Source organism: Canis lupus, chromosome 5, assembly GCF_003254725.2.
Source record: "Canis lupus dingo isolate Sandy chromosome 5, ASM325472v2, whole genome shotgun sequence".
Classification (NCBI taxonomy): domain Eukaryota; kingdom Metazoa; phylum Chordata; class Mammalia; order Carnivora; family Canidae; genus Canis; species Canis lupus.
In genome coordinates this window covers 39,074,077-39,146,018 of record NC_064247.1, presented here as the reverse complement: position 1 = coordinate 39,146,018, position 71,942 = coordinate 39,074,077, and the positions used below count along the sequence as shown (strand labels likewise).

The following is a 71,942-nucleotide window of genomic DNA, read 5'->3' as shown; positions in this document are numbered from 1 at the left end:
GGAAGCCATCCAAATAAAGAACAGAGATTTCCATTTCTTTTCATACAATTTTTCTATGCAATTGGGAGGAAGGAGGCTGGAAACAAAACAACAAAACAACAAACTGATCGGCGGGGGGATGGGGTGACTGGGTGATGGGCACTGAGGGGGGCACTTGACGGGATGAGCACTGGGTGTTATACTATATGTTGGCAAATCGAACTCCAATAAAAATATACAAAAAATAAAAAATAAAAAAATAAAGAAATAAAAATTCTATCTTAAAAAATTCTATCTTAACAAAACAACAAACTAGGTTTGAGAGAAAGAAGCCAGCATTGTATATTTCTTAATAAATATAAATAAATTTATACACACACATATAAGCATACACATATATGTATATTTATATGAATTCTATGTAATTCATTGTATCATCTATCTATCATCTATCTATCTATCTATCTATCTATCTATCTATCTATCTATCTATCATCATCATCAATCAATCATCTATCTATCATCCCCATGCTTATGGTACAGAATGTTTCACAATGCTTTCTTTCTTGTGTGTTAATCCCAGGATAAAAAACAACAACAAAATGACATCTAACCTGTCTAGTAGTGATCCTGCTAGGATTCTTCTTACTTGCTTGAGCACTGTTAGAACCTCCCCTTGAGACTGCTGATCACCTGGCCCAGCAGCTTTGAGATCTGGGAAGAGAGGGTCAGAAGCTGGAGTTGAGGGCTACCCTAGCATGGTGGAGTTCGTGTCACAGATCAGATCTCCTCTATGGCAGATCCACCAGGAGTTGAACTGATGCACATTTCTCCCTCAGGCTAGTTTCTTAAACAAGTCCCCAACAAAGTGGCGAGAATTTCTTTCATGTCAGGCACTGTTCTAGGTGCTGAGGATGCAAAAGTAAACAAGAGAAACAGACTTGGATGTTAAAGAGCTTACATTCTAGTAGGGTTAGTGGAGTCTCCATGTCATTCTGCGAAGCCAGCCCAATACCATAAGCCCTTGACCCATGTTTTAGTGAGAATGCAAGGTGTAGAATGGTCTTACTTTCATGTTACCCTTGTGGACCATGCCCATGTGCCTACCACCTCCTCTCAGAGTTCTTCAGGATTTTATGTCGTCTAGACCCTCTTCCAAAAAGACACAAAGTCCAGCAGCAAGTCTAATTTTTAGTTGCAATTTTTGGCTCCTGTTGTCCTTATAATCTTAATATATCTGCAGTACTTTCTGTACCTTGAACCAACATATATCATAAAAGCCTTTATCCTTTTATGCTTAGCAGATTTTAGCTCCATCGTGAAGAAAAAATTTTTAATTGTTAAATGTACTACATCAAATGCATCAAACACAGGGTGTTTTGAATTTTTATTGGAAATGTCTTTCGAGCTTTCAGGCTAGCCTCTCAGGAAAATGGAAATGACCTCTACTCTGTCCCAGGAAATGAGAATTCAGAGTGTCTTCTCACAGGAGACTGAAAAGTATCTGGATGGCCCTGGGAAATCTAAAAGCGCTCTCTGGGATGTGGGTGAGGTAAGGCAAGAAAGACTGGACCCCAGAGGACCCCTAGATTTGGGTGTCAGTCTGGCTGTTTCATAGCTGCATTGTTTAGGGTAAGGCCCACTGGACTCAGTTTCCTTTTCTAAGAACATTAAAAAAAAAAAAACAACTTCATGGGGTTGTTTAGAGATGACACAGGATGCCTCTATGGGGTTTGGAGTGGGTACCAGTAGGGGGCGTCTAAGAACCAATGCCCCCAGAGCAGCTATGCTATGACCAGGAGGGCTTCCTATTACAGAACTTCAATCTACAGATAGTCCAAAAGGTTAATCCATTGTTGAATGAAAACCAAATTGAAATTAATTCAAATGATCAGTGCTATGTTAGGGAGTTGATTAAACCTATAGAATTTGGGGACTCAAAGTCTGGCTCTGCCACTCTCTAGTTGTGTCTGGAAGCAAATTACGTACACTTTCTGTGCCTCAGACTCTTCATCTGTAAAATGGAGCACATATCTTATGAAGTTGCTGTTAGTTACTAAATTAGCACTTATAAAATGTTTAGATCAGGCCTGGCACATTATAAATTTTCATTATATTTTAGCTATTATTATAAATTCCCCATTTGGGAAGAGCTAATAACCCCAAGAGCACCTTGCAGCCTGGGAGAGTGGGTAGAGGATCATATTGGAATAATGATATTTAATTTCTGATATTTATGTATTTGAAACTCCAAATAATATGAAAAATTTCTATTTTCATTTTTCAGAAGAAGCATTAGATTAAAAAAAGGTTGTCCTGCTACACAATAAGGTTAGGCTTGCCTTTTACTGTGTGCATTATTCCGCTCTTGCTCCATATGATGGTGAGTATACTCTATGTCAAATGTTTTCTGCTTGTAAATGGAACTATTCTCCATATCAAGCCTGGCTAATCCGCTTATAAAGAAGAAGCTGAGAGCAAAATTCTTACATTTGCATGGTCCTTGGACAGTTTAGGAACATTTCCAAATCCATTCTTTAATACTCAAAGCATCCTTGCAAAGTGAAGAGGGCAAGTGTTATTATGATCTTTCTTTTATAATGAAGAAATCGTGTGCTTTGAGAAGGAGAGGGAGTTTCCTAAGGCTCCTAGGTTAGTAGGAGGTGCCTGGAACAGGAATGCTTTGTGCCTGGGGCTTCTAGGTCATCAGTTGCTGGGGGAAAAATATGCCAGGAAGTAGACCACTGTTGTGCCAGGTCAGTAGGCAGAGACACGCCTTTTGGGATTATTATAGGCACACAGCATCCTATAATCTAGGGCTAGAAAGGAAATGGAAAGATATCCAGTTTGTCTCCTATAGAAAAGCCACCATCTCCTGGCACTGATCCATCTTAAAGGAATTTGGCAACGAAGTAGCAATTTATCAGCAGTCACTTCCCCTATACTTTCTGTGTAGGACTTTTGAAGTATGCCCAGGGTCTGTTGGAGGTCAAGAGAGCCACAGGCCACTCCAGAGTTCCTAGAATTGTAAAATGCAGAAATGACAAGTTTCCAAACTCTCTGTGATATCTTTGATGCTCACATTGAAAGTGTAACGTTTTTATGCTCCACATTATGGGTCATGGGGGAATTGCAAATTTAAACAGTGGGATATCTGCCACTACATACCTATTAGAATGGCCAAAATCTGGAACACCAATGACACCACATGCTGGTGATGATGTAGAGCAACATTGACGGTGGGAGTGCAGCCACTTTGGAAGACAGTTGGCGGTTTCTTACAAAATGGAACTCTTACTATATGATCCAGCGACTGTTTTCCTTGGTATTGATCCAGGCGAATGGAAACCCATGTCCACACAAAAAGCTGTACACAGATGCCTGTAGTCGCCTTATTTATAATTGCCAAACTTGGAAGCATGCAAGATGTGTTTCAGCAGATAAATAGATAAATAAACTGTGGTACATTCAGACAAGGGAATATTATTAGCGTTAAAAAAGGGCAGCCCAGGGCACCCAGCAGTTTAGCACCACCTTCAGCCCAGGGTGTAATTCTGGAGACCTGGGATCGAGTCCCACGTCGGGCTCCCTGAACGGAGCCTGCTTCTCCCTCTGCCTGTGTCTCTCTCTCTCTGTCATGAATAAATAAATAAAATCTTAAAAAAAAATAAAAAGAAATGAGCTATCTGGCCATGAAAAGACATGGAAGGACCATAAATGCATTTTAATTATGAGTGAAAGAATCTGAAAAAGGTGCATACTGTGTGATTCCAACTATATGATTTTATGGGAAAAGCAAAACCATGGAGACAATAAAAAATCAATATTTGACAGGGGAGGGAGAAGGGAGACAAATATGTAGAGCACGGTGGATTTTTAAGGCTGGGAAATATTCTGTATAATATTATAATAATAGACATATGTCAGACATTTGTCCAAACCCACAGAATATACGATACCAGGAGTGAACCCTACGAGAAACTATGGACTTTGGGTTATGATGATGTGTCAATATGGGTTCATCAATTGTAACATGTACCACTCTGGTGGGGGATATGATCATGGGGGAGATTATGCATGTGTGGGGGCAGGCGGTATATGGGAAATCTCTGTATCACCCTCTCAATCTTTATTTATTTATTATTTTTTTATGTATTTTTTTAAATTTTTATTTATTATTTATGATAGTCACACACAGAGAGAGAGAGGCAGAGACACAGGCAGAGGGAGAAGCAGGCTCCATGCACCGGGAGCCCGACGTGGGATTCGATCCCGGGTCTCCAGGATCACGCCCTGGGCCAAAGGCAGGCGCCAAACCGCTGCGCCACCCAGGGATCCCTCAATCTTGTTTAAACTGAAAACCTCTAAAAAAAAGTTTTAATAAAAAGTAATGCTTTTCAATATGCTAAGAGTGTAGTGGAATATACTTGCACTATTTTAATTAACTATGGGACTTCTAAAAAAATAAATCATTCAATAATACACATGGGAGGTGGGGCAGGCACGTTGCCCGCCCTTCATGTCTTGGATACAGCAGTAACTAAAACACGGTTGCTACCCTCCTCAAGCCACTGACCCACTGGAGTAAACAGATGTGAAGAGCCAACAATCTTACAATGAGCTAAGTATGAACCGCATGTTAGGGAGGTCCAAAGGAGGAGTGGCAAGCTTTGCCTGAAAGGATCAGAGAAGGCCTCACAGAGGTCTTGAATGGTGGGTAGAACTTTGCAAGGTAGAGGAGGAGACAGCATTCCAGATGGAGGGAACAGCTTGCATATTCCTGATGTAGCTGCAAAAGGTGAGGATCGTGGAGCGTCACGCTGATACCACCTACTTGGCTTATAGGGAAAGCCTATGATATAAATCGGGTCGTAGTGGGCTTAGTCCCTTTGGAACAGGTAAGATTTTGCTTTCACTTTCATGCTTCCAACCCCTTATGAGGCACTTGAGTCCTTTCTCCTCCTGCTTGGTTCTGGGAGCTGATGAGTGACATGGTACATGTACCTCACTGATGGGTCAGGAAGGGCCCCCAGTGGAGGCCATTTTGATGCTGGGGCCCTACCTCTCAGTGCTCCAAGACTGTTGATTCAGAGAATTTGTTCTTTCTCCTGCCTCACCTCCCATTCCCTCTGCCAGCACCCTGGGTAGTTCCAGAGTTTCTTCTGGGAGCGAGAACTTAGATTCACAGTCGCTAATGAAAAATGAAATTAAGTATGCGGATCTCTTGCAAAATAAATTATGTAAAGCGTTCCACAGATAAAAGAAATTCCGATGGGTTTGCCTGCTATTCTGGATAGCTCTATTACAGCATTCTTTCTTGAATTGAAAGCTCAACTAGGTGAGAGGTGTCCTGTGTTCCAACTTGATAACATGATGCAAAGTTCTAGTTTTGGTGCACATCTAAAAGAAGCAACAGCAGTCCAAATGACTGGAGACACCAGAATTGGCAAGAAAGTGCCAGAGGAGCTGGAGGAGGAAGACTTATGTCTATACGGTTTGGCATTTACTACTGTCTTTGCTGTTTGGTATTTCCTTATTACCTAGCAACTGCCATGATTTGTGGATAGATCTACTACTCTTGAGTTGCTGGGCTCAGAAGGGAGAACAAGAAGGAAAGAATAAAGAGGAAGCATGTCTCAATCTGTGTATGTGTCTGTCCTCTATCTGGATATCTCTTTACTTGGCCAGTTGTCCAGGCTATCATTATCTGTTATTACGTGTATCTTTTACCTATTCTTCTTCTAGTCTAATCTTTGACATTTATTTGGAAAGATAATTCAGAAGATAGTTTCCTTTTATAAAAAAAAAATAACAGCTTTTTGAGATATAACTCACATTTCAAACAATTCATCAGATTAAATTGTACAACTCAATGGTATTTTGTATGGTAGCAGGATTGCGAAACCATCCCCGCAGTCAACTTTTAGGGCATTGTCATCACCCCAACAAAGGACCCCATAGTCTTTAGCTGGGGAGGTGTCCTCGGTTGTTTCATCCCCCACCCCCTGGCCCCGTCATTGACAACTACTACTCTACTTTCTTTCTCTATGAATTTGCCTATTCTGGACATTTATATGAGTTGGTGTCTTTTGTGATAGGCTACTTTCACTTAGCCTAATATTTTGAGGTTGACCAATATAGTAGCTCTTATGAGTCACGTAAGATGTAATAAAATGTTCTCCCTGTCATTGCATTTATGGAAGTAGGGAAGCAAACTCTGCATGCTGTATTGCCCAATAAACTATTGTGGAATTCAATTTTGCTGTATTTAAACTAAAATGTTAACACTGAATCTCCCACTAGGATTGGAACACAAGTCCTGTCTTCCAAGGTTCTGGAGTCAAATTGCCTGGATTCAAATTCTAGCTCTGCCCACACACTTCATTGCTACTTGTGTGACCTTGAGCAAGTTATTCAACCTTTCTGAGACTCAGTTTACTCTTCTGAAAAACGGGTATTAAAAATTATACCCAATTTTCAGGGTGGCTATGAGGGCCAAGTGACGTAATAGACGTGAAGCTCTCGGCATATTGCCTGGCCCCTGATAAGCCCTGAATAAAGGCCAACAATCGTTGTCATTAATCTTTCAAAGAGCAGCAGTCCATTAGGCACATGAGTGACTATACTACAGTACAAGTTCATCAAAAGACCTATGATCAAGGCCTGGGGCACAGTGAAGGGAGCAATCAATTTTGTGCAGGGTAAGGACCAGGGGAAAGGGAGCCTTCTTTTTTTTTTTTTTTTTTTTTTCAGGATTGCAATATTGAGTCAACGTTCAGACCTACTGTTGTGTTTTAAAGATTTTCAAATTCAACACTTTTGAGCAGGCACTCATCCCTATAACTCCTTAATGAAGTAGGCTCATTTGTTGTGGACATTTTTGTTCCCAGCCTGATGGCCTTTGACCCATCTTTGGCCTGTGGTCTGCCTTTCCCTCCTTGGTTGCAGTTGGAATTTTGGAATTTTGCAGCACTCCAGAGGCCAATCACTCGTGCATATCTAAACATCTAAATATGCATTTATCCTCTTTCATCCTTTTGTTTTTTATTTTTCCCACAAGGGCAGCCCTTTGAAAATATTTTTAAAATAAAAAGTGAAAAAAACCCACAAAAAATGAAAACAGAGCCCAGAACCCTGTGGTTTTGTTTTTGTTTTCACTTTTATTACCGAATGGTCTCCAATACACACAAGAACAGAGACACAAGTACAATGAACCCTCACGTGCCCATTGACCACCTTCTACAGTTATCTACTTTTGCTCATCTATTTCATGTATAACCTGTTTTCTTTGATTTTGCTTGCTTTCCCTTGAGGTTATAGAATTTTAAGGCTTTGAATTTTTTTTAAGGCTTTGAATTTTTACTTAAATTTTGTGATCATTGTGTATAATATTTGCCTCATTCACTAACAGAGACATAAAATTTCCATTACATAGATATTCCATATTTTAATCAGCACCCCTCTCCCTCTTTAAGCAGCAAGCATTGAGTTCATTTGCAGACTCTTGACATCATAAACAATGCACAAGATGCATTTAGTTTTAAGCCATTGTGTTATTACTCGACCTTACCCGTTTTCCTTTCTGGGAAGTAGAATTATAGTGTAGAATTAGTATTCCCCACCAAGAACTAGAAGTTCGGTACATAGTTCAGTGGAGAAGACATTGCACTGAATTTTGCCACCCTACTCCCTTGATACAAGTTTTATCAGCTAGGATTGGGTTCAAATGTGAGTGGCAGGAAATCCCAAACAGTGGCTTAGGCCAGATAGAAGTTCATTTCTTTCTTTCTTTCTTTCTTTCTTTCTTTCTTTCTTTCTTTCTTTCTTTCTTTCTTTCTTTCTTTCTTTTTTTAAAAGATTTTATTTATTTATTTATGAGAGACATAGAGAGAGAGAGAGAGAGAGGCAGAGACACAGGCAGAGGGAGGAGAAGCGGGCTCCATGCAGGGAGCCTGATGTGGGACTCCATCCTGGGACTCCAGGATCACACCCTGGGCCGAAGGCAGGTGCTAAACTGCTGAGCCACCCAGGGATCCCTAGAAGTTCATTTCTATCTCATGTGAGAACCTAGATGTATTGGCTCCAGAGTGGGAGTGAGCCAGAGTGGGAGTGAGCCTTCACAGTGTCAAGAGCTTGAGCTCTTTAATTCGTTGTTCTGCTGCAAGTGGCTTTCATTCCAAGGTCATCACATGGTACAAAATGGCTGCTCTAGCTCCAGCTATCATGTCTATATTCTAGGCAGCAAGAAAGAGGAAAGGAAAGGACAAAGTTACACTCCTTCAGAGACTTTTCCTGAAAGTTGCACATACCACTTCTACCTACATTTCATAGGCAGAACTTAGTCTCATGGCTATCTAGTTGCAAGGGTGGTTGGGAGACAGTCATTATTTGGCATTAGATGTGAACTCGGCTACAAATCAGATATAAGCATTGTTCTGCTAGTGTGTGAATAAGGTGCTGTGGGAGCTACCAATATGTTGGAGGGGAGATCAGGAAAGACTTCCTAAAATGAGATTATACTGGAGCTTGCCTAAGACAGGCAAGGTTTGCTTTTTATGAGCTTAAGCACACATAAGCTGAGAATGGGAAATTCAACTTAAAAAATTGAAATATTAAAATAGTTTCTAAACCTTTCTCATTTTCCAGAAAATTTTGTATTCAGTCCTTAGCAAGAGTTATTAGCCCAACTCAGGAATTACTTGTTGAGTGGATGAATGAATGCATCTGGGGAAAGTACTTCCCCAGTTGGGAATGGACTTCCAGGGCTGAGACCATGCATAGCCACTGTGGCAGACTTTGTTTTCTGAAGATAGCCATGACAACGCCTTTCACCTCACATGCTCTTTTGCAATTTGTCCTTGTCATTGTTCCAGAAGGTGTGATCCGTTGCCCTACCCTTGTGAATCTGGGCAAATGCTGTGACTCCTCTGGCCAATAGACGAGGGTGGAAGTGAGGCTGTTCTAGTTCTAGGGGAAGTCCTTAACTGGCTCTTGGGACCACCCTGCTGGTGAGGAGGCCACGCCACACAGATGGGTCTGGAGGAAGAGACCATGGGGAGAGAGAGAAAGGAAGGGAGAGACTAGGGAGCATCAAAATGCCAGACAAGTAATAAAGAAGTCATCTTATAAATGGACCCTCCCATCTCACTGCCCTGGCTGGTGCCCCATGGATTGGACAACTGTCCACCTGAGTCCTCCTTGAATTCTGGATCCACAAGTGTTCAGGTGAAATAAATGTGGTTTGTAGCACAGCCATGGATCTCTGGAAATCTACCTTGAGATGCTATGTTATGGGGCATGCTGGGCTGTCCCTCTGTCTCCAGAGGGAGAGGGATAGAATCAAGCAGACACTGTGCTGAGCATGGAGCCCAATATGGGGCTTGATCTCACAACTCTGAAATCATAACCTGAGCCAAAAACCAAGAGTTGGATGCCCAACTGACTGAACCACCAAGGTGTCCCCTGTTTTCTCCTTCTTAAAGGAGTATGTTCTGGAGCTGGTACATCTTGATTCTTCTTCTGAGGAGCTGTGTCCATGGGCCACTCACTTGACTTCTCTGGTCTCAGTTTCTCCATTTGTGAAATAAGGATTTAAATAGTAGAACATCCATTTAGGTCCATGTCACAGATTTTGAACATTGGATCAGTCAGTGTGTAGAAAGTTGAGAACAGTACCTGGCACAGGGTGCATGCACAGGTGACTGAAAGCCAACTCTTGAACCACCTGGGTGCTTTAACTCATTCTGCACTGAATGAAAGGAAGGAACCGTACTTAGCACCTGCCAGTTGGGAGGTGAAAAGGAGGGCCAGTGATCAGGCTGGCGAGGTACACTGAGGGACCTTGGAAGCCAATGGGTATCTCTGGGCTGGTGAGCACCAGGGTGACACAGCGGCTTGCACTGCACACTCACTTGGCTGGTCTCTCTCCCAGCCAATAGAAGCCGGTGGGTGAGCCCAGATGCACATCATGCTGACTCGTGGGGAATTTGCTGCCCACAGAGGAGGGAAAAATGCACCTCCCTAAAGCTAACAAAGGCCAGGCAAGCCCTGTGGGAGGAAAATAACTCGGGCTATAGATTTTCTTTTTGAGACTTGGAGTTTCGCCATGAACAACATAGACACAGATGTGATTAGCATCATGGCCTCCCGAAGCGCTGTCTGCATGCTGTCAAGTGGCAGGGTTGATGTCATGCCTCAATGTCACTCTGGTTCTTTAACTCATTGTTCCAGGGGTCTGGCTCCCAGCTGAGCTTCAGCCCTTATTACCTGCAGTGCTGGGCCTATAAGTAGCTCAAGCAATCCCTTCAAGCTGCCAAAGGTTATAGAAGTTTCATCTTTGAAGTTTAGAAGTTTCATCACATGGTCTTGTGAAACCATGGCGTAGGTCACCTACCTGTCCCCCACACTCCAAACCTATCCCTGCCCCTGACCTTTGCATACAAAGATGTCCACAGTCTTCTCTAGACTTCTCAAGAGAAAGGATGGAACTTTCTCACACCTCGTTTCCTTTCTTGCTCATGCATGTCCTACAGCATATCCAAACAGCCAGGCCAGGGATGCTCCATCTTTGTTTAGAGTATCCTCCATGATGACTGAGGAGGCTGGACCCATGGCCCCACTGGCATGGGAGTTATGGACTGGGAATGGATGCAAAGACCTGGTGTCTGGAGAGGATGGCGAGGACGAACAAGGTGACAAGGATCTGAGTGGCGCTCTGGCCTGTGGGCAGTCAGGAAAGGTGGGCTCATGTCATAGGCAGGGAGAAGACACATCAGAGCAATTACCAGTAGGGCCAGATGACTCTGTAACAGACAAATCCAGCCTGGCTTCAGGGTGCTGTCCCAAGTTGACACCTGCACTGACACCATCATGTTTCCCAGCTGGCTCTGTGCCTGTCCTCCTTGAATCTTGGAGGATCTTTCTGAGTTGGGGATCACAGGTGAGGTTAGAAGCTGCACACATGCCCCACTGCAAACATGGACAGGTCACTGGAGTGGAGGGGGAAGCGGCTGATTCCAAACAGCTTCTAGGTGATAGCAATTCTCTCTCCTGTTCATCCCAAGAGCATTTTGTTTCAGAAGAATGCTGTAAGGAGCTTGCCAGAAAGGTGAATTCTTGGGCTCCACCCTTCAGGTACTGAATCAGAAACTCCAGCCTGGGACCAATAAACTGTGCCTTAATAAGCTCTCTAGGTGATCCTGGCACTAAGGAAGTTGACCACTGGTCTCATCCATCTCTGTACCTGGCCAGGTGTAGTACAGAACAAGTGTGTGTTAACATGAATAAAATAAACATCTTGTTTGCTCCTCTGCCATCAGAGATCCCAGATTGAAGGCCCAGCACATAGTAGGTATTCACTAAAGGGGCAGGAAGTGTTATTCCAGCACCAGGGTTTGAGGCCTACCTGGCTCCCCAAGGAGGAAGGGAACATGGACAGAAGATTCATGGGTGGTGGGCATGGTGACTGCTGATGTCACAATGCCCCCATTTACCCTGCGTCAGGCTCCTGGACCGCCAGAAGGGGGCCAAGATAGAGGATGGCCGGCAGCAGTGAGAAGACCAACCGGGAGGTGGGATCGAGGACTAGGGGGACATTTGCCAACAAAATATAAGCACCGGTCAGGAGAACCACCAAGATACCGGAGGAAGCATGAGGAATCATGGAGACCTCTCAGGTAAGAGTCTGGGTGGAACAGTAGGTGCCCCCGATGGGGAGAGTCCAGGGTGGAAGTGAAAACACACACACACACACACGCACACACATGCACGCACACACACACACACACACACACACACACACACACACACACACAGGTACCAGCTGAGCACGTCCTTCACGGGAGACTTCTGTTGGTTTGAGGAATCCCAGGGTGTCAGGCCATCTTTTCCTTGAGTGGCTCCCAATTCTGGTCTCACGCCTCCTGAGGACATCCAAGCCCCACCACCCAGATTCTGATTAACTTTGTTTGCAGAGGGCTCGAGTGTGAGTACATTAAAAAAACAAAAACAGAAACAAACCAGTCCGGTGATTCTGCTTTGCTGTCAGGGTGACAATTTTATTTAAATAGGTAAACAAAATAGACTCACACAATATAATCATGTTTTCTGGGAGGCGGGGGCAGGGGATCATGTGTCATGTCTCCCCAGAGACACACGGCTTCTGGGCAGAGCTCAGCGTCAAGAGAATATTGAGCTAGGATTGGTAAATGCCTTCACTATTAAGAACCTATAGGTAAAAAGATCAACAGCCATGTGAATTATGGATTAAAAACTGAATATTCAAGTTGCTTATTTAAAAATAAGAAGAAAACATAAAAATAAGAGAGTATAAAAGAAGACATTAAATAAAATAACACTCAGTGGGTGCCTGGGTGGCTCAGTTGGTCAAGCCCCTGCCTTCAGCTCAGGTCATGATCTCAGAGTCCTGGGATCAAGTCCTGTGTCAGGCTCCCTGCTCAGTGGGGGACTCTGCTTCTCCCTCTCCCTCTGCCCCTGCTCAATGTGCTCTCTCTCTCTCTCACTCTCTCAAATAAATAAGTAAACTCTTAAAAAAAAAAACAAAAACACCACTCAGTAAACTGTATGAGCATCTAATGCAGGTACTGTGGTGTAGATGGGGTAGTGAGTAAAAGAGGGGCCTCTGGTGGCGCCAGCCTCATGGTGGTGTTTGTGGTGGTCACAGCCCCAGAAGCCACTCTGGTTTTGCACCTGCTTGAGCTACATTGAGTCAATCAGAGATGCAAGTACAAGGGAAGCCAGAGTTCTTGGGTTGAGATTCAGACTTCGGAGCACTTCCCTCCCTCTGTTTTAGCAGATGTTATCTGGGATGTCTTCCAAGGGCTGGTGGCTGGGACTTGTGCAAGGCATGCTGGTGGCTTCCTCTCTAGATCCCACAAAGTCTGCTGGGGTGTAGCAATTCCAGCAGCCTTGCTTTGCCCTAATGCTGCCACCGCCATGAGGAGCCTGGACTCACCAGGCTGAGCAATGGATGGCCCCAGGCTTCCCTCCTCATTCCCTCTAGTCAAAGTAAGAGCCCCTTGGAGGCCATATTGGAATCAGTTGTCAATGTGTGTATGTGTCTCTGTGTGCCTGTGAGTATGACTGTATGTTGGCTTATGTGTGTATATGCCTGTGTGTATATATGTGTTTGTGTATTTTTGTATATGTACCTATGTGTGTGTATGTTTGTGTGCCTGTGTGTGTATATGTGCATGTATGTGTTTGTAATGTTTCTCTGTGTACTTGTGAGTTCTGCGTGTTTTTATGTTGGCGTAGGTATTTGTCTGTGTCCCTGTGTATATGTATTTGTTTGAGCATCTAAGTATATGCATGTTTATGTGTGTGCATGCCCCTGTGTGTATGTATATGTGTTTGTGTCTGTGTCTGTGTGTGGGTCTGTGTGCATCTGTGTGTCTTTGCAAATGTCTCTGTGTGTGTCTTTCTATATGTGTGTATGCATGCGTTGTGTATTGGTGTCCTTGTGAGGATCTCTATATATGTGTGTGCATATGTGTGCATATGCGTATGTATGCGTGTGTCTGTGTGCATGTGTGTGTGCATGTGTGTGCCTGCCTGTGTGCCTGTGTGCCTGTGTGCCTCTGTGTGTAGATGCCTGCCCGCCCCAACATTCTGAAGGCCCCCATCGCTGTGCCTTCTGCTTATTTGTCACCCCATGGGTTCCTTCTTGCCCAGTGGCTGTTGTGGAGCTGTGAGGATGGACGTCAGGCTGCAGGGCTGCGGGGAGTGAGGAAAAGAGTAGCAGCTGGTACAGGCCACTCCCTGGGGAATTTTGGCTGAGAAAAGGAGAAAAATAAAAGTCAGGGAAGCTTGGGGTCAAGGGAAGAATTTTTCAGAGGCGGGGAGACATGGGGATGTTTGAACGCAGAAGAGGAGGGGCAGGGAACAGGGACACTTGGAAAATGCTGGGGGGAGGCAGAGAGTGAGGCTGGATGGGAGAGGCTGAGGAGGATGGAACCAAAGGTGGGAGGGAAGCGGATGTCTGCACCAACTTCTCTCCTCCCAGAACTTTTTATCAAGCTTTGAGATGGAAAATGCCCCCAGCATCTACCCACCTGCAAAGGAGGGACAGAAGCAAGTTTTGGAAAGGCTCAAACACTCAGTGAGCTTGATGTTATTGCTCATGTACATGTCCAAGTTCATTTCCTTGTTTCACTGCTGGCAGGACCAAGCCTAGGCTAGCTGGTCTCAGCCTTTGACAGGCTCAAGATCTTTGAGAACATAGATGTATTAGTTTCTCACACTTGAAGGCTTGCCTGACTCACGGGTCTTAGCCCCTTCCTAGGCTCATCTTCATCTCTGTCTCCATGTCATCTCCAACTCTGTACCCATCTCTATCCCTTCACTCTCCCCATGTCTATCCCCATGCTCATTCCCATGCTCATCTCCATGCTCATACCCATCTCCATCGCCAGCTCTGTATCCATCTCTATCCCTTCACTCTTTCCATACTTATCCTCATGCTCATCCCCATGCTCATCTCCATGCTGATCTCCATCTCCAACTCTGTGCCTATCCTCATCCCTAACCCCAGCCCCATGCTCATCTCCATCCTTATGTCTCTCCAGTACCCACTTTCCCAGAGAAATATGAGGACAAAAGAGGTCAGTAAGCAGTCCAAAGTTATACTGCTGGTTAGCCATGTCCATGACTTGAACCTAACACCATCTGACACCAGTGATCAAGCTCTGAACTCCCATGTCGTACTACATGGCATTGGGTCCCTGGTGCCTGACCCCTGTATGACCTCTGATCCTCTTAATGTCACTTACTGGCTCCTGAATTGGTCCTTTATTATTCAAACTTCAGCCCGCCTGTGCATCTCAGCTCAGACTTCTCTCCCAGCTACTGGCCCCTAGCTGGCCCAGAGCTCTGGTTCTTCTCCAGGATCTCATGGGACTTCCCCAGTCTTAATTTCCCCCAGGTCACCATATATCTAAAGACAGGACACACAGGCAGGTAGAAGGACAGGCTCCGAGGAAGGTGTCTAGGAGGAGGTATTTTAAGTTGAATGGACCAACATCATGTTCATGGCCTGTAATAAATGGCACGATGGGGACCCCACTACAGAGAGAGAAGGTGGGCAGTAGAACCCACGGCTGCACAGACGTTGGGGCTTGTGGAATGTGCCAGGAAATCAGCGAGATAGAAAAGTTTTGCCAAGTGGCATTGAGTGCCTGGTTGCAGCCAGATGACAGGAATGTGCAGCAGGTCAGGACTGCAGTCTGAGAAATTCTTGGCCTACTTTCATTTTCAATTTTCATTGTTTATCTCCAAAATAAATGTTTATTTTACCTTTATAATTTTTAAAAAATGTTTTATTTATTTATTTGTGACAGAGAGCTAGAGGGAGAGGGAGCACAAGCAAGAGGGTCAGAGGGAGAAGCAGACTCTCCACCAAACAGGGAGCCCAATGTAGGGCTTGATCCCAGGATGACCTGAGCTGAAGGCAGATGCTTAACGGACTGAGCCACCCAGGTGCCCCTTACCTTTATAATTTTTAAGGTTTTTAGAAACATGGGAAAGAATGATTTTGTTCTAGTTTTAGATGTCTTCTTTTGGCCTTAGGGAGACAAGGGGCAATTTGTTAATTCTAGTCTAAAAGTCACTGGCTGATGGCTAGGACTTCTTTGATTGGTGCAGGCCACCTGCGCTCCTTTTCCAGACCCCATGTTCTTTTGCTAATGTGTTCTCTGGCCTCATGATCCATTATTTTACTCACAGTCACGAAGAATCACCCCATGGCCCCTTGTTTACCCACTACATCCGATCTTCTGTATCCTCTGGTGCCCCCATCCTCTGTATGAGTCTCTTCACTGATGCTAAAGTGAATCTCACAAGTGCACACACACAGCCCCCTACACTCACCCCCATCCCACCCCTTTTTTGAACAACTACTGTTCCATTTCTGCCCACCCCTCCCCTATCATCCTTGTATCTTAAATATTTAAAAAAGTTTGAAATATATGTCAAGTGCACAAAGCCATACAGCTTATATCTCTGTGACTTATTACAAGTGGACACCTGGTAACAGCCATCCTTGTTAAGAGGTGGGACACTGCCACCCCAGGACCCCTGATCGCCTCTCCCAACCCATCCTCTCCCATTATTTACCTCTTCTTTAATCCTCAGAAGTAACTATTATCCTGATTTTGAAGTCATTATGCCCGTCGTTTTCACAGAGTAAGTGTATTCCTAAACACTGTATTTTGCCGGACTTCTTTCATTCACTATTATGCTTGTAAGATTCATTCATATGGTTGCACCCAGGTATCCCTTCTTTCTGTTGCTGCATAACGTTCCGTTCGATGGATGCACCATTGTGTATTTATCCGTTTTACTCTAGGTGGGTTTTTGGGTTATTTTCAATTTTTGGCCATCATAAGTATCACAATTGGAAACTCTTGACTATACATTTGCATGCTACACGTTTCTGGACCTGGGTGTGCAATTGCTAAGTTGAAGAGTGGCCGTATGTCTGCTTTAGTAGATGACGTCAAATTGTGTTCAGTTTACATTCCCACTGGTGGTGTTGCAAGCTCTACATCTTTCCTCCACTTGGTATTGTCAGTTTAAAAAATTGTAGCCATTCTCAGAGAGGTATAGTGGTATCTCATTGTGGTATTAATGCACATTTCCTGTGGGTTGAGTACCTTCTCATTTGTTTATTGTGCCATTTGGATACTGTCTTTTGTAATGAGACTATTCAAGTTTCTCAATTAACTTTCTGTTGTTTCTATCTTTTTCTTATTGACTATTTTAAATTTTAATTCTTTTTAAAAAATTTGTTTTAGGATTTTATTTTTAAGTATTCTCTGTACCCAAGGTGGGGCTTGAACTCACAACCCCGAGACCAAGAGTCACATGTTCTACCAACTGAGCCGGCCAGGTGCCTCTAAAAATTTTTAAAAATATAATCTACATACAAGCCCTTTTTGGTTATATGGAGAACCACAAGCTTCTTAGAGGCTTGTTTTTCATTCTCTTAATGGTGTCTTCCAGTGAACAGAAATTCTTAACTTCAAGAAATCTTTTTCTACCTTGATGGGATAAGATATTTTCTCCTATTATCTTCTAGAAGCTTTATTGTCTTCTAATAGTTAGAGGTATGACCCACCGGGACTTGTGTTTTGGGTATTATGAGAAGGCAATTATTTTTCCAGATGGATATCAAGTGATCTAGCGCCATTTAATGAAGATACCATCCTTCACAAACTGCTCTGCAGAGCCATTAGGTGGGTCTTTTCTGAGCTTTCTATTCTATACGATTGTCTATTTATACATTTTTGCACCAGTTCTACATTGTCTTAATTATTCTGGCTTTATCAGTTTTGAAATTCAGTGTAACACATTCCTCAAGTTTGTTTATCTTTGAGATTACCTTCTCTATCCTTCGCTCATTCTGTATCGAAATAAACTTTAAAATCAGCCTGTTTCTACAAACAATCCTGTTGATATTCTGTTTGAGATTATATTAAACCTATGGCCCATTTTAGGAGAATTGACATTCTTTACAATGAACATAGTACCTCCTTTCATTTATATAGATGTTTGAACATGTTTTTTCAATAAGGTATAATTTTTCATAGAGGACTTATGCATCTTTTGTTAGATTTATTCCTAACTTCGATATCTTTGAAACATGGTATCTTCTTAGACATTTTATAGCATGTTTGTGGCTGATGTTTAGAAATGCAAATGATTTGGTATGCTGTCTTTGTATCCAATAGCCTTGTTAAACTCACTAATGCTGATAGTTTATTTGTAGCTTAGTTTGGTTTTCTACATATGTAATCATGGCATATTAGTTAAGAACACTAGTTTTAGGAATCCGATTGACTTGGTTTGGAATTTTTTTCTTAAAAATATGAATTACTTTACTTAAAGGAGGCTCTATGCCCAATGTGGGGCTTGAACTCATGACCCTGAGTTCAAGAGTCCCATGCTTTACTGACTAAGCCAACCAGGCACTCCCTTGGTTTTGATTTCTAACTTCATCATTTATTCAATGTAGGACTTTGAGAAAATCGCCTGATTTTTTTGAGGCTGTTTCTCTCTTTCCAGAGTGGTGATTTACTCTCATAGGTTTATGGTAGGGAATAAATGAGATGAAGCATGAATGAAGCATGTGTCATCCTGAGGCAGTGCTGCCACACACGGGCCTCCATTTGTGATTTGTCATTACATTCCTTATCCTGAATTTCCTCTTTCCCATTTAACTCCATAGCTCTCCAAATTCTGGCTTTTACCCTGTCATTTTATAGAATCGTTCGCATAGGTGTGTTCCTAACATCAACTTTAATGGACTGCCCGAGTTTAGATGCCAGTTTTAAGTCCCAGGGACCAACTGTTCATCAGGCTAACTGGCTATAAATGTGAGATTTCCCACAACTCCTTCATCTGGTTGGATAATTTGCAAGGATGACTTATATAACTCAAGAAAATGCTTTATTTATGTTTCCCAGTTTATATAGGATACAGTCAGGAACAGCCACATGGAAGGGAGGAGGGTGGCACAGAGCTTCCATGTCTCTTCCAGGCATATCACCTTTCCAGCACGTTGATGCATTAACAAACATAGAAGTTCCCTGAACCCCATCACTTGGGGATTTTCATAGAGATTTCATTTTGTAGCCATGATTGATTAGATCAATGACCATCTAATGATTGAACTCAACGGCCAGCCCTTCTCCCTTTCATGGAGTTTGGGATGGGGCTGAGTGTGTCAACCTTCTAATTACTTAGTTAGTCTTTCTGCCCACCAGCTGCCATCCTAAAGCTATCTAGAGGGCAGCCCTGGTGGCACAGCAGTTTAGTGCTGCCTGCAGGCCGGGGTGTGATCCTGGAGTCCCGGGATCGAGTCCCATGTCGGGCTCCCTTCATGGAGCCTGCTTCTCCCTCTGACTGTGTCTCTGCCTCTTCTCTCTCTCTCTCTGTGTCTCTATGAATAAATAAATAAATAAATAAATAAATAATCTTTAAAAAAAGCTATCTAGAGCTTCTCTATGAGCCATCTCATGAGCATACAAGAGACAGTGAATTCCAAAGGTTTCAGGAGCTTTGTGCCAGGAATAGGTGACAAGACCTATTTAAAAAAATATATATTTATATACCACAGTCTTCTTTGCCTCCATTCCTTATATGTTGATTTTTTCCCCATGGTTCAGTTCTCATCCATGTTCTCAATTTAATCTTTGGCCTCATCTTTTGCCAAATCTGTATAACCATGAACATCTTGGATACCAGGTTCATATGGACAGTTGCTCACTGGACTTGACTACCTGGCTTTTCTATAATACTCTGAATGAAACAAAGCAGACTCTACCCAAGCCTTCTCTCTCTCTCTCTCTGTTGCTAATGTCTACCCCCTACTCAGAGAGCTGAGCACCATTCTAGACCCTTCTTACTCCTTCAACCCTATACTTAAATGTGGCCATGTTCTGTTCCCAATGTTCATTAATTTGGCTCAGTGTCTCATAATTTTCCCCCCAGTTGGCAACACCAGCTTCATCTGGAAACTTGTTAGACTTGAGAATTCTGGCACCAGCCCAGATCTATTGAACCAGAAACTCTGGGGCTGGCACCTGACAATCTGGATTTTACCAGGCTCTCTAGGTGATTCTGGCACTAGGGAAGTAGATCACTCATCTATCTCTATAATGGGCAAGTCTGGCCCCCAGAATAACTGTTTGTTGAAATGAAATGAAGTTGGATCTTCCCCCAGATGTCATCCTGACCTTCGTAGGCTGGGTGAATCACCTCTGATGTTTTCATGATACCTTGTGTCTCCCTTTGTCATAAACCCCCTTGTACTATAGTGGGACTGCCAATGGTAACACCCAGAAAGTAGAGATCTGCTATATTAACCTTTTTCAGTGAGTGTTTATACAGTTTCAGGTCCTGGGATATATGTGGGAAGAGACAGACAAGCTCCTTTGTCCCACGGAACTGAAATTCTCAGAAGGCAGGCAGAAAATAAATTGTAAACAAACAAATTTAAGATAATTTCAAATGGTGATAAATGCTTTAATGGAAATAAGGTAATAGGATGGAGTTGGATTGAAGGGCTAATTCAGATTGAAAGCTAGGGAAAGCCTTTCTGGCAAGGTGTCGCTGAGCTAAGGTCTAAATGATCAGAAGTCAGCTATGGGAGAATGTGCAGGGAAGACCATTGCAAGTAGACGGAGTAGCTGGAATTTGATGAGTTTGAGGACAGGGAGAAGGGCAATGTGATTGAAGCAGGAAGGGAGAAAGAGAGGGAAACTTCATAGGAGTTTGGATTTCATCCCAAGGGCTATGTGGAAACGGTCTAGGAGGGATGTGAATACTGGTACATATTTTAGAAAGACTGTTCTGACTGCTGTGTGTATAAAATAAATTGTATGGAGACAGGAATAGAAGCAGGGAGCCAGTTTGGAGGCTGTGTGAGTATCCTGGTGGGTGTGGAGGTAGCACTGCAAATATTTAATCACATGGATCCTGGTGCCCACTTTGAAATCCTGGGTCCGCCACATGAGGTATGGCTTTAAGCAAGTCACTGAACCTCTCTGGGCCTTCATTTTACCCTCTGTAAGAGGGCATAATAGTAGCACTTAACTCATAGATTTGTTGGGACTGCTTAATGAGTTAATACATGTAAAACATGGGCACAACTCTATGAATTATTATTAGTAGTAGTAATAGCAGTTGTCATCACGATAGCATGGGGACAAAACAATGGATTCCGGATATTTCTACAAGCTGAGTTGACTTGATTTGATGATACATTGAATCTTAAGGATGCAGGGGAGGAGAAGAAAGACTCCCTAGTTTTTTTTGGCAAAAGGTTTGTTTGTGGTGGTGTTTAATGAAATGGGGAAGATCAGTGGAGGAGCAGGTTCTGGTGTGTGTGTGTGTGTGTGTGTGTGTGTGTGTGTGTAACCTTAGTGTAGTTCTGAGACACCCATAAAACATCTGAGAATTGATGTCTGGCAGGGGGTCCCATATATGAGCCTGTATTTGAGGGAAGGGGGCCTGGAGACACACATGAGGGAATCGTGGCACAATGATGGTGTTAGATCGGGAGGGTGTGCAGATGAGGAGGAGAAGGGCACCCAGGATAGAGCACTGGGCTTTCTCACATTAAAAGTAAAGTAGAGGAGCAGGATCTGGCAAGGAGCCCGAAACTGCAGGCAGTGAGGGGGTGAAACCAGGAGAGAGAAGAGGAAGTTTTGAGAGTGGCCAGCGGGATCCATTGCTGCCAGTAGGTCAGACAAGCTTGATACTAATACAAAGTAGATAATTGACTTTGGCAACTTGGAAGAAATTTGTTGAACAGATGAACAAAATTTAACTTCATCAGTTGGTCAGTTTATTTAAAAAATCAACTCAATTGGAAAGTCTGGTTGTATCCTCTCCTTGATGGGCAATGAGGATTAGCTGGTGAGGGGGAGCCCCAAAGACATCAGAGCAAACAGCCTCTCCAGAGCCGGGGTGGTTGCTGTCATGTAATAGATCCCACCAGCTTCATCGCTTACGACTGGAGAAATGGCTGTCTCCTTCAAAATTAAGTTTTGGGACCCACCAGTGACCAAACTGATGTGGAATCAGTGTTTCTGAAACTGGAATAAAAAATTTCCAGTGACACCACTTGTTTGGCATGGGTGTTTTGAATCTAGGAGCATGCTAACACACCATTTCTTTTTCTTTCTTTTCTCTTTTTATTTTTATTTTTATTTATTTTTTTATTTATTTACTTATGATAGTCACACAGAGAGAGAGAGGCAGAGACACAGGCAGAGGGAGAAGCAGGCTCCATGCACCGGGAGCCTGATATGGGATTCGATCCCGGGTCTCCAGGATCGCGCCCTGGGCCAAAGGCAGGCGCCAAACGGCTGCGCCACCCAGGGATCCCCTCTTTTCTCTTTTTAAAGATTTTATTTATTTATTCATGGAAGACACACACACACACACACACACACACACAGAGATTGAGAGAGAGGCAGAGAGAGAAGGCAGAGGGAGAAGCAGGCTCCATGCAGGGAGCCCAACGTGGGACTTGATCCCGGGTCTCCAGGATCACTCCCTGGGCTGAAGGCGGTGCTAACCGCTGAGCCACCCAGGCTGCCCTAACACACCATTTCTAAGACTTTTGCTGAAGCAGACCATTAACCTTTTATTTTTTATTTTTATTTATTTTTTAAAGGCTTTCTTTATTCTTGAGAGACACACAGAGAGAGGCAGAGACACAGGCAGAGGGAGAAGCAGGCTCCCTTTGGGGGGCCCCTTGTGGAACTCGATCCTGGGACCCTGGGATCATGACCTGCCGAAGGCAGATGCTCAACCACCGAGCCACCCAGGAGTCCTGACCATTAACCTTTTAAATTGATCTTTTCCCTGTTATCCAGTAAGGTGACGACAGATCACATCGGGGATTCTCACACTTCCTTGCACTTCAGCTTTGGCTGAGGGCTCATTAGGGTACAAGTGGCTGGGTGCCACCCCACAGTTTTTGATGCAGTTGACCAGGGTAGGACTGGAGAAATCACATTGCTGACAAGCTCCTAGGTGATGCCACAACCCCTGGCAGTGCTGTGGTCCCAGGACCACCCTTCACAACCTCTGGTCTGGATTATATGCATCCCTGAAAGCAGGGGTGGTGTTCACCTGGCTCAGTAGGAGGGACTCAATCAGTATTAAGTGGGGGGATTAAAAATCCCTTCTGTGGGTCCCTCGGAGCTGAGGAGTGGGTCAAGGACAGACAAGCTGTCACGTGATCTGCTGTGACCCCTAAACTCTTCGCGAGCCGTCGGTAGCAAAGTCGCCATCTAGAACTCTCTGTGTTGCTCTCCTAGCACTGTCCCTAACTTGCAGGTTTCATCCTACACATCGGCAGAACATTTTAAACAACTTGGTTCAAGCCTGCGTCTCCATGGGTGGAGTGGAGACAGAGTTTGAGAGAGAGGGACACAGTGACACAAGTGATTTCATGTGTAACCTCGTTCTTGGATCTATTATGCAGCCCCTGGCTGAAGCCAGTCCTTCCTGGGGGTTCTCCAGGGCCAGAGGGGATGGGGTGGGGACCTGGCACAGGGCTTTGGGGAGATGGAATTGGTTAAGCCTCAGCCCAAGCGGGGTGCAGGCTGGTGGCCCCAGCCCACAGAGCGCACACGTCTTCTGGTTAGAGACGCTGCACCCTCACCGGGCGCACAGAGCCTCCTTTCTTCCTCCAGGAAAAGTGCCCCTTTCACAGCGCGCCACGGGCAGAGGAAATGGAAAATCCCGGAGCATCCCGAGCCCCTCTCAGTTTCCAAGGGCACTTGCCACCCGAGCCTCTCCCAAGTTCAGGGACAGGACAGGGCCGTCGTTGCCGGCTGGGTCGGCCGGAAGCGGCGAGGTCTGTATCGAGGCTGCGGCCCGCGCTGCCGCCTTCGCCCAGGAGGGGAGAGGCCCGAGGCCCGCGCTGGCCGCCCAGCCCTGCCCCTGGCGGTCGGCAAAGGGCCCCGAGCTCGGGCCGCAGCCCCAAGCAGGGCAGCGAGAGCCACGGCTTTTCTGAGAAGCCGTTGATCTCAACCCTGCTGGCTCTACATTCCTGGATGATGAGGGAGGGATTCCAGTGTTTACTTTGAACAATGTTTTCCTGTCTGAACCGACTGGGTGTTAAATTCTTCCAGATTTCTGGCTCCGTGGTGCAACTCCAACGGGACAGAAACAGGTTTACGGCAGTTGGCAGGGGGAGCAGAAGCACAGTCCGTCTGGGCACCTTCTGCTTCTCGAATTTCCACGCGGTGGATGGAAAGAGGGTCAGAGCCAGCATCCTGGGCTCCGTGCCTGGAGGGGTTTGCTGTGGTCCCAACTGCGGAGCTCTGTGCTTGCGCCTTTCGCATTTCCCACCCTAGAGGGCAAAAGTTAGCTTTGCTTTTTTTTCCGATGCACAGCAGGGAGCGAGAAAGAACAAGCCGAGTTTTGAAGGTCAGGCCTTGCAGTGTTTTCTCGGTTAGTACAAACACAGAAGTTGTGCTCAGAGGGAATTCATTTGGTGGGCTTTTGGGAGACCGGAGTGCATTCTGGTTCCTAGGGCATGGGGTATCAGGCGGTTCCAGAGATATACAAGGGGACAGAGCTGGATGGGAGAGACTGGAGACCCAAATCCTTAATTTTACGTGGAGGGGAAACTGAGGCTTGGAGAGGCCTAGAGCCACGAGGGCTAGAATGTTGGACTGGTGGGAACTGTCCCCAACAGAGCTGAATGGATCGCTCAGAACTGCAGGGGTTGGGAATCCTGGCAACTTGTAACCAGCCACTTGTTGCTGGGGAGGATGACCACACAACCGTATGGGGCCATGGGAGATGGTCCTCATTCGGTTTTGATGCATCAGTGGTTGTAGAGACAGAAAACGTCGGTAAACCAATGGGATCCATTCAAAGACAAAGTTGCTCTGCATTTCCAGCAGGAACAATAAATCGTGTTTTCATCTTGTGTTCTGAGCTGATGGGCCACAGGGGAGCTCTCGTGGGACCCCCGCTAGGACACGCTCTCTGTAGAGTTCTGGACAAATGCCAGCCTCTGGGCAGGTGCCTTTCCGCCTGTGGAATTGGAACAGCCTAAATCCAAGCAGGACACGAGGCAGCCGGTGGCCTTGAAACTCACATCATTTCAGACCCTGTGCTTTTGGCCTCAGGAAACCTTCTCCTGGATCCCTTTTATATGTGTGTGCATGTGCGTGCGTGCGTGCAGGCTTGTGCATGCATAGGCAGGTAAGAAAGGTTGGTGGCAATCCTCCTGTCTTCAGGACTGAGGTGAAGCCCAGAGAGTATTTATATAGTGGGGTTGGATAAAATTGTTCCCTGATAGAACCTCACATTTCGATCAGGCTGCTTTCACAAAGCCATTCTGATGCCAAGGATATTTTTACCTGGTCTTAAAAAGAAATCTCTATAATTTCAGCTTCCTAAAGCTCTCAAGTACTGTGTAAGGCAAGTGCCCTAGCACCATCTTCACACCTTGCTCCATCCCTCACTCTATTCCTGACCCTCTGGCCACATTGTTACCTCTGCTGTGTCAAAATGGCCTCATCAAAACTGGCTTTTGCAGGATGCCTTTATTTCTATGGCATCTTATAGCCATAAATTCTTTGCTTAGATATATTCCCTTCTTCCAGTAGAAATTGCACGGTCCCCTAGGGATGGGAGTGGGATGATGCAGTGAAATCACTCCTGCTGCTGGCAGGGTAGGAAGCTCTATTCCATCTTGGTCTCAGTGATTTCCCTGGAGTGTCTGGGAAGGGCCTTGTATCAGTTACCTCTTGCTGTGTAACAAATTACCTCGATTCAGTTGCTTAAAACAAACCTCTGTTATCTTGCAGTTTCAGTCCATCAAGATGGACTGGTGTGATGTAATTTTGTGCCTCTGTGTCAAGGTCTCTCCACGAGGGTGCAGTCATGGCTGTGGCTGGGGCTGTGGTCCCATCTGAAGGCTTAACTAGGGAGGATCTGCTTCCAATCTCACTCACACAGTTATTGGCCAGATTAAGTTTCTCACACGCTGTTGAACTAAAGGTCTCTCTTCCTTGTTGGCTGTTGGCCACCAGGCTTCTCCATAATATGGCAGCAGGCTTCCCTCAGAATGAACAGGAGTGGCTCAGCAGTTGAGCACCTGCCTTTGGCCCAGGACATGATCCCAGAGTTCTGGGATCGAGTCCCACATTGGGCTCCCTACATGGAGCTTGCCTCCCTCTGCCTATGTCTCTGCCTCTATCTCTCTGTGTTTCTCATGAATAAATAAGTAAAATCTTTTTTTAAAAAAAGAATGAACAGGAGAGAGAAAGAGAGCACACTCAAGATGGAAACCAGTTTTTGTAAACCAATCTCCGAGGTGACATTCCACCATTTTACCATATTCTGTTTGTTGGAAGTGAGTCACTAGATGCAGCTCATACTCAAGGGGAGGGTTTTTCATGAGGATGTGAATACCAGGAGGGAATCTTTGGGGGCCATCTTGGAGGCTGCCTACCATAGGCCTTTGGGCCGAGTTACTGTTGAGTGTTTGGCCTATGAGATCTGCCACTTTAGCCTTTCTGATGAGTGAGTGGCTGTGAGAGGCAGAGGAGAAGCAGCTCTGTGTTCACTCTTAGCCTTCCTGGAAGGTGGATACCTTCATAGGCATGGCCTTTTGAGGACTCCTCAGGTGCAAATGATTCTAAACTTCTAAACTAGGTACACTTGGGATGCCTGGGTGGCTCAGTGGTTGAACAGAGACTTTGGCTTAGGTGGTGATCCCAAGGTCTTGGGATCGAGTCCTGCATCGGGCTCCCTGCAGGGACCCTGCTTCTCCCTCTGCCTGTGTCTCTGCCTCTCTCTCTGTCTCTCATCAATCAATCAATCAATCAATCAATCAATCAAATAAGCTAGGTAACTTAAACTCCAGTCTCCCATCCCATCCCCCCTTCGCCCCAAGGAAAGCAGACAAGCCCAAGACAGGTCTCTCACTGTGGTCTTTGTCACTTCTGAATAAAGCTCTAGGACACAGTTGCTTTCTCTAGAGTTCATCTAATGATCAATTTGGGTGCCAATGTTACTTGGTATTCTTGTTCCCAAAATGAGCACTGGTCATAAACCAGAGAAAGGAATTTACACTATTAGTTCAGGGTTCATTGTCTTCAAAACAAAAGCAGATTGTTAGAAAGATCTTTTTGGATCATGAAATACTTTTGCCTGAATTAATTGGATCTTCCTAACCTCCATGAGGCAGGATGTTTCTTATACAGGATGCGAGAAAATGGAGGTTCAGAGAGATTAAATAAATTGCTCAAGATTGGACATAAAGAAATGAAGCTGGATTTTAAAATCAGTTCTCCTGACTCCAATTCTGTGCTCCACCCTGAGTCCCTTTTAAAGTTTTTTGCCGGGATCCCTGGGTGGCTCAGCGGTTTGGCACCTGCCTTTGGCCCGGGGCGTGATCCTGGAGTCCCGGGATCGAGTACCACTTTGGGCTCCCGGCATGGAGCCTGCTCCATGCTCCTCTCCCTCTTCCTGTGTCTCTGCCTCTCTCTCTATGTCTATCATAAATAAATAAGTAAATCTTTAAAAAATAAATAAAGTTGTTTGCATACCCTGAGTCTCCAGATTATTTCTACTGGGAATCTGGCAAGACTTCTTGGCCAAGTTTGCTCATTAAGTCATTCTAGACCAGGACTACAGTGACCTGAGAAGAGAAGTAGAACCCAGCGGGGACAGGGCATATCATAGCAGAAATTTTCAGGGTAGACATGGCTGGTGACTTTAGAGTTATATGGTATTTGTGTATGCATGTGTGTACATGTGCGTGTGTGCATGCACATGTTTGTGCATGCGTGTGTGTAGTTCATAGACTTTCTCATCCCAAGGACTATACCAGTGTTCTACTCAGGGTTGTGTGTGTATATGTGCATTTGAACACACGCATGTCTGCAGGTGGAGACAGATGTCTCAGACCTACCTGGGCTCAGGGATGATCCCCAGAGGGTGTCATTTTGGTGAGCAGGTGGTATAAGCAGGGCTGTTGGGACCTGAGAAGTGGGGTGGGATGGGTGAGATGTGGAGACAACAGTATGGCAGCATTTGTGTTAGAAGACTCCCTGAGCCCATCATCTGACTTCTCACTGCTCCAATCTCTTCCCTGATCTTCAACTCAATGTCCATTTTTGATAACACATTTGGTTAATTTCTCCAGCCTGACAACTAGACCACATAATGTTGTTTTGGCATTTGGGAAGATATCAAGTTCTGCATTCATGATGATGACCACAATCCAACCAGTGGGCTCTTCCCATGTGCTGAGGCCCTGTGCCCAATGCCTTATATGAATTATCTCATGACAAAAATCCTCATGGCCATCCAAGGATAGTTCCTGTTATTGCCCCTATTTTATAGATGAGAACACAGAGATTAGGAAGATGAAGTATCTTATTTCTGGTCACATAGCTAAGAAGTAACTAACTGGACTGTCCTGAGCTCATGCTCTTTGTACTATGCCGTACTTTGCTGCAAACAATTGTTTAGCAATGCAGCTTTGCCTTTTTAAGAACTTCGGCTAATTCCCTTATCAGTTGCCCTCTTGAAATACACAACGATATCACAGAAACACAACAAGAACAGCAAGGGGAGAGCTGTTATTCCTGTGGTGCTGCATGAAGGTGGACCTCAAAGGCCAGACCTTCGCTGGGCAGAGGATGTCCACACAACACACTCATAAGGGGCCTGTTCCCCAGATCTTAAAAGCATTTGATGCATTCCCCCACCATGCCAAGGAGACACGTTACAGCCCTCGTTTTTTAATTGGGTTTCTGACTCAACAAAAACTCCTTTTGTCAGAACCTCAACATTTCCTGGCATGTTACCCACACATATTTTCAATGTGGATAGCAGTGATGTTTCATTGTATAGTATTTGTGTATATTTGTGCCTAGAAAGATTCATTTGAAATTAGTAAATAAATATTTCTCCCCAATTTCAAGAGACCCACCCCACCTTGACCTCTGGGGGATTACTGGCAATTACTACCTTCTCTTTTAACTGTAGGTAACAGTTTTCTATGTATTCAACTGTCCACTTCCCCCAAAACTAATGATATCAGTTACAATATATTATGTTTTACAAGTTTACCTTTCTCGTTCTATTTTCCCCAGAAACCTAGTTAAATGAACTGCACCAGAGACTTGCAAGAGCTTCCAGATGGGAGAAGGGAGGGCAGGAAGAGATCAGAACAAGGTAAGCAAGTCTGGCCTTAGGTCTTGATGGTATTCAGTCTTCAAAGTAGGCAACATGTGGGCCGGGAGTTGCCTGGAAATTAAAGATCTTACTTCTGACCTTTAAGAAACACAATGCAGGAAGGGAGACAGAGGTATACCGGATAAGTAACATGTAGTGGGATAAATGGCCCTGATCCTTGAGGTACAAGGGGGTGCACATGTGAGCCCACCTGCAGGGTCTGGCCTGCCTCCCGAGGGAAATATCATTGGAATGGCCCTGGTAAGAGAGATAAAGGGACCAGTGAGATGGGGGGTTGGGGATGTGGGGAGCATGGATCTAATTTATAATCATTCTGAGGGAAGAGAATATATCTGTTAAAGGGCAATTTCATCCAGCATCTACAGATGGAAGATACCCCAGGTGTGGCATCCTGTGCAGATGAGACCTGGCCATGTCTGGTGGGAGTGGAGGGGACAGGCAAATGCTGGACCGGATTGGGATGCACAGGCAGGTTAGGAGGGAAAGCAGAGTAGGGCTTGAGTTGGAATTTGGTATGTTTAGACCCCGTGGACTTTTCCTATTAGATAAGGTTTCACCTTAGCTGCTTCATAAAGCCTGAATCCTGGATGGTCATGGCTCCATGTGCTTGCATCCTACAAGGGAGGTGTATCATTCCCACATTATAGATGGGGAAAACTTAAGTCAGAAAGAGAGAGAGACAGGGGAGAAGTGATTGCCCCCCTGGATAGGCATTTAGAGTTCCCCAAGAATTCTTAGAAATTCCAGGGGAAATTGCTGTGGCAATTGCAGGAGCATTCATTAGATATAATGATTTTGATCCCAGTGCCTGGGGACAGAGAATGTGATGAATGAGATCCCTGCTTTTATGGAACCTACCTTCTCATAGGTTAGGAGAAAATAAACAGATGAATAAATCATGGGATATATCAGTCAGGGATGGTGCCATGCATAGAATTGAAATGGGAGATGTGGTAGTGATTGGAGGCTACTCTAGGTTGTCATAGAAGGTCTCATTGAAGAATTCATATTTAGGATGGATCCTGATTCATAGGAAGGAACAACTCAAGTGGAAATCAGGGAAAAGTGCATCCCAGGCAGAGGGAGAGGCTGTAGAATGCTAACATGGGAACAACTTGTTGGGCTTGAGAAGATGAGGAAGACCAGAGAGGCTCTGCAGTGAGTGGTGGGAGGGTGACACTGGCTGAGACCAAAAGGGTAGGCAGGGGCTAGATCAAGGAGAGCTTTGTAGGCCAAGGTAAGGAATTTGCATTGTATCCCAAATAGAACACAGAGCATTGGGGGTACTGGAAGTGGAATGATTTAATTTTAGTTATATTTAAAAATGACCACTCTGGGTCTTTTGTGGAGAAGGAATAGTAAGGATGTGAGTGAAGACAGGGAGACCAGTGAGCAGGTATCCAGGGGTCCAGTGAATCGATGTTGATGTCTTGGACTAGGGTGGAGATGAAGAGAAGTTATATAATAGCAGTGTGGCGGGTGGGGAGAAGATAATGAACTGGATGTATTAAGTAAAGAAGCAGGAGGAATCGAAGATAGTCTTGAGATTTTAAAATTGGGTGATTTGGTGAACAATGGTGCCTCTGAGATGGAAAAGACAGGAGAGGAGCATTTTAGGGAGTAAAGTGGAGAGTTCTGTTTGAGCCATGAAAAATTTGATGTAGACATACAAATGATGCAGAGATGACAGTTGGATAATATGCATTTGGTCTTTGGGGAAGGAGTCAGGTTAGTGTTAAAATTTGGCAAACAGATGAGCTTCGAGGACAAAGAACTCATTGATGTCATCCTGGGGACATATGGAGAAAGGAGCCCAGAAACCATCAGTGGAATCTGAAAAGGAGGTTGACAAGTGACATGGGAGGAAAACGGGTCCATGTAGCATCGTGGAAACCAAGTAGGAAGATGATTCAAGAACATGATGGTGGTCAACTGGTCAACTATTACTCATGACCACTGAATTTTGGAAGATAAGAGGGGGAGAAGCCTGGTGTGCAGAGGAAGGGAGTTTTTTGACAAGAATATGGGCCCTTTATCCATCATATTGGGAGGGAAGGCAGCATACATGCATCATTCGTGAGATGATGAGGAAACCAAATATTGATGATGGGGTTATGATGGTACAACAGAAGCCTGTGTGCCAGAAACTGAGGTGTCAGTGGCTGAGAAGAGAGGCTGGCAACAACCAGGTGGGAAGTGGTGGTAGAATCTGATAACATGAGCTTCAAAGGAGAAGGGAAGAAACTGGCTTGAGAATGGCAGTGGGGAGTAAGGAGGATGAATTCCCACCTCTAGGTCCAGAAACTTCTGGATTTCTGGGTCATGAGAGGAAAAACAGCCCTCCCTCGAGAGGAGAGAGGGTACATCCTTTGGTGATGATCTGACAAAGCATTCTTGGCAGAAAGTCCCAGGGCAGGGGTGTCTCCAAATTTCAGTTTCTTATCCTCAGCTTTTCAGATTTTTTTTTAAAAAAGGATGCTATTTATTTATTTGATAGAGAAAGCTCGCACAAGCAAAGGGAGTAGCAGGGAGAGGGAGATGGAGAAGCAGGCACCCTGCTGAGCAGGGAGCCCGAGGCGGGGCTCAATCCCAGGACCCTGGGATCATGACTCGAGCCAAAGGCAGTCACCTAACTGACTGAGCCAGCTTTTCAGATTTTGAACACAATTTTATCAGTTTACTCAAGGCTCTGAATAAACCCCACACCTTTTGATCCCTAACAATTTTCTTCACATATTGTTGTAAATGCTATTTATAATAGGGTTATGTTTGCCTTCCTCTAAGAGCACAGGGGAAGGACAGATTCTCACCCTGGGAGGGTTGGAAAAACTTTTTCTCAATGGTTAAGTTATGTTCTGGGTTTTGGGGAACATGCAGCCCCTTAGAAGTGGGAAATGAGAAGAAGACTCAGGACAAAGGCATGTGGTACATGCCCAGGGCTTGGCCAGTGTGGGGAACAGAAGGGCATCGAGTGTACGTGTGTGTGTGTGTGTGTGTGTGTGTGTGTGTGTCAGGGGTTGGGAGGTGATATTGGTAGGAGCCCAGATTGGGAGGCTTTTCTGGGACTAGATTTTAAGGAAGGTTCATTTTTGGAAATTGGTAACAAATAATTTTTGAGCAGAGGTATGACATGATCAGAACCTTCTCAGTTGTTTTTCTCTGGTGAGAATGTCAGGCTTGGCGTGGTGCTTGAAGGAGCATTCCGTAAATATTTGTTGAATGGATAAGTAAATATATTTATAAATGATAATTCTTGTGGCCGCCGTATGGAGGATGAGCTAGAGGGAAAAAGAATAGAGGTGGGAAGACATATTTGAGGAACAGAGCCTGAATTTGGGGCGTGAGAGGGAAGGAGGAGTTGAGTTTCTACTTTGAGTGTCAGGAAGGATGATGATGTGATCGACAGAAGCAGGGCATGGAGCTGGAGGAGATGTTTGTGGAAGTATGGGTCAGGAAAAGACACTGACTTGGGTTTCAAATAGATTTAAATTTGATAAAAAGTCAAAACACTTAGAGAAATTTGTTTAATATGCTGCTGGAAATGAGAACCTATTCTCAGAAGACAGGTAGGTCCCAGGAACATGTTTAGGCTAACTATCAAGGTCCTAGTGATACCGAAGAGGTAGAGTGATATGGTTTTGGGAAGTGATTTTGACCACATTCAGTGGAAAATGATTAATAATTCAGGATGACAATATAATAACTTATAATGGGACATATACCTGAGTAATTTGATATGTCAATTTTCAGAAGATTGCTGAGTAAACAAGAGCAAAAGGGACCACTTTTGTCAACCTCCAAAACCAGTGAGGCCCCCCTCTTCTATTCAGTCACTTCTCAGAGAACAAATATGGGCCTTCCCAGGTCCACAGCACCCTCCTTTGGTGCACTGCTGGAGGAAACTTGTAAACTTTGGAAAGATCTTTTTCATACTTCCTTGCTTTCTCACTAGAAAGGATGATGCACAATTTTGACAATTTCTTGATGACTCAGGTACCTTATCAAGAGCATATATGATTTCATTTGGGAGCAATAATGCTCGAGTGGTCTCACTACAGCAGGCGGGTGGAGTGGGGAATTGGAATTGATGGCTCCTTCACTAAATGGCTCATGCTCATTGCATTTTTGTGGGGAATTGGTTTGCTTTTTGAGGTTTTTTGGTTCCCTCAGCAGTCACTCAGTGCTTTGACAATTGGCTGGAATGCTTTTTACCTCCTTGTTTGGAGATAGTTGTTGAGTGGCTTTCACATGGCTCCCATGCCTTGAGCTCAAGGCACCATATCTTGAAAATTTAGAGTATCTTTCATCGATCTCATTGCTGCCTCCTCACTAACACACACTTAAAGCATTGCAGCAAGCAGACTGTTTTTGGGGGGCAATATCCCTGTGCATAGCTGGTCTTGTCCTCAGAGAGCTGATACTTTTAAAACTTCTCTCATGACCCTTCAGACTGGGGTGGCAGTGGGAGAGGTTTTAGCTACAGTTCTCCTGCCTGCAGTTTGCCTCATGTTGGCACTGGGAGCCATCGCTCACAGATTTTGTATTAGTTTCCAACCTTATCACTATGGGTTTTGCTCCAATGAATGATAGACCTTGGTAGGACCCCTAGAGACCATGGCCACAAATATCCTAGTTGCACTTTGTCCATGAAGACAGGGGAGCAGGGAGGAGACTAATACCTCTCCGGGTTGAGAGGGGAGTGGCTTTGGCAGTACTGAGATCTTTGGGAGACTAAACACCAGCAGCCGACATTTCCTGAGCACCTTGCTATATTCAGGTTTATAAACAACAGAAGGGCACCAATGAATTCTCCATTTTAAAAGACACTGCCATCACTTACAGTGGCTAAAATTGGAACACTTTAAAATTCCCCAATGCAGGCATGATTCATAATAGTTCATTCACTTGATAGATTACTAAGCAACCTCTAAAATAACCATCAGGAATCTCTAAGAACACGAGAAAATACAATCTAATGTCAGGGCAAAAATGATGGATTCAGAAGGATGTGTACAGTTTTTGGCCATAACCATGTAAACAAAGAACAAGAGCACACAAATAAATATTGTTTGATGGTTATGGGATTTTAAGATTAAAAAACAATGTTTTCCAAGCTTTCTATAATGCTGATGTAGAATTTCTATTATGAGGCTACATGCAAATGAATACAGCAAAATGCAACTGGCCATTATTGACATGATACATGCCTTGAATTGCTTTTCTAGGAAAGGTGATGATTTGTTTTGATTCCTCCCTGTATGCTAGTGCACGAGGGGACTGGCCACGTGCAGGAAGGAGTATGGGACTATGCTAATGACATAGGGCTGTCTTGGCACAGCATTGAAATTAGCCTCCTTCACCTCACCTTCCATTTGTAATAGTGCTGAGTATCCATCTTCAAAGCTTTCCTTCCTCTCCTCTTTCCTAGATGTCACTTCTTCTATTTTGTTCATTTCCATTTCATAAGTTGTCTTAGGTAGGACTAAAGTTGTTGCTGAGTATGAACGAGGAGATCCAGGACAAAGTATTGTCAAACTCTTAGTTTTCAGGAGGATGATTTGTTTGGATTGCGGTTCAGGTGGGGACAAACTCATCCCAGACATTTGAGAATTGTGATTTAATCATAATTGGGAGTTTTCTGGGTCCCGAGAGTTGGATGCACCATGCGATGTGTGAATTTTCTCACATTCTGGCATAGGCTGGGGTAACTGTGTGATACTGAGGACTTGCTGTCAATGGGACTGATGGAATAATTGAATCCTATAGATTTGCTTTGGTGCTTTGCTTTTAGGCCAAGTTGCAAATGCAAATCCCCTTCTTCCAAACAAACACTTGCCTGGATTCGTAGTGCTCTGAACATTTCAAAAGGGGGTGGTCTGGCCCATTGATTGAGGCCAGTCCTGGGAAATGCCGGCCTGTTTCCCCCATGTGTTCTCTAGGTTTACAATGTCTCATTGTTCCAGTGAAGCAGGACTTCCTTTTTCTGATTGATTAAACACTGTGGGGCCACACATTTTCATAGTCCCATTGCTCATGAGCCAGCTGTCAGGCAGAGAGGGTCTCGGAGCAACAAATTCCTGAAAGCCTTTCAGTTTTGATTTCCTGAATCTGAAATTATAACACTATTTCTTGCTGCTTGTTTTTTCCACATATTTCCAACCTGTCTAGCCTATCCATGTACAAGTGTCCCCAAAATGTCCATTGAAAGGAAAAGGTTGAAAAGCTCTCCTCTTGATTATGACTGTTTGGCTTGTTCCAGAAATTTGATGTTAAAATTTGGAACTTGATCTAAAGATAATATGACTGTATGAGCTTTGTGTCTAATGGGTCTGCATATTACATCTTAAAAATGGAAATTTTAATATTTATGACTGAATAGACCTTGGGTAAATATAAGATTCAGATCTGTAGCTCTAGCTGATTGGTATACAAAGCCCAATGCTGCTTCCCATAGCGGATTTGTAAAGTGCTCATTTAGCAGACTCAATGCTATAGTTCAGATGCAGAAAGGATCCCATTTGGAAACAGCCTCTATGATCTGCATACTGGAAGAAGAATGTGGGCCTTGAGCATGTCACTCCCATTAGCCCTGCAACACTGAGGCTAGCATTGAAACCATGCTTGTCCATCATTTCCCTTGTCTTTCAAGACTCAGCACAAATTCTTCTTGAATCTGTTTCTTGACATCCCTTGCCACCCAGGCTGAGCTAGGAATCTTGTGGTCTGTCTTCTTCAAGGTGCTGTGAGTTCCTTGAACCAAGGCTGTGCCTCATTCTGCTTTGTGTCTTTCATACCCACTGCAATACCTGGTACGTGAAGATGCTCAGTAACCATCTGCAGGATGGCTGCTGGGACTTGCTCTGGCCTATGCACAGGGACTTCTCTGCTTTTTTTCTCTTGACAATGAAGATAACATGGATTATTCTTTTTGATTTGTTATTGGCACAGAAAACAAATCTACCCTGTGAGCCTTTGACATTGAGGAGGATAGAGACTCCAAAGCAAGAGGTGAATGTGGAGCATTCACAAGGTGAATGTATGTAGAGTATAGAAATGTTTTCAAGAAGCAATGTATGCCCTTCCCACCACCAAAAATGCTGAATCAGTAATGCCAGGTCTGTGTTAGAAGATGGGTAATTCTTTTCTTTTTTTCTTAAGATTTTATTTATTTATTTGATAGAAAGACAGAGATGGCAACAGAGAGCATGAATAAGGAGGAGAGGGAGAAGCAGGCTCCCACTGAGTAGGGAGGATCCCAGGACCCTGAGATTGTGACCTGAGCTGACGGCAACCACTTAACTGACTGAGCCACCCGGGTGCCCCAAAGATGGGCAATTCTGATTAGACTCCCACCTACCCACCCCAGATGAAGTTAGAGATAGTTGCTTCCCTTAGAGAGAGGGATTGTCTGTGTTAGAACATGCTGACAATGACCAACTATGCTGCCCATCGTGTGCATCTTAACAGAGAGCAATAATGGGCTTGTTTCTCCTCTCCTTGGAGTAGAGTGTATGTGTTTGGGGAGATGAGATTGGGAAGGTGGCCAGCACATTGTTGCATAAGGAGAGAGGAAGATCACTTGCTCCTCCCCACTCACTCTCCTCTGTCTTAACAGTTCTAGGATTCCCCACATTCCCCAGGATCAGTGTCTCTAAAGACACATCAAACAATTATCTTGTGTGTATCCCCCTAGAGCCCAACAAGTAGAGATGAGGCTATGATAAGAGTTTCCATAGGTTCCCAGGATGGGCAAGGTAAAGAGGTGGAAAGAGTCATGAAGAGAGAGGGCTAATGGGAAGCCTGTTGGATGTGCGCTGTATTTCCCTAGAATGCTGGGGGTCAGAGCATGCATTTGGCCTGTAAGGGAGGAGGCTCTATGTGTCTCCCAGGCAGGGCACTTGGGATGGACGTCAGCACATCAACCACACACTGCACCAAGTTGATTTATGCCCAGGAACATTTCTGCTGATTTTAGAGATAAACCTTCCAAGATGCTAATAGCCTAAGTAGCAGCTTCCTCTCCAGCCAAAATAAATGAAGAGTAGCCAGAGGGCAGAAAAGGAAACAGAGGGCAGGGGAGGATATGCGAGGCTGTGGGGAGGAGGGGGATAACAGGCAGAGGGTGAAACAAAACTCAGCATCAGTTTCCTGTTTGAGAAATTGTTCTCCTTCTGGGGCCAGCCAATACTCCTAGGTATGGCTCAAGGAGAAGAGTGGGAGATGAGATGCAAGCAAGACAAGATGCCTGCAGATTGGAGCAGGGGAGAGACGAAAGAGGCTGAAGAGAGGAAAATGGGTCTAGTTTCCAAGTGGAGCACAAGGCCCTTATGTTGGTTTATTCTTTTTGGTATGGGCACTTTCTTGGGACCAAGCCTCTGACGCTGATTTCAGAGGAAGTGAGTCATCGAAGATCCGGCTATACCTTGAGCAAGTTCATCCTTCCATCGTCTTATGTCATCACTGTCTCTGCTGCTCAGAGTTCCAAAACAAGGCTGCAGAAGGACATTGCTTTAGAATCCACACAAATGTTTTCCTGGTTACTGGGTCCATGACTTGCTCTACCCAATGAATGAGTGGATGGACATAGGGATGATGCCCTGGTCAAGTGAGATGAGGGGATACTGAATAGCAATCTCCCTTTGGAGGGTTACAGAGCAAGGTAACATATTAGAGTCTCTGAGAAGTGCTGCACTAAAGGAATTTGTTTAACAGACTATTTCTCAAACTTCCCTGACTAAGGGCAGGCCTGCTGTATTTATATTGCTCAACAACATGGATTATGTGTATGGTGCCCCCCTGGATTTAACAATCTATGTGGCCTTATAGGGTGTAAGGGTGACTCTTACACCTTACAGGGTGACCCTCGACATGGACAATCCCCTCCTCCCTTTAAGTAATACCAATTAACATCTTGAGAGGTTCTTGTATTCTCTGGGACACGGTTTAGGAAACACTGGATTAAGATAATGTTTTGCCCATCATGAGTGTGCAAATGACATTACTTCCACAGCGTTAGTGGGCTAAAAAGTCTGAGTGGGGTTGACTTGTGTCAATGCACTCATCCATCAGTTTTGCCTGGAATCCACAAAATCCCTTTGCAAGATGGTTTCCTGAGATAAGGATGCAGCTTGTGGCTACAGAGGGTGAGATTAGCTTTGCATGAGAACACCATCCAGAGCCAGTTTTCTTAGCTCAGTGTTTAAAGGCTCTGGCTGTCCTTTGATCTAAGTAAATTCTGATTTTGGCAGGTGGTAGTGGAAATGTACTATAGTCCTTTTAAATGTTTAAAGGCCACTGGCATTCAGTACTATGAATATATTTATACATATCTATTCAAGAATCCTTCAATGAAAGTACGTCTTGAAACTGCAGAAGGCCTGAATGATCCCCCGAACCTATTTCTTATTTCTAAGTAGTGAACACTCTGTAAATCTTCCGTGATTTTTGATTGGGTTCCTAGAACAGTGGTTCCCAAAACTTGCTGCACATTAGAACCAAGCTTTTTGATTCTGATGGCTGTATTCCATCCCATTCCAAGTAAATCACAGTGCTGCAGGTGGAGCCAGCATATGAATTTTTAAAAGATCCCTGGTAATTCCAATGTGCAGCAAAGTTGGAGGACTGCCAGTTTAGAAGCACTTTCATTTCTGGACAGTTTATTCTAACGGCCATACCTCTGTGAGAGAAACAGGGCAAAGATTCATCTTCATCTCCCAAGTGAGATAATGGAGGTCCTAAGAGGTTAGGGAACATGATCAACGTCACAAATTTGTGTCAGATTCCAGGTACGTGTCATTCCTTTGATTTTATTTAGGCCAAGGCCAGCATATCAGATGAGATTCTGGAAATGGTGGGACAAGAGATTGGTGGGAGGAGCTGGGCTTGAAAATCCAGTGTATTGAACATAGGCCTTTGTGCCTGTAGGAGAAACAAGAAACCCACTTCAATCTTATGCCTCCAGCCCCTCCCATCAATGCTGTTTCTGTCTGTAGACTGCTGCTCTGCATTTCATTTATAGGGAGACAAAATGGAACCTTTGTGCCAGAGTTGAAGGAAATTATAAAAGCCCACAGCTTGTCTTCAGACTTAATGTCAACTATTTGTCTCCTTTATTTTCAAACAAACAAGTCCTCCCCATGAGTTCTGAGGCGGTCTCAAACATTCCCTGCCTTGGGTTTGTAGTTCCCTGGTTCCTGCATCAGCAGGTATGGCAAAAACTTGCCATTCCATAGAATTGTTGATCATCCATAGAAGGCTGTGGGGTCCAGTGAGATATGGTGAGATATGGAAATGTTGGGCTACACAAATGCACGCTGGCACTGAAACAAATAATTTGCTAAGACCTGAGCCTCTTTGAGGCTTCAAGCTTTATTAACTAGAAACTTAGAAGCAAGAATGAATGGCATTATCCAAAATTACCCAAATATCATGAATTCAAAACATTATCCCATCATCCAGCATGAATGGATTAATCCTATTGTACATATGGAGAGAGGTACAAACACATTTTTAACAGTTCTACAGATATGGGGGATAAGCCAAGAATCTCTTCCATTGGAGGTGAACCGGCATGGGATGACATCCTCTACATTACTGGAGACTTGGGATGGGTGGCTTGTAATTCTGAGATCTATGGTGGGTCTCAGAAGGAGAAAAGGAACTTTCTTTTTTTGTTGTTTATTATTACCTGAAGCTATAGGTTAGAGGTCTATGTGAACATCATTTCTTCTCTAACTTCAGAAAAATGATACTGTGAATTCTCCTAAAAATGTGTTGTGAAAGCTTACCTCTCAGATGGAACAGTAGGGACTCCATAAGGCCCGGATCTAAATAGGCTTGACAAAAAGTAGAATTTTTTTTTTAAAGAGTATGAATAAATGTCTAGGGTGCTATCCTTTGTTAGGTGTGTTATAATAAAATGCTGACACTGGTGATAACTTAATTTAGAAACATAGTAGGATTTAAGGTTGACCTTGTCAGTAACATATTTGCATACCACAATGGTTCCTGGGTTAGGAGGTAAAAAAGGAGATGGAAAACCTGGGAATTTGCTTATCTCAGGGGAGTGTTTCACATCTGAACAAGTCAACCCTTGCAGATGTTGCAGCAGAAAGAAACATGTAGAGTCATTATTCAGTCTAAACCAGCACTACTCAGTGTGTGGTCCCCAGACCAGCAGCCTCTCCTGGGAGCTTCCTGAAAGTGCAAATTCTTTGGTCCCCAAAGCAGATCTACTGAATCAGAATCGCAGGAGGGTGGGTCACCGAGTGTCTGTGCTTTTACAAGCTCCCCAGGCAATGGTAGTGTTCACTCAAGTTTGAGAAGCCCTGCTTGCGACTGGTGGTTCTCATGGTGTGGTCTCCTGACTCAGCCCCAGCATCACCTGGGAACTTGTTAAAAACCATCTGAGACTTTTTTCACTGGACATTGGCAGGGGGTGGTAGAAATGCTCCATGACATTTCAAATGTTCCAGGGCCACAGAAATAGCCCGTTCCGAACACACAAAATGATGAGTTCTTGGCTAAAAACTCTCAGATGCGCATTTTCCAGTCTTAGAACTGGAAAGGAATTACAGAGGTCTCTAGGACCTGTTTCTTGTCAGTAGGAGTTAATTATAAAAACTTACACATTGTCAGCATTTCCCTCCCCACCTCTGATTGAACATGGATTGTTGAATCAGGAACTCTAGAGGCAGGGCTCAGCACTCTGTGTTTTAACAAGTCCTCTGGGCTGATGCACCTGCCAGTCTCAGAACCATTGGAACACAGTTCCCATTAAACTGTCTACACACATGGCCATGTAAAGCACTGAGAGTTTTCTATTTTATCCTGTTCTTGGGGCCTGTGCATTGACTCTTGACAGCTGCCCATTGCTGCCACTCCTCCTCTCCCCAGTGGCAGTGGAGAAGTGTAGCCAGGATATAGAAACTTGGCCCAGTCCATGACCATGGTTGGACCCTGGCAGAGTAGATGACATTTACTGTGACCTCTTGTGCTGAGCCCACCTTGCATCTCCCCAGTTCCATGGATGGTGCATCCTCTTCTCTCAGGTCACTCTGTGGTAGCCCTGGCTAACAAGTGTATTTTCCCCAAGGTATTTGGACCTTCGGTATGAAGAACTCTTTAGTGATGGAGGTGATTGATGCAAGAAAGATGAAGACAGAGGAAGGTAGGGATTGGGGCCTTAGCAGTGGGAGCTCCTGCTGCTAGCTGAGAGCTAAAGCTAAAGATCTGGGGTGGGAAGACATAGAGGTAGGGCTTGAGGTGGCCACTCTTGTTACACAGGTAGAGTATGTAGCATGCCCTGGAGAGGAAGGAGGGCTGCTCCCCTATTTTGCTCCAGTTGAGTATAGTTTCGCCCTATACAAGCAAATGCCTTAACCTGCAAGATCTTTGCATTTTTTTAAAAAAGACTTTAAGTAATCTCTATACCGAACGTGGGGTTCGAACTCACAACCCTGAGACCAGTAGTTGTGTGCTCTACTGACCAAGCCAGCCCAGTGCCCCCAGATCTTTGCATTTTGCATTTACTTTGAGGAGACAAAAATGAACCATTGGGTCTGCACTTGGAAGCTTTAATGCATTTTTTTTAGGGAGAGGTGATGTCACACATCTTGCCTTCCTCAGGCAGAACGATACACAACTCTTGCAGGGAGATGAAGCCCTTCACAACACGTTCTCTACTGACAGATCTGTCCCTAGATGAGTTTCAGCTCCTGAATGTCAATGAGGCAGCCTGGGAATAACTATATGATCTGCATTTTCTCTGATTATCCCAAGTGATGGTGTTTTTCACTGAATTTAGGTTGGAGATGGCAAGAGCAACCTTTTAACTTTCTTGTCTCTCAACCCCCTATTAAAATGATCAAAGTATGCACCATTTGAGAAAACAGGGAATGTAGCACCAGTGGGAGAGACATCATGAGGCATTTCTGCTTGATGGAGTGAAGTTGCAAAAGGAAGAGGGAGGGACTGACCTGCCCATGATTTGGTATCTATAAAGGAACAGGCTGCTTGGCAAACTCATGAATAGAATTTTCTAGTAAAGCCTCCTTAACCCAAATACCCAAAAACTTCTGGCCAGCACTATAGTGAAAAGCTAAGGATTTCTGAGCCTGTTAGATTTGAGTTCAAATCCACTGTTTGCTAGTTATGCAAGCTAGTCAGCCTTGGTCTCATCCTCGGCTAACTGGAGGATAACACCCATTGAAAGGTATAACAGGGATTAAATGAAACAATCCAGGCAAGGAGACATGGCCAAAATGTTCATAGTTACCATTTACTGACTATTACATGCCAGGTACTGTGCTAACAGCTTCACATAACTTATTTCCTTTACCCCACAAAGGCTCTATGAAGTTGATCTTATTCTCACCATGATTTTACACACAAGGCGACTAAGGTTTAGAAAGGCTAAGGGGCTTCTCCAGATTCACAGTGATTATGCAAATATAGAAAGAATTTGGACTCAACCAGTCTAATTGCAAAGCCCAAGCTTTCAGGCCCTAAGCTGAACTGCTCCAAGCTTTATTTAATCCTTACCATTGCCTCATGGTAACCATTTTGTTGCTGAAAAAAAAAAAGAAGTTCAGAATCTAAATAATTTGATGTTATACAAAGATCTGAAGCCAAGCCTGCTGGACTCCCAAGTTCCCCACCCTTTACTGCCATGCTGTTCTTTAATTGATGCATACCATGAAATGTCATTCTGTCTTCCATCTTTTTTTTTTTTTTAAGATTTTACTTATTTATTCATGAGAAACACACAGTTTCAGAGGCAGAGAAACAGGCAGAGGGAGTCCGATGTGGGATTCGATCCTGGGACTCCAGGATCATGTCCTGAGCCAAAGGCAGATGCTCAACCACTGAGTCACCCAGGTGTCCCTGTCTCCCGTCTTTGGATTCAATTTTTCCCCCACTGAAAACACGGGGTATAAGGCCAATTATGCGAGAGGGGGAAAATTCAAAATGTGGTTCTTTGAAGAACTGAATGATTGTATGCAAGTGCCTCTAAATCATGTATATTTCTATTTTCTGGTAGAACTCACAGAAAACATTGGGCTTCCCCTGAATATGCTTGAAAAACACAGCCCTTGGCCAGCCTATGTCACATATATGTCTCCAATGGTGAAAAGACTCATTGAGAAAAGCAAAGCTAGAGACCTGGAATGCAAGCAAGCACTTGAGGAAAGCCAACGGACATCCCGGCAGAGCAAGCCTTCCAGCATCACACACCTGAAAAGGAGAAAGTCATCTAAGTCCTCTGGAAATATGGTGTTGAAGGACACGAGGTCAGAGGCCATGTTATCGATGTGGAGCTCGTACTCTGTACCGACTGTGGGTCCTACTGTTATCCCGGAGCCAGTGTGCCTTCATACGGATTCCAGAGAAAATCCCACTGCAAACTATAACAAGATCATCTTCCCTCGAAAACCTATGATGAGGATGCTTCCGTACAGCTCCCTTCTAGCCAGCAAGGAAAAACATTCAAATATTTAGCAGGGAGTCCCTGCTGTCATCCCCCCAAGATTGTACAGCAATTAAGCTCCATTTGCCACAAATTTCACTATGTCCTTTAAATGTGAACTTATCTCTGCTTGTGCACAAGTTGGCTGAGATAAACCAGATCTGAATGTGGGTCGTGGGTGGGTGGGCGGGCACGTGCCCTCGAGCATCACAGTCAGATGGGGCTGGGAAGCCCCACGCTCTACTTCCTGCCATAGATGCCTGGAACCTGAAGGTGAATTAGTCCCAGTCCAGGCAGGGCACAGAAATCACACCAGTTATAATGCCAGAGATAATCTGATGTAAAGAATTACTAACCAGGTAACGGAAAAGGCGGGAAGAGAACACAAGGGTATTTGTGGAAGTAGCCACCTGCAGGAGGCAGGTTTCCTGAGGCTGGGGGAACAAAGGGAACATATTGAACTCATGAAAAGTTAGGCATTTGGAGAAGGGGCATGTGGGCTGAATCTCAGATTTCTGAAGCGGAGGAGACAGGGATGCTTCTCAACTGGTACTGGTGTCGCTGAGCTTGGAAGAAAGTTCCAGAGGGGTTGGTACCTTAGTCTCTGAGGAGGGGAAGCTGTTTGGCTTAGGTTGGTTCTGTGATTGTTAAGAAAACCAAAAAGTGGACTCCAATGCTTCTGGAAGAAACTGACACTGCCCAAGTGAACAAGAAGCGTTGCCAGTGGAGACAGACAGGGACAGGAAGCCCACAGAGGTAAACAGGAAGCAAACTAGGAGAGAATTCCTTCTTCCTCTTCCAGTCTCACAGGTTCCCCCACCCTGGACCCACGACGGGCAGAGCCTATCAGAGACGAAAGCAGGAATGTGGTTTGGGGAATCCCAAATCCCAGCATCTCAGCATAGGATAAAAGGATACACTTGAAGCCAAGAGAGCATCAGCTTCAGAACTCTAGCATGGTGGTGTGCTGGGTGATTCCACCTTGCTCCACCTGGCACCTGAGCTTGGTATTGAGATGTTTTTTTCCTTGGTAGGTTTACAAAGTAGCAGTGAGGGTGTGAGTGTCCCCTGGCTGAGAAGTAGAGGATTTTCTCCCCTGTACTAGTTAAAGACTTGCCTTGTGGAGTAGAGTTGGCAGGGGAGAAGTTGCTGGCTAGACCCCAGCTGTTATTTGTCAGACCACACTTAGCATTGGTCGTGCTCTGGGCAGTTCCCAATTGGCCCCAAAGCAAGCGATGTTAAACTTAGTCTCAGGGCGGACAGACTTTGTCTTTAGAGGCAAAGGGATTCTGGTTATGATAGGGAGACCTAGCTGATCTCACAATTGGGGTTTATCTAGAGAGCAATGCAAGGCTTCGTTGGCAGCTTTTCTTTTCTTTGACCTCACCTGAATTTCTGTGTTTCCATTCATGAAGCGGTTAAGAGCCATTGTGCTTCCCCTCATGGAGGTGTAGAGGATGTGGTGGGCAAGTTGATATAGATGCCATTGGAAGAAGTCAGATCTGCCCTCCACGTGTATTGTCACCATATGGGAGTCTTGCAGAAACTTTTGGTGCTGTGAGTAGTGTTGGGCCAGCCACATAAATTAGGAGCTCCGGACCTATTCCTGGATTGTCAGCTTTTGGCCAGAATGAATTCTTGCAAAAATATAGGTGGCCTCCAGTGAATCTGAGTGACTGCATTTTGCATCCGTGGATCATTTATAGACACAGAGGCAGGTGAGAAATTCCTCCAACAAGAATTTTTATCTCTTCTAGCCTTTTATGGAAGTTTATAGCCATGGAGTAGATTTGGGAATGGATTTGTCTATTCTGGGAGCACCAGCGATGTCTCTGAGGTTCTCATGAACAAAGCTAGTCCCACCAAATGTCTAACATTGCGTGTTAGAATTTATAGAGATTTGGGATTATTTCTTCCAACCCTTCTGAGGGTGGAGTAGTTCTGGTCGGGTTTTTTTTTTTTTTTTTTTGAGTTTTCTAGGTGTTTAATAGTTTTTACAAAAGAATCTGTATACTCTCTAAAGTGATTGCTTTATAGGTAACATTGTTTAGATTAAGTTAATTCTCAGCCTATTATAACAACACGAGCATGAGTGGAAGGACGTTATTAACACCTTATGTTGTGATGAAGGTTGCTTGTATCTGGGACTATAGTCCAGACATGCTGCCTCCTAAGATAGTTTTAAGAAAGAAAAAGTTTAACTCTTTTTTGAATTAGGGGGCACTGCTTGAGCCCAAGCTGGGGTTCACAGCCCAGCCACTATGGGGATCTGGCCAGCCATGACTAACCTTTGCATGAGCACCGAGGGGGCTGCAGGGAAAAAGCAGTTGAACAAGACCAGCTGGACCCAGTATTGAAGCCTCAGTCATTGGGGGAGGGAGGATGATCCTCAGTAATCCATGGTGCTTACATTTATCTTCTGCTCCAGACCTCCCTGAGCGCGATGGAGGTGGGGACCAGTGAGTCAAACTCCTAAAAGGCTCTTTTCCTAAAACCCTAGAAAGCCCTGGAGTATGTACAGAAAGGGGGAGGAGAGCTTCTAGATTTCACAACACAGCAGCATGCAGGGTCCCACTCACTGTCCTGGGTCTGGCAGAGGCCAGTGGAGGCTTGGTGGCACCAGCTTTGTTCATAAGAACCTGAGAGAGATCCCCGAGGCTCCCAGAACAGGCACATAGCCCTTCTGGGGGCTGAACTCTGACCCAAGCAGGTAGGGGCATGGAATGGAATAGGGATTCTTCCTAATGTAACCTCATCCTTGGCCAGTCCCAGCTGGAGCGGTCTGGGCTATCCCCTGGTCCTCTGAACATGTTGAACTTCCATCTCTAAGAGGGGACTAGTTTTCTCTGATGTTCCACAGCCTCTTCTAATTTCTCTCCTTGGCATCTGGAATTTTCTGTTTGGCAGGAGAGTTGCTTCACTTAGTCTGTCTGCTGTAGTAGGTTTATGAAACACCAGAATCTGTATTTTGCTGGCCCTTCTGCGTTGCTCTGTAACCAAGGCCTCATTCCGACACATACCGAGTAGCTGTTTTTGAACAAATTCTTTGGCTCCTGCGCACAATATGGTATTTACCCATTTGCAAATTCCACCGTTTGACCTCGACCGCTTGACCTCGACCGCTTGACCTCGACCGCTGGTCATTTTCACTCTGGTGGGTCTGTAAAGACATCAGATAGTCCCGCATTCTGCGATGTCTCAGCCGTGGCCCAGGACCACGTCTTGAAGATTAAGCTGCTAAACCAGTAAGATGCTGCCAGAAAGCCCTCCAGCAGGTAACTGTGCAAACCTGAGGTGTGTGCAAGCCAGATAGTTGGGGGTGGCCTGGGAGTTCTCTGACTGGCATGGGAGGCCTCGTGGGACCAAGACAGAGGGGCCTTCAAGAGTGGTGGACTTTAATAAACATCATGTGTGACCAGCACAGCATGAGCAGCTAATCTTCTTCCTTTTCTTGACCCAAGGTCTTCATGTAGGAGGCATGAAGGCGTCGCTGTGGTCCCCTTAGTCATTTTTGTTAGGACAGGGAGAACAAAATACAGGTCCCCGAAGGTAGGGATTTTGACCCTCGGGCTTTGATAAGGGTCCTCGGAGGAGGCTGAGAAGTTCCAAAGAACAAGGGATACAGCTCAGGAATCCCAACCATGTGTGTGTGGAGACAGAAAACCAGAAGCAGCAGGAATCCCAGGCCCGCAGCCTCGCTCCATGGGTCAACAGAGGTGGTAAAAAGATCATAAAAGTGCTTTCTTTGTGAGATGTGTGCGAGCAAATGGACACATCTAGACAATGTGGCTCTTTTCAGCCTGGGCTGAGTCATTCATTCCTAGAAGCTTTTTGGTATCCCCACCCTTCTCGAGTGACCGTACATTTTCAGAGCCCGCACTTTATCAGTGCCAGATAAGAGAGGACAGAATGAGAGAGTAGTGAGGGTGGAGAGGGTTGAGGGGAGGGAGTAAACAGGGACCTGAGATGGTGATCCCCTGTCGTCAGAGCCTGGACTGAAGCTCAGGCCTGGGTTTATGTTTGTCAAGTAATCAGGAAATACTTCCTCTTCCTCCCTCTTCCTCACCACCCCCTCCTCCATCCCAAGCTCTTACCCGGGCGGGACCCAGAGCTACAGCCAGCTACTGAGGTTACACTACAGCATGAGAGATTTCTCTGGGGCTTTGGGGGTGGGGTGCAGTCAGGGCCAGTAGAGTACAGAAACACCTCAATTTTAGGTGGAACCTGCTGCCCACCCCCATATTCTGTGCTTTGATCCCAACCACGACCTGGTTTCTATACGGTACAGGGAAGAATAAACAGTGTCATGAAAAAGATATTGGACCTGGTGTCGAGAGCCCCATCTCTTCTCTCACGCTTTATATTCCAGGGCAAATGAAAATCCCCAGCCCACCCAATGCCCTTCTAGAAAGCACATCTTGCTGGGGGCCTTGCAAGTCTCATGGAATCAACTCATTTCCTGTCTAGACTCAGTTGCTCAGCCCCCAAAACATTGCATTATTTGGGGTCCACAAATAATGTGCAAGACAAAGATGTGCAAAGACACCACATTTCAGGCAAACCGCCGCGTTACAATCATTTCTGTGTGCCTGCCAGTCGGGAAGACTCCTGTGGAGAGTGAAATTAGTACCAGAGAAAGAGATAGCTGGAAAGAAGCTCACCTGAGTGTGCCAGGCCCTCTGCACACACTTTTGTGTGTTATAGATTGTCCTTGTGCATTTTACTGTCCTTAGGATTGTATCCTTGCTGGCCTAGCTGGCTAGCTAACACTGGGGTCTGTGAACTCCTTTGGGATGGGAACCTGGGCTCTCATTCCCAAGCTAGGCTGCTCCCCTGTTCCCACATCGTTTCCTCTACCCGAGTTTCACCAAGGCAGGCAGTCCTGATGGTGTACCCTCAAGCAGGGCAGGTGTATTCAGTTGGTGGCCCTGACCGGCAGGTTCAGCTATGACACCCTCTTCTGTGAAGCAGCTTTATTGGAGCCCCCTCCTTACCAGGCATGCATACTCCGAGCCCATCCTCTGTGTGCCGCTGGACCAGCAGAGCTTGGGTGGAGAGGCTGAGTGCCATGGGATCTGGGTAAGGTCAGTCCCACTGCCACGCTGCCAGAGCCTGGCACATAGGTGCTCAACTACTTCTTGAGCAGAAGTAGTTTTACAACGGCAAGTCCTAACACCCCAAACAAAATGCCCTGGGGAGAGATGGTTTCTTTCCTAATGTCCAGAAGCTGGAAAAACCACTTGACCAGAAAAGTTTGCATTGAGTTGGCAGCTTTGCTATAAAGTTCCTTTTAGACCTGATACAACGATTCAGGTAAAAAAATATAGCATGTACCCCTGACATGTCCTTCCTTGTAGGATCTCGGGGGCCCAAGAAGCAGGCTCTGAAAACTGAACATCTGGTTCCTCTGTTTAACGACCAACCCATGTGTCTATGATGGTTCTAAATTGACATTATTTTCTCTCTCACCTTTGTCAGAAGGGATGCAATTTCCCAGACCTGATTCCTCCTCCCCCTTCCCACATTTGCAGCCATGATGCCGATGGGAACGGAGTGCTCGCTTGTGCTGGGGGCCCCAGCCGTGAAGGTGGCATGCTCAGGCTTACCTCTGGGAGTGGAGACGGCGGACAATCACAATCCTGGTGCACGTTACACAGAAGCCCCGGGGTTCTGTGACAGCATATTTGCTTTAGGCTCCTGATCTATTCCCTCCAATCTCATGAAAAAGGGATTACGGAAAGAGGCAAGATTAGTATCAGGACAGCTGCTCATAAAAAAAAAAAAGTGAGGTCATGGCAAATTTTTTGGCCACGTTGAATTTTTTTAGTGGCCTGGTGAGTTTCTCAAACTGCAAAGCTGCCTCCAGTTTACGCTTGGCCCCAATTCTCATGTTTGTTTCTGTTGCACCATGGAGTCATCATCCAGCTCGGGCATGCTTTGGGGTTGGGGCTCTCCCTCTCAACCCCTCGCAGCAACACAGAGACAGTGCTCACATTTGCACACTGCTTGTTCCAGGACACTCACTCCTTGCTTGCCTTTCTGTCCTGGAAGACTGGCCTAGGCAGGTTCAAAGGAGACCTCAGGGCTCCTTACTGTCCCTACTGGACCCTGGGCAAGGAGCCAGGCCCAGGCATCCAGCACTGGCCCCTGGCCCTTTGGACCTGAATGGGACTTCCCCGAGTCTCCAGAGCAAAAGGATCATCAGCTCTACCTTTCCACTTCTCTACGACAGACAACCCTGCTTCCTACCACCTTTTCCAGGTTTCTGTAGGCCCCTCTGTGGACTTGGGGCAAGGGGTGCATTTCCACCCAGGGAGAAAGCAGTGCGCTGTTTCATGGCTCCCCCTTCTTGACATTGCCCTTGCACCATCTGCTTCCTCCCTCCACTCTCTTCCCTTCCATTCGATCTTAATTAATTAATTAATTAATTATTGTCATTTCAAAGTTAAATGATGTTGGTTTTAAGTGACTCGGCCTCCCTGAAATATAAGTGATCAAGGTGACTTTGAACTCACAAACTTTAGGAGATGCATGTCCCCTTAATGTTCAGATACCAAGAGTCTGAGCCTCCAACCCAAAGACAACAGGAAGTCCCCAGGTACCTTGTGGGGGTAGCTCTGAGGAATGCTTGTATATTCCAGAAAACCTTCGTTGTGGCCACTGGTCAGTCTGTACCTATAATCACCCTGGTGATTATATCTAATGATACTGTATTACATACTGCATTGCCTCTAGGTCCTAGGTCAGTGCTGTCTGGCTTCTTCCCAACCTAGCCTTTGGGTGTCCACGAAGCCTCCTGAAGCACAGCTCTGTCCAGATGGTAACAGTCAATGAGTCTACTCTGAAGACTCGGAATCACAGAAGCACAGTAATTGATACCAGAAGCATCTACTCTGGGAGGCCTACAAATCTTAATCTGATTTCTGTTACCTAGTGAGGAAGAGCTCGACTTCCAACACAGATCTCAGTGCATCTTCATTAACTCACAATCCAGGCCTAATTGCACCTTACTCCTGGAGATCCAAAAGCCACTTCCGTCCTCCTTGTCAATAGCCCTGTCAATAGCCCTGTCAAATAGCCTCCCTCTGTTCTTTATTGCAAATAAAATTGCCACCAGGAATGCCAACTGCCCCTTATTCATAAGATATGGTTTAGTTTCCCTGGCCTGGAAAAGACAATCACAATATAGTGCATTTGGGGCTTCAGAACACTTCAGCAGAACAGAGGGCTTTTGTTTCACCCTCTTTATGGTCCTGTTTCCAGAGTGTGAGGAAGTTATACCTTCTGATGACCAAAAGTGAGTAGCTCTTGGACACACACACAATAGCAGCAACTCCACTCCCATGGCCATCACCTTCACCACCACCACTAATGCCACCACCATGACCATCAGCTTCACTACCATCACCACCACCACCATCTTCATCTGTAGCCCTATCTTTGCCACCATCACCACCAAATCACCACTGAACACATTTGTGGAAGTGCAGCCCTTATTTACTTATTCAGAAGTTCTTATCTAAACCAAGGAAGGCACAGCCTCAATAAAAGATCTATTTTATAAATCCGACAGAGAAAGACAAATAGGGCAGGATATCACTTATACATGGAATCTAAAAAAGCTGAACTCAGAGAAACAGATGTAGAGTGGTTTCCAGGGGCCTGGGAGTGGGAAGTGGGGAGATATTGGTCAAAGGATACAAATTTCCAGTTACAAGGTTAACAAGTTCTAGGGATCAATGTATAACCTGGTGATTATAACTAATGATACTGTATTATATACTTGAAAGTTATTAAGAAGATTTAAAATTTTCTTGCTAAAATAATAAGTAATTAGGTGACAGAATGGAGGTGTTAACTAATGCTATGGTAGTAATCATTTTGCAATACATAAATGTATCAAATCAACACATTATATACCTTAAACAATGTTATATATCAATTATATCTCAAGAAAGCTGGGAAAAAAGGCCATGAGAGACATCTGAATTTCACTGACGCTGGACACCCTACATCAATATCCCCTACATCTACAGAATCAACAAATTCTCCAAAGTGATCTCTCACAGAAGTAAAGGAGGAATTGACCCCCAGACAAGGGCTGAACTTCTAGATGGCAGAAACAATCACAGTTCTTCATTTGAGTCCCACGAATAGAATTCAGGAGTTCATGAACTTGGATGACAAAAAAAATTACATCTTTATTTCCACCGACCTCTCAGTGAGTTTTAGCACTTGGGTGAAGTGTTCACAGTACCTACAACTTTGTCACTGGTAGGAGTTACAGACATTTTCACACCGCATGATGGTTGTGGACATCTTGAAGTATTGTGCATGCTTATTGCTCATTACTTTTTTGAAGTGATGGTAGGCATTAGGCTTGCTGCTACATCTTGTTACGTAATGCATGAATAAAACCCATAGGACAAAAACATCTGTTTTAAACAATATTTTGATTATTTCATTTTAAAATAATTAGTTTCCTTTTTTGGTCCTATGTATCTTATATAAAAGATGTTAAGAACCCCTGACGTAGATTCAGCTTTTGTGACTTCAATACATTTTTGATCTTCTTTTATTGAGCATCTAGAGTAAATAGTGGAAGTCTCTCCCTCTTGATGTCTACTCAGCACGTAATCATTGTTTACAGTTGGCATATAACCTTGTAGACTCTTTTTCAAAGCAGATACAGATATATTTAGTATATGTATATACATAATATACACGTATCATAATACATATGGCCTTTTTTAATGGAATCACTCACTATCCATATTCTGCAGCTTGCTTTTTCGTTTGACAGCTCTTCCCATTGAGGTACAAAATTGCCTCCATCCTTTTGGATCGCTTTGAGGTGCCAGAGTTCCTTTACCCATTCCTGATGGATGTGCAGGTTGATTCCAATTTCCCTCCTATTCTGATTATTGCTGCAGTGAACCTGGATGCTTTCCCTGAGGGGTCCTCTCTCCTCACCTTCTCATGCCCATGTCCTTGAGTGTCTCAGCCACTTTTGAGGATCTGTTCCTGAGGAAATTGAGGTGAGTGGGCTATCATGTAGGGGAGCCCCATATTTGAGCTTCTTTTGCCATAAGCTCTTGAGACACCCATGTGCCTGTCATTGGGAGAGTTCTGGCCTCTAAAATGCTCAAGCAGGATGATCAGAGATCCTGATACTCAGGTGATCTCACAACAGGATAACTGTGAAGCAAAACAGGGGTAGTAACTACTTCACTCTTCTTTTTATGGCCTCTAGGCCCTGCACAGCATCTTATTCAGGGGTCCTTGTACAGTTGCACAGGCTGAGTACTACACCACTTCACAATGATGGGGGGAGGGACACAGTTTCACATAGACTCTAATGTGAATGAAACTCCTTGAGTAGCATAACATGACAATCCTGGCCTGTTAGGTAGAAATGGCTATATTAATGTATTTATTTATTTATTTATTTATTTATTTATTTATTTATTATTTAACATTTTTATTTAAATTCAATTAATTAACATATAAAGTATTATTGGTTTTAGACGTAGAGGTCACTGATTCATCAGACTTATTTAATTCTCAGTGCTCATTACATCACATGACTTCCTTAATGTCCATCACTCAGTTACCCCATCGCCTCACATTCCTCACCTCTAGTGACCCTCAGTTTGTTTCCTATGATTAAGATGATTGTTTTTACAAAGACAGGACCTTATAAAATACATTTTCTTTTAAGATTTTAAGTAATCTGTACACCCAATGTGGGACTTGAACCTATAACCCTGAGATCAAGAGTCACACACTCTACCAACTGTGCCAGCCATGTAGCACATTTCCTTGGTTTTTGTCACTTAACAATACATCATAATGGATGTGCTTAAAGTCAACAGGTAGAGATCTAAATCACTCTTCTCAATAGCTGGGTGACACTCCATGGTAATCAGTGCTTCCTGATTCGATTTGGTTGTTTGATTTCCACAAAATATTGGAGCTCTAGACTTCCTTTCTTCCCTACCTGCCCTCAGATTTGGCTCGGTGTAACAATGACTTATGTTTGTATGAAGCATCTAAATTTTCAGTGTGATCACGCACTTTACTTAATGCTTCAATTACCCTGAGATGGGGAAGATCCAGGTTAAGAGATGTCGTGGCGTCACACAAGCAGAAAAATTGCATCTGACTCCCAGACCTCAGTTTTCCTCACCAGACAGCATGGCCTCTCCACACAGGCATCTATCAGCCCAGCCTGATTCACAGTTCCTGCCCTAGATCATCTGTGGGCTGGCAGTTCACAGCTCTTCCAGTGAGTGCATGGGGCAGCCACCCACCTGAGGATGCATGTGCCCAGAAAATAACCATGGAACTCTGCCCTGTAGAACCAGAGCTCACGCTCATCAGTGCTGCCAACTTCCTGAAAGACACTACACAGCCTGGAGTTCAGTCAGCAAGTGGAGTTTGGGCTGTAGTCCCCCAAAGGGCATGCATGTGATAGGAGCCCTCCTGTAAGTCTGGGACCTTACAGTGTGCCATGCAAGATGGGGTTGTGGGATTCCTGAGATGGCTCTTCATTGGCCTACAGCCAGACAAAGACTCCCCTGAAAATTGTGACAGATATCCAAGAATGTAGGCCTCTTATATTTTCAGGAATCTGCTGAAAAATTGTTTTAATAAACACAAGGCTACAATGACTACCGGGTGAATGGTGCCACCTGGAGCTGTGCGATTGTACCACCCCTCTGTGACCATATAGGGTAGCTCCTAAAGGAAGTGATCTTGACTCGACCTTTGAGGGCAAGTAGGATTTAGTCTGGCAAGTGTGCATGTGTGGTGTGTGTGTGTGTGTATGTGTGTGTGTGTGTAGGGGATGGGGAGGCATTTCACTTACCAAAAACTGCATTGGCTAAGATGTGGAAATAGAGCAGTATTTTAAAAAATATGCCCACAAGGGCACCTGGGTGGTTCAGTCAGTTAAGTGTCTGCTTTCGGCTCAGGTCATGATCCTGGGACCTGGGGAGTCTGCTTCTCCCTTTGTTCCTCACCTTGCTCTCTCTCTCTTGCTCTCTCACTCTCTCTCAAATAAATAGATCAAATCTTAAAAAAATATATATGTCCACAAATCCTTTGATACTCCCTCCTTCAAGACACAGAGCTTGCTTTCTTCCTTTTGAGTGTGAGGCTGGACTTAGTGACCCCCTTCTAATGAGTGGCATCACAGCAGAAGTGGTGGTGTGTCCCCTGTAAGGTTAGGTTATAAAAAGACTGTGACTTTAGTCTTGGGTGCCCACTCTCTGCCTCGGATCACTTGCTGTGTGAGCCACACATCATGTGAACAGCCCTATGGAGAAGTCCATGAAGCCTTCTGCCAACAGCCATGGAGAGAGCTCGAAAGCAGATCCTCCAACCCCCTCAAGGGATTGTGGCCCTGGCCAACACCTCTGAGATCTCATGAGGGACCTTAAGCCAGAAGTGTCTGGCTTCCTAAATTCTTCACCACAAAAACAGTGATGTAATAAGCATTGATTGCTTCAAGCTGTTAAATTTTGGAGTAATTTTTTACAGACCACTAGATAATTCAGTGGGAAGAAGTTTAGTTCACTTGAGACATTAAAAGAAGGTCGAAGTGGCTGAGCAGAAGCAGTGGTTTTCACACCTCAGAGTTCTTGCAAATTGCCTTATGCATGTGCTAAAATGCAGATTCCTGGGGCCCACACTGAGAGAACATGATTTAGTAGGTCTGATGGGGGCCCAGAGATCTGCACTTTAAACAAGAATTTTAGATAATTCCAATGCAGGTGGTCTGAAAAGCACTTTGAGATGCTCACTTTGGGAAGGTTGATGGGCTGAATGATCCAAGTTGAAGCTAGGGGGTGGATAGGTAGAGGGTAAAGGTGGGTCACCTCGAAAAACCAAAACCAAAACCAAACCTCTCTCCTAAGAACAACGGACAGCCATGGCAGGGCTTGAGGCAGAGCAACAGCTGAATCTAAAAGCAGAGGCAAAAACTGGTTTGGGTTTCCTTTCTCACTGACTTGGCTTATCAATAACTCAATGCTCAGTCTTAAAAGATGGAGCAGATGAGGGAAAGTAGGATGAAAGGCTTGTCTTTGAGGACCTCACAAACAATTTTTTAAAGTGTTTGTAGGAAGTTTCATACAAGGGAGAGCTGTTCCCTTCAAAGTCATCAATGTGAAAGGTTGTGTTCTTATTACAACAAAGTTGGGCCTGCTCAGAGCTTCTGGGCTCCATTTGCAGTAACTCATTTTCTGGGTTGGGTCATGGGCTATCCCCACAACCAGTTGCTTTAGAACTACAGAGTGATTGAGTGAGTAGATTTGTTCGAGATCATTTTATGAAGATCCTTTAATCTCATGCAATCATTTTGAAGATGAGGAGACAGAAGGTCAGAGAGGCCCAGTGATGTGGTCGAGTATTTGATTTCAATACACCCAAGGCTTGCAGGTCCACTGCTGACATCTGCCATAGACCAGGGAAGTGGGCCTGGTGGCCTGAGTGCTGAGCATCTCCTGGTAGACGGATGAAGGTAGGTGGAATTCCCTGGAGAGAATTTTCTGAAAGAGGTGAGGGTTTCAGAACCAGGCTTGAAGAGACAGAGTGATATGAATGGGTGTGGAGGACAGGGTAGGGCATCCTGGGTATATTCAAAAGTGGACTGCTATCTACAATTCTTTTATTTTTTTTAAGATTTATTTACTTATTTTTAGAGAGAGAGAATGTGCAAGTGGAGGGAGGGGCAGAGGGAGATGGAGAGAGAGAATCTCAAAGAGACTCCCTGCTGACATGGGGCTCCACCTCAGAACCCTGTGACCATGACCTGAGCCGAAATCAAGAGTCAGATGCTTAACCAACAGATCCACCCAGGCGCCCCTCTATAAATCTTTTCCTTAAAAATATTCATGAACCATAGGTTTTCCTAAAAATTTTTTCAAAACGCATCCCCCCACACCCTGCTGCCCAGCACACATTACGCAGATGATGTTTGCATCTATGTCCTCCTTCCAGGGCGTTCTTGGCTTTGTGTGGGTTCTAGGAGAGGCAGGACTTGGGTTTTGTGCAACTTCCTGAACTCATCTCTTAGCATCACTCTGTTCCCTTCTACTTATACCATCTTTGTGTGCAGTGCATTGAAGGACAGCTCACATCCCCTCTAATTCCTGTACATGCCAATGGCGTCCCACCCCAGACACCTGCACCTCTCTACCTGGGACCTTACTCCCAATGCCCTGGAGGGGAACCTAATCTGACATGTCACCCAGGCAACCTGGAGATTATTGAGCCATCCAGGAATGGGGGGGGGGTCCCTTTTTGGGGGATGGTCTTTCATTTTGTGTTCTACACAAGGCAAAAGGGCTCTTAATGGAAAAAAACATTTTCCACAGGAAAACGAAGAAAACAGGCCACAGAATATGATGTAAAGTAATTCTCTCCCACACCTCCCTGCCGGCCTCCCACTCTTTCCCTCCCTGGAAGTGACCACCATTAGGTTTGGTGTGCATCTGTTTGGAAATTTTCTATTTTCTTAAAACTTGGGGTCAGATCATGTCATATCTCTGGGTGTTAAGCCAGAGTCCCTCAAACAGCCAATGCTCATCGATGCCCTCTCTCCTCTGGACCACCTCTCCCCTGCTCTCCTTGGCACCCACTGCTTCAGCCTTTCTGGCCCTGGGCTCTTCCTCTATCCTGCCACTGGGGCCTTTGCCCTTGCTGCTCCTCCTGGCAGGCCTGCTCTTCCCTATCCAGGTGTGAAGCCCCTCTCCCTCATCTTCCTCAAGCCTTGGCTTTTCTCAGAGACCTTGACTGACAGGGGCACCCCTCCCTGTACCCCTCATCTTTTCATTGTTGTCCACATGTGACTTATGGCCAATGACCTATTCCAATTACTCTTCTCCCCATTGATATAAGAAACTAAAATCGAATATAATAAGGATGTGAGCTCCATAAAGGCTGATATGAGAAAATTTCGTCTATTTTGTTCACTGCTTAGAAAAGCTGCTCACGGGGATCCCTGGGTGGCGCAGCGGTTTGGCGCCTGCCTTTGGCCCAGGGCGGATCCTGGAGACCCGGGATCGAGTCCCACGTCGGGCTCCCGGTGCATGGAGCCTGCTTCTCCCTCTGCCTGTGTCTCTGCCCCTCTCTCTCTCTCTCTCTCTCTCTGTGACTATCATAAAAAAAAAAAAAAAAAAAAAAATTAAAAAAAAAAAAAAAGAAAAGCTGCTCACATGTGGCAGCTGCTCAGTAAAGCTTTGTTGAACAAACAAACAAGTGTGTACCCAAATGCACACGTGGACACGTCATACAGCATACGTGTTGTTCCGCTCCTTGTTTTTTCCAGTTAGCGACCTTGGAGGTTATTTCTCTTAGAACACATAACCACTGCATCTGTTTACCCAGCTGCTGAGTATACTTTTGTGTGAATGCTCACAATGCATGTAAGCAGCATTTAACCAATTTAACCTCTCGGTGAGTGTGTAGGGGGGCTCCAGGTTCTAGCTAGGGCCGACAAAGCTGTAGATGCCCTGTCTCTGCTCACATGCGTGAGGACATCTGCACGATGAGTTCCTGGAAGTGCAGCTGCCGTGTCTGTGCATTCTTACTTGGACAGATATTTGGAAAAGGTCACACCTGTCTACACTTCTTTCCATAGCCGAGGCCAATGTTGGCTTCTGCACATCTTCTGCAACACTGCATATTATCAAAGTTTTGATCTTTGTCAACCTAATTGGTAACAACACAAATTTTTTAAACAAATTTTATAGATCTGAATTTGCTTTTTTTGTTTTCTTTGCATTTGTTTATTCGCCATTTAGCTTCCCTTTCGTGTGTGTCAACTTCTTGTTTATATGTTTTGCTCATTAAAAAACTTGAGTTGTTGGCCTTTGGCTTGTGGTTCCTGAGTCCTGTTTTCATGGTAAGCCCTTTATATATTTGTCCTTTATCCATAACTTGTATTCCAAATATTTTCCCCATCTTTTCATTTGTATTCTGACATCATTTTTGGTATGGACGAAACGTTAAATATTTATATAGTCAACCTCATCAGTATTTTTATTTGTGGCTTCTTAGTTTTGTCTTAATTAGGAAGACTTTCTCCTCTTCCAAGATTTCATTAAAAATGATCTCATGTTCTTTTCTGGTACTTTCATGACTTTTCTCTTTTTTAAACACGAAATATGAGGGCATTTAGTATAAGGACATAAAGAAGATTCAGTTTAATTCTTCCCTTAATGGTTGGCTGGCTTTTCCAATAATATTTGTAGAATAATCCATTATCCCTTAATGATTGCCCTTTTTTACACATTAAATTATTCTGTTTTCCAGTATCTTTTGGGACTCTTCATTTTGGCTCATTGATCTGTCTGCTTGTTTATGTGCCAGAATCAAATTGTTTTCATTAATGCAGCTTTGAAATCTCTCTTACCTTCTGATAAGACTAAGCACAGAGGGTTTTTCTGTATTTTTTTTTTTTTCTTCTGATTGTCACTGAGACTTTGGCAAGTGATTTTTAGGTAGTAAAATTGCCCTCTTTTCTCTTAGGTGATCAGAATGGTGCATGGAATGTAAGCTCCTTGTTAGCTGACAAGATTTTTTTTTTTTTTTAGGATTTTTTATTCATTTACTCATGAGAGACACAGAGAGAGGCAGAGACACAGGCAGAGGGAGAAGCAGGCTCCCTACAGGGAGCCCAATGCAGGACTTGATCCCAGGACCCTAGGATCACGACCTGAGCCAAAGGCAGATGCTTAACCTCTGAGCCACTCAGGTGCCCCACCCACCTTCCTTCTTAAAGGTTCTATTTCATAACAAGGTGATCATACAATAAAAGCTGCATTCCTTCACCACCCTGAAGGTCATAACCCTGCCTGCAGCCAAACCGGTAGGAGCTGTGCTGTGGCTTAGGTTATCTCTAGCAGGTGTGATAAGGAGGGTCAAAACATGAATTTACCAATTCATGTAGCCAGTTAAGGTAATGGCTTTTGCACTTAAAAAATACATAATACCAAAAATAGGAGAAGAATGCAAATCAGAAAAAAAAAATCCCGTTCTTGGCACCTTTGGAATACAACTGTGGCAAATAATTCTATCAAAAACTAAAAAAACTCAAAAACTAACCAACCAAAAAACCCAAAAAAACAACAAAAACCAAAACACCAGCCCACAAAAAACCCTGAAAGCATGAAGCATGGGGCTAAGGCTAGAGGGCTGACATGCAGCCAGAGCTAGTGTAGAAATGGCTAGCTTTCCTTGGTTCCTTCCTGACCTGCTGTAGGGCTGCCTGAAGTCCCTGGACACCGATCCAGTGGGAGCTTGGTATGAAGTTAATGTTTTGTGTGGGTGAGATGTAGGAAGCAAAAACAGATATTTAGACATTTTTTTCCTCTTGCTTTTTTCTCATAGAATATTCCTGGCTTCCACGGGAACAGGCCTCCATTGTGCGCCACTGCCCTGGGCTGCTTGGCAAGGGTGCTGTCTGCAGCCTCATGAGAGACCCTCTTGGAGAGTGTGTGAGGACCCTGGGGAACAGAACTCAGCTCCTCCAAGAAGCAGCCACAAGACATACCCAGACTCACCCCTACCCAGCCTGACTCTGACCTGGGCCGAGCATGCACGAGTCATGGGCCAGCTGCCTTCTGCTCCCCTCTTCTAAGCATCTAGTGCCACAGAACCATCCAAGCCTCATGAGCAGGAAATAAAGGTGCCTAGAGCTTGGCACTTGTAAGCCAAGATGAGCCCACCTCATTTACATGCACAGTGAACACCATTCAGTGCCAGGCACGCTTTTCCCCTTTTCTCAAAGACCACGCTGAGATGTGTGTGAAATGGACAAAGGCAGGTGAGGAGGAACTGGGCTGTGAATACTGCTCAGGTGATAAGGAAGTTACCTGCCCTCGGCCCAGCGAAACCTCAGAGCCCTCCCCGGCAGCTCAGTGTCAAGCTCAACTGACAAGTGTTTTGCTGGATGTGTCTCAGGGGTAGGGCAAGAGGGGCCAATGCACCTGTACATGAGCAGGCCTGTGGGACATCCTGCTGGGTGCTGGTGCTGATGTGCCCTGGGGCTCCAGTTGACCATCTGGTTGGCTCTAGTGGGTCTCTGCATTCTCGAGCCTTCGGACTCAGGCTGAACTATACTTAATTTTTCAGTTTACAGAGGGTAGACGATAGGATCTCACAGCCTCCATAAGCACATGAGCCAATTCCTATAATAAATGTCCTCTTCAACATCTCTCTATATGTCCTACTGGTTCTGCTTCTGTAGAGAACACTGATTATTTCTCCTGGGGAGATCGATGGTGTAAGTCCTGGTCTGAGTTTGAAAGTCAGAGAACCAAGGGCACCAATGGGTTCCAGCTCAAGCAGAGGGAGACAATTCACCCTTCCTTCACTGTTTTGTTCTCTTCATTCAGGCTCTCAGTGCCTTGGATGAGGTCCACCTGCATTCACTCGGTCTACATATTCAAATGGTAATCTCTTCTGGAGTCACGCTCAGAAATTACACTTTACTAGCTCTCCGGGCATCCTTTAGCTTAGTCAAAAAAATTTTTTTTAAATAGATTTAATTTCTTTATTCATGAGAGACACACAGAGAGAGGCAGAGACACAGAGAGAGGGAGAAGCAGGTTCCTCACAGGGAGCCTGATCCCAGGACCCTGAGATCATGCCCTGAGCCAAAGGCAGATGCTCAACCACTGAGCCACCCAGGTGCCCCAGCTTAGTCAAAGTGACTCCAAAAATGAACCATCACAGCCATCCATGGGGTCTGGTAAACTGAGGTGTTGGTGTCAAGAGATGAATGTGTGGCAATGACTTCCCCAGTAGAGAAGTCAGTACCCAATATTCTTAGCTCTACCTACACATGTGCTCACCAAGTAGGGGCCTCTGTCAGCTGTCCAATGGACATCTGCTTCCTGTGGCTGTTGAAAAGATTAAATGAGATCATGTGTGTAGTAATGATGGTAATTATGGTTGTGTTTATGTATCGAGTGCTTACTACGTGCAGGGACTGCTCTAAGTCAAGTTTGTGTGTATTACTTCATTCACTCTTCACAAAACCTATCAGGAAGGTATTTTTATTGCTCCAATTTCTATTGATAAATCACAGTGAGGGACTAAGATTCAGTGAGCTTGCAAAGGCCCTAGCCCATAGAAAAAAATCTCAGGAAATGTGGTGGCTGGAGCAGCCACTTGCACTGGCTGATAAGAGCCAACTGCATCCGTCTCTTTGCAGGTCCATGTAGATGACATGTTAGCAGCTTGCGATTGACCACAGGGGGAGTATACACACCAGAGGAATAAGCAAACACTATAAATCAGGGCTTCCCCCCCCTTTTTTTTTCATTAAAAAACCCACTTCACCTCCATGACCACTAATATTACATGTCTCTGGGCCTAGAAATAATCTTAGCATCAGTTCCTACTAAAATCAATACACTACAAAGAAGGTGCCCTCCCTAATTTCTTAAATGGAGGATGTATTTTCAATAGACAATCCAAGAAGGGAAGAGTTCCACTTCTGTGGGCTTTCACTGTGGGAGTGGGAGAAAGCCTTACAGGGGGTCTATAATGAGGAGCAAATGGTTTGCAGGAACCTCCAGGTACAGGTTGGAAAGTCACAGATGATTTGTCATCACCAGGTAGGTTGAGTCTCACAGCATTTTTCTGAATAAGTCCCAGAAAGCAAAGATATTGTCCAGTGGTAGATCATTTGAGAGGAGCTGTGAAAAGAGGGGGTCTTTCCTGAAGAGGCTGGAGAAGGAGAGGCAGTTGGGCAGAGCCAGTTTAGGGCAGGGTCATGGGGTAACCTGTAGCTCCAGCCCCCACATGCACCTCCCTGCAGGAACTCAGGACAGTCACTTGGAATCTCTGTTCTTTTCCATAAAACAAGGGGATGTGATCTAGAAAAGGCTCTAGCAGCCATCTGGCCCACCACTGGCACACACAAATGCTTTGCTTAGAATACTCTGAAGATTATACATCACCGCACAAATGCAATTGCCACAATTTTCAGGATAACATTTCCTTTACTGAAGCCTAAAACCAAGATGTGTGTTAGAAAGCAGGCAGCCAACTCCGTGTTTGGATGTCTTGGCTAACGAGAAGAGAAAGAAGAAACGGATTGGGTGCACATCTTGTTTATCAAGCAATCCAGTGTTTACAAAGGACTCATAGGCATGGACTCTGTGTTGCCTCCACTCCTTACAAATACTCCTCTTGCTTGAGTGCAATGATTTGTTGTCATTTCCCTGTCCCTGGGGTAATTGGGAGTTTTGGGGGTGGGTGGGCAGGGTTCAAATTGCACTCATTTCTTCATTTAGCAAACACATGTGGAAACCTACTATGTGCTTCAAAGGCTATCAGAGATGGATGGAACAAAATTCTCCACTGGTGGGGGCTTGGTGGGAGACAGGATGGCAGAGAGGGAACCCCGCAGGAAATGGCTAGTGGGATATGATGGTGATGTTCGCCAGGGCCATAGATGTCAAGAAAGGAAGGGGTCAGGAGAGAGAGCAGGGCACTGAAAAATGCAGAGAGGCTGACTCAAGGTGCTGGTGATGTGGATAATTCGAGTTTACCAGGAGAAGCTCAGTAGAGACCCAGCCCCTCTGCTCGCATGAACTAGAACCTTTAATGTCCTTCGAAGAGTGACCGGGGACCCCTGGGCCACGGCAGAAATAAAATGATGTGAGATTGGAACTCTTCAAAGCAAGGTGAACAGCATGTCTGCATATAGCACCATGCACCTGCAGGCTGAGTGGAGCCACCAGGCATGGCCCTGTCACAGCTCTGGTCACCAAGACCCCACAGCAGAGGAGGGGGGCAGATGGTGGAGGGCACCACGTGCAGGGCTGTGCTGGTTGCCCTGCATGGCACATGCCATGCCCTGAGTCACTGTGGGTGTTCAGAGTGACTACTGGCAGCTGGCCGCTCCATTTCAACACCCGAGATGCAACCCGAGAGCCTGGAATCCCAGTGCTTGGGGCCGTGGGCATGCTGAACCATCCAGACACACAAGGAGCACCATTCCTCAGCCTTCACACTCCCTGAACCTGGAAGCAGGCTCTGCAAACTGGATCCTCTGCATGGGTGCCCAAGAGGTCCATACCCCTTCCCAAAGGGTAGTGAGCACCCCATCTTGAGAGTAACCAAAAAACACGATTCCCTGCATGTATCCTAGAAGGATTTCTATCATTAGACTAGTGCTGGGGTTAATGCACATGAAGGTTGCTTCTAATGCTGAAATTCTATCCTTTGGTGGAAGTGCGTTTGTGTTGGCCAGAGGTATTTATAGACGAAGACTCCATAAAGCAAGTCCCGGAGTGGAATGCACGCAAACTTGCTCCAGAAAGCCTCCCGGGGCTTCCAGACTTGGCCCTGCCTCACCTTGGTGCTCCTTGGGCTAGAGTAGTGCCCCTCGGTGGAAGGCTAACACTTTCCACTGGACATTTGATCGTCTGTGCATAAAACTCCCTCCCTCCAACTACACTGGAAGTCCCCTAAGAGCAAGGATTGTTCCTATCTCTCCTGTGACCCCCCAGCACTTAGCGCAGTGCTCCCCATACAGAAGGCTCCTTACACTAGAGGTTGGGAAGCAGAATTAAAGTAGGGCCCTAGCGCAGGTGAGGACCTGATAACTCTCCTTCCAGCCACTCTGCTCACAGGACCCTGTCCCCAGATGTTAAGAACCTTGGGGCCCAGGACAGATGGGGGTCAGAAAAATGGCCCCTACAACTTGGCATGCTTCCTTGGGAAGCAGAGCCTTTGAAACAGGACCTTGCAGCTTCCCAGAACATGAGCAGCCCTGCCAGCTTGGATCTTCTTTTCCCTCTTTTCCCAGAAGGTGATATCAGTCCCACAGAGACAGCCAGATTCCTGGCCTTGATTTTGAAATGCTGATTTGGTGCACACAGGACCCACCAGGAACATCCAAGGCAAAGGCTGGTCTGCCTCTGAATATTTCTTGTTTTTTGACTGTTGGGGCATCTTCCCTGGAGACAGTGCTCCTCTCAGGTGAGTTTGCTCCCTATTGCTTTGAAGACGATCTAGCTCATTAGGAATGAATGAATGAATTACAGGCATCCATGCAGACTTCACGAAGCAGATACGATCCTGAGATGAAATCACAGCTAAGCTGAATATTTATGTATTGAACGATTTTATATGCACAGAGAACTCATTAACTAATTGACTGGTGCATATATATATATGTATTTTTTACATAAATGTAATATAATATATAATTATAGATAAAATAACATTAAATGATTAATAGATATGTCTTTATTATATATAAAATATAATATATATTTTTATTGCACATAATACATATTTATTTACTTTTTGGAAATCATGGAGGCCTTTCTCCATATGAAATCCTATGGGGGTGCCGGGTGTGTCAGGCTGGGGAAGGTGAGGAATCTGCTGGGAGCTAGGGAGGAGGCTGGGGCCCAGTGAGCGAGGGGCTCTGAAGTCCAGGCTCTCTCTCTCCTGTTTGCCTGGAGAAGGCCACAGAAGCCTGTACCTGAAGCCTTAGCACCCCTGGGAGCTCCATAGGAAGACCCCTTGTTTTAAGAAGCCCTATGATTATGAATCCTCGAAGACACGACTTATTTAAGACATTTTCAGATGTAATTTCTTATTCTTGTGAGCTGTGCTCTCCCTGGGATTCCATGCCAGAAAGTTGGGTTTTAATGCAAACCTTTTGCTATACTGGGTGACCAGCAAGCCCTTCCTTGTGTTGTCCTATTGTCCATCCCTACTCCTGCCTTTACCCAAGGGTCTCTGCCTGGCCTGAATGTGCCCTCTGCTCACCAGTCTCTCCTCTTGCAGCCCCTTCCTGGCATTTCAGATGGAGATGCCAGGCTGTGAGGAGCAGACCCATCCCCACAAGGGCCCAAGGAGCCCCCTGAGGAATGAGGCCAAGGCCAGAGTCTGTCCCAGGACAACAGACAGGGCAGGAGCAGGGAGCCGTCTGTCCATCCAAACAGAGAATGGGGACAAAGCTGGAATCCACGGGCACCAAAAAACAGAGAAGCTTCAACTCAACGGCTCTGAGTCCACCTGCGAGATCCTCCTCTCTTCTCAATCCCCACAGAATTTCCTGAGAAACGGAAGCATCTGACAAAACTCTGTGTCCTGCCTGCAAATGAGGAAGGGTGAGGTCGGAGTTTGGAGGAATTTGTACAAGACACTGAGGACAAGGAGGCCTGGACTTGGGGGTGAGCACGTGAGAAGGAAAAGCGGAGGGCCCCCTACGTGTGATCTCTGAAGTGGAGACTGCTGGGAAGGGTTGAGGGTTTGTCAAGGGGTGTTACAGGTTGAACTGTGTCTCCAGCATCCCCAAGTGTATGTGTTCAAGTCCTAAGCCCTGGGACCTCCAAATGCGACCCTATTTGGAAATAGGGTCACTAAAGGAGTAATCAAGTTAAAGTCAGGTCACTACAGTGTGACTGGTGCCCTTATAAAAAGGAGGAAATTTGGACCCAGAGACACCCACTGAGGAAGAATGCCATGAGAAGGCGATCAGGGCCATCTCTGGGCCAAGGAGAGGGCCCTGGGAGCAGATCTAGGCCCCTGGCCCTCAGCAGGAACCAACCCTCATGACACCTTGATCCTGGACCTCCAGCCTCTTAAACAGTGAGGCAGAAAAACTGCTGCTGGAGCCCTTCAGGCTGTGGTACTTGGTTCCAGTCGCCCTCCACGCGCCACGCGGAAATGTTGATGGCATGGCTCATGCCGGGGCTGGTGGCACCATGGTGGCTTGGCCCCTGGGGCTGCCCCACGCCACTTAGCAAAGGCAGAGTTTGACTGCTCCCCTTCCTTCCCAGGGGCCTCCCACTACCTCCCCAGCTGCCTGCCTTCCTGGTCCAGCAAAAGAGAATGATTCCTGTTCTGAAACTAATACACCCCAAAGAGACAAAAACTTTGAAGAGTAGTGCAACTCTTTGTGGAAGGTTTTCTTGGGGGTGGGGTAGGGTGGAAGCGACATGTGTGTCACATTGCACGGGGTTCTTATAATGCATGCTGTCTACACTTGTCTTCTCCTTTCTCTCCTCCCACTCGGAGTCCCCACCAAGGCTGCAGCAGCTACTTGAGCCCCTTTACTCTCCTCCCACTTTTTTTTCTAGAAGATTCCCAGCTGCTCTGGATCTTCTCTGCTTCCCCTTCCCTGTCCTCTTCCAGCTCTTTCAACTTCCTTCCTCATCCTGTGCCTTTCCTCCCTATTGGTCTCCTTGTGCTCTTTCTTATGTAGATCAATTCAACTTCCTGTAGCTTAGTACTGGTCTCTTCTGGGCTTCAACCCAAACAGAACAACAAGGGCAGGGCCTGAAAGATTCCTTCCTCACTTTCCAGGGAGGTTGCAAAGATACCATTTAATTGCAAGGATATCATTTACTATGTGTTATTATTATAAGTATTGATGATAGATCGCTGAAGTGACTTCATAAGAAATTGCTTGTTCTACTGTTTGGAGCACATCAAATTAGGACCAGTCTTGAATCTGAGGCTCATCCTATTCTGATCAGGGAACAGAAGAAATAATGAAGCTTGATGTGGTAAATATAAATATCACACCTAAATTGATGTTAATTAGTGGGTCTGGTGTCAGTAATAGAGTTCATATTGTCTAGGCCAGTCAGTGTCTGGGATAAGATTGGTGCAGTAGGGGCACCTGGATGGCTCAGTGGTTGAGCATCTGCCTTTGGCTCAGGTTGTGATCCTGGGGTCCCGGGATCGAGTCCTGAATCGGGTTCCCCGCATGAAGCCAACTAATCCCTCTGCCTATGTCTCTGTGTCTCTCTGTGTCTCTCATGAATAAATAAATAAAATCTTAAAAAAAAATTGGTGCAGTAATAGGTAGAGATGGACAATGTTAATGGCTGTCAAGGCACCTTGATAACTAAATATAATGATATAATGTATAGATATACATACATAATTTTAATTCCCACCACATAGAAAAAATACAACACTTATCTTTCTCTTTATCTAAGCCTAAAATATTTGTGCAGAGATGCCCACCATCTCAGCCAGAACTTGAAACTCCCCCGAACTACACACACACACACCCCAACCTCTTTAAATGGCTATCACATCCACTTACCATCTCCTTTCAAGCTAGTGTTTCCTTTAAAACCCACTTGAATCTTTTTATTTCACATGCAATGCATGTTCACTGTAGAAAAACCATGAAAGGAAGCTGGGAGAAAAGAAAGTTAATGCTGTCAGGTATTGCAGTGACCAATTTCATATATATGCTTTCAGATTTGTGGTATTAAAATATACACATGAATATCTTTTTTTAAATAATAAATTTATTTTTTATTGGTGTTCAATTTGCCAACATACAGAATAATACCCAGTGCTCATCCCGTCAAGTGTCCCCCTCAGTGCCCGCCACCCAGTCACCCCCACCCCCTGCCCTCTCCCCTTCTACCACCCTAGTTCGTTTCCCAGAGTTAGGAGTCTTCCATGTCTGTCTCCCTTTCTGCTATTTCCTACCCATTTCTTCTCCCTTCCCCTCTATTCCCCCTCACTATTATTTATATTCCCCAAATGAATGAGACCATATAATGTTTGTCCTTCTCCGATTGACTTATTTCACTCAGCATAATACCCTCCAGTTCCATCCACGTCGAAGCAAATGGCGGGTATTTGTCATTTTTGATGGCTGAGTAATATTCCATTGTATACATAGACCACATCTTTATCCATTCATCTTTCGATGGACACCGAGGCTCCTTCCACAGTTTGGCTATTGTGGACATTGCTGCTAGAAACATCGGGGTGCAGGTGTCCTGGCATTTCATTGCATCTGTATCTTTGAGGTAAATCTATACATGAATATCTATCATCTATCTATCTATCTATCTATCTATCTATCTATCTATCATCTATCTACCTATTTATCCATCTCTAAATATTTATTTACAAAAGTGAGGCTAAACACATACTGTTTGTATATTTATAAAAATGCCATTGATGCATACCATTTTGAGACCTCTTCCATCTTTCTCTCTCAATACTTGTTTGCACTTATTCACATGCTCTTCAGTGGCTGCTTGGTCATGGTGGGAGGGTCATGGGACAATCTTCTGGATGATGAGGAGAGGATGGTTGGGAGAAGGATCTAGAGTCGGGGGCTTTGTCATGCTCTGACACACAGGCACCCGTGAAATAATTGTTGATGGACTGAGTAAAACCTCAAAGACAGATTGATCAAAGGGAAGAGTTAACTTATTTTGGGACTTATTACAATGACTTTATTAGAGGGACTTTGTTTGGATCATGGGAGGGTCATCCCTAACTGAGTCAAAACAAAATACTCTCCAGCAACTCTGCTGACACGGGCTTGTAGGCTCCCTTTGACTGTGAGTTTGAAAGTGCTCCATGCAACAGTCAGCTGCCCAAACTCACTAATGAGGGCACCCATGTATCCACAGGGCCTCTTGGGGGATGTTCGGGTGAAGCCTTCAGGCCTGTTTCATGGATGCGGGATATTCAGTAAATCAGGACAAACTTGAGGAACCACCCACACTTTAGAGAACTTTTTAAACCAAACTTTCTGGGATTTATGCATCACCACACAAAAATTTCCCATGACTTAGATGACCAAGAGGGAATACAATACTGTTTTTCATAAACAGTTGGGATCTCTTGGCTCAGGGAGCAGTGGCCAAGGAGACATCATAAATGGAGCAAAATCTTGTAGATGTCCATGTGTTTTTCTTTCTCCAGGTCAGATGCAGAACCACTGAGGCTGCTGACTAGTGCAGGTTCTGGGTGATGGCCATGCTGGCGATCAAGAGCAGAGGGGACGTGGTACTATACAGGTCTAAATACATGCCTTGGTGGCTGAAACTGATGGCCTAAATGTCTGGCATTCTTAATACACATTCCGGGCAGTTTAGGGACTCCTGGCCAGCTAATGTGAATTTAAGGGGAAAGAAAGAATTATTTTTTTGGAATGATCCCATTACCCAAATTGGACTCTTGTTATCTTGTGCTCTCTGGTGATGGGATAAGAGAGACACTCCCAGCCTGGCAGCTCCCTCCTCCCCTGCTGACTGGTGTCTTGGGGTGACTCAGCTGAGGTATACTGGGGTCATCTCTTCTGGGTGGCCTATTTCTATTTCAGGTAGGGATAGACCCCCTGCCCTGCTCTGCCCTACCAGTAGGCTCCTTCTTCTTCTTCTTTTTTTTTTTTTTAAAGATTTTATTTATTTATTTATTTATTTATTTGAGAAAAGGAGAGAGAGAGAGAGAGGGAGAGAGAGAGGGAGAGAGCATGAGCAGAGAGAGAAGGAGAAGCAGACTCCCCACTGAGCAGGGACCCTGATGTGGGGCTCCATTCCAGGACCCTGGGATCATGACCTGAGCGGAAGGCAGAGTCTTAACTGACCCAGCCACCCAGGTGCCCCTCTTTGGGCTCTTTTACACCTTTCCTGTGAATGAGGAATTTCAACTATACTTTTGGGGTGGCGTGTGAAATCAAGTGCCCTTAGTTTATACAAACAAAAACAGAAACGAAACCCTTGCAACTTGAGTGATATAATATTGAGAAGTACTTCCCCAAATGCTGATCCCACTTCACATGTTAAAGTAGATTCCATTTGCTCTAAAGAAATAGTCCTTGACTTCCCAGCCCCGTGGAGCTCTAGGTGTTGATACTTCCACCAAGAGTTTTGGCTCTCTGACATCCACACTGATGAACCTTTTTGATCAAGGCTACCTCTGTAGTAATAGGTCGAGGTCCACCTGTGGGTGGCATAAGAGACCCATCTGGGGATGGGACATGTTTGAGGAGAGGCCTGGGCACCAGGCCGGCCCATGCCTTCCCCAACAGGTTTGCCAGGACATGCCCTTCTTCTGCTTCTCTTACAGATCAATCACCCAGAAGCTGGGACTCCAGGTCCTACTAAAAGGCTCCTTGGCCTTGGTTCTTGAACAGGGTAAATTGGGAAAGAAAATCCTTGCTTTTTAGGTCAAAGTCCCGGATTTAAAAAAAAAAAATTATGGTAAAATACACATAACTGAATTTACCGTCTTCTCCATTTTGAAGTGTACAATTCAGTGGCAAGAAGCACATTCACACGGTCGTACCACCCTCACCACCACTCACCCACAGAACCCTTTCCATCCTCACATAGGTTTGTCCACCCTCCACCAAAATCAAGATAGGATTAGTTCCATCATTACAAGGATGGCTTGCGTAGACAAAGTCTCGGTGTTCGGCGCTAGATTTCATGTTCCATTTCCAAAGGGTGGGAAGCAATGACGTAACTCGGCTTTCATCAGGAGATGTCCTACTGTGGGTTTCCAACACAGACACCTGAGTCCAGGTGATGATTCATCACCTGAAGCCTCAGCCATGCCCTCCAGGGTAATGAATGGAGGGCGGGATGCGGGCGGAGGCCCGGGCTGTTCTAGTACTTTCAGCCAGCGCTGCCATCACACATCTCGTGTCCTGGTCATCAGCCACCAGGGTTATGCCATCAATCCCCACACCGCTAGTCAAATCCCATCCAGTGTCACTGGAATTAAATCCCAAAGAAGTGGCCTTTTAGATAAAATACCTCCACTGGAACATTGCTGTCCAATAAGAATACAATGAGAGCCACACATGTAATTTTAAATAAAAAAAAAAAACACATGGAATTAATTTTAATAACACACATCGAATCCAATATATGCAAAACATAATAATTTCAACATGAAATCAATACAAACATTTAAAAAAAAGATTTTATTTATTTATTCATGAGAGACCCAGAGAGAGAGAGGCAGAGACACAGGCAGAGGGAGAAGCAGGCTCCATGCAGGTAGCCCGATGTGGGACTTGATCCCAGGATCCTGAGATCACACCCTGAGCTGAAGGCAGAAGATGCTTAACCACTGAGCCACCTGGTTGTCCCAATAGAACCTTTTTGATGAGGTATTTTGCATCCTTTATTCTTCATATGAAGTCTTGGATATTTGGTATGTATTTTGCACTTAGAGGGCATCCCAATTTGGACCAGATACCTTTCAAGGGCTCGGTACCCATGAATGTGTATTGGGCAATGCAACTCTAGAAGCAAACTCTCCAACAGGACCACCTGTTGTCCGAGGAGCTTGTGGATTCCACTGATCTAAGCATTTGCCTTGACGGCGTTCACATAAGCCATGCATGGGGCCAGCTGGTGGTGGAGAGTATACCAGCCTTGCTCTTAGGGTTTTGCTCCCTTGGGAATCTGTTATTTATTGGGGGCCTTGGCTGGTCCACCTGTTTAGTGGCCTCAACCTCAGACCTCGTCTAGAGGGGCAGAGAAGCACTTGGCCCCGAGATGCACATTGACGCCTTTAGACAAAGTACAGGCAAAGCCAGTTGGCAGCAGCTTTTTAAAGGACTTGAGATGGAATTCCAGACTTTTGTTAGCGAGTGGAACTCTGACATTTGCTACAGATCCAGATAGGACTCTGGAACGTCTGGAAGTTGGTAGAGTTCCCTGTGCCCGAGGGGCTAGAGAATTAGCCACATTAGTCATTTGGGCTGACCTGATATGGGCTCCAGTGTGTGGGGCAGTCCCTCTCTTTCTCCAGGCACTTCTGTTCCAGCATTCTTCCCAGGAGTTGGCACTGCCACCCACTTGCAGCCACCTCAGGAGATAGCTGGGATGCCAGCACCCCACAGGAGTCCTTTGTCAGCTGAAAGCACCCCGGCAATGGAGGGCTGGATAAAAAGTCCTCTGTTGTG

General features: G+C 45.1%; 1 protein-coding gene and 1 long non-coding RNA gene across 3 annotated transcripts; both read left to right on the top strand.

Moving 5' to 3' along the window:
- The first annotated feature begins 11,481 nt into the window (after window positions 1–11,481).
- On the top strand, window positions 11,482–43,304 carry CDRT4 (CMT1A duplicated region transcript 4). Of its 2 annotated transcripts, XM_025428318.3 has the most exons (5): window positions 11,482–11,654; window positions 17,160–17,231; window positions 28,641–28,722; window positions 40,838–40,912; window positions 42,785–43,304. In XM_025428318.3, the coding sequence occupies exons 3-5, from the start codon at window positions 28,653–28,655 to the stop codon at window positions 43,240–43,242; spliced, it is 603 nt and encodes a 200-aa protein (XP_025284103.3). In that variant the 5' UTR covers window positions 11,482–11,654; window positions 17,160–17,231; window positions 28,641–28,652; the 3' UTR covers window positions 43,243–43,304. The 2 variants fall into 2 exon arrangements, with proteins under 2 accessions (XP_025284103.3, XP_025284102.3); XM_025428317.3 differs by lacking the exon at window positions 17,160–17,231.
- Window positions 43,305–47,782: 4,478 nt separating this feature from the next.
- On the top strand, window positions 47,783–60,422 carry LOC112647318 (uncharacterized). The gene is made up of 3 exons (XR_003128235.3): window positions 47,783–51,431; window positions 52,014–52,248; window positions 59,609–60,422. It is a non-coding gene; the product is annotated as an uncharacterized LOC112647318 (long non-coding RNA).
- Window positions 60,423–71,942: the final 11,520 nt, after the last annotated feature.

Coding starts and splice junctions, on each gene's coding strand:
- CDRT4 (XM_025428317.3), top strand. CDS start 28,653: ATGAACTGCACCAGAGACTTGCAAGAGCTTCCAGATGGGAGAAGGGAG. Junction 28,723..40,837: donor CAGGAAGAGATCAGAACAAG/GTAAGCAAGTCT, acceptor ATTTTCCCCAAG/GTATTTGGACCTTCGGTATG. Junction 40,913..42,784: donor AAAGATGAAGACAGAGGAAG/GTAGGGATTGGG, acceptor ATTTTCTGGTAG/AACTCACAGAAAACATTGGG.